The following is a 60,948-nucleotide window of genomic DNA, read 5'->3' as shown; positions in this document are numbered from 1 at the left end:
CCCCCCCCATGACTTTCACCCGTTCAAACTGGACAAGTGGCCAAAAGGCTCACAATCACGTGAAATTAATGTGTCGTTAACACGTAGACAACACGTTAACAACACGTAGACAACACGTTAACGCCGCATGAAAAGTTGACGTGTTGTTAACGTGTTGTCTACGTGTTGTTAACGTGTTAGAATTCAAGTGTTTTTGACCTTGTTGGCGTTCCATAAAAATCAGTAGGCATGTATCGTAATAAAAGAAGCAGAAAAGCCTCTTGGACTCATACCTAAAACTAAACAGGAAGTCGGCCATTTTAGATTTAGCGGTCATTTCTGGCGATTTGCACATGTTGTATTTTTACGAACTCCTCCTAGGGAATTTATTGGATCGACTCCACACGTGGACGCAGCCATCTAAACACATTAATGATTAAAAGTTGTGCTATATACGTTATTCCGTCAAACAGAATGGACATGGCGTGGCGTCCCGTGGCATGGCGTACAATTTCGATCCTTCGCCATAAAAAGAGGGATTTGTCATAAATTCTGCATACATGATCCGATCGCAACGAAACTTCACGTTTGATTAGAGCCCCACCCTGAAGAGGTCTATGTGATAATATTCAGTAATAGTGAGAGCGCCACCTAGTGGCAACAGGAGGTATCACGTTTTATACTTTGATGTTCTACTCCTAGCAGAATGATCAGATCCACCTGAAATTTACTTATAAAATGTAAAACACATTGTTGATGACATGTGATGACTGTGGTGAGGGGGCGTGTCTGTGGCATTTTGATGTACCGCCACAAAACACGAATTCGCTCTAACTTGAGTGTTAATTGTCCATTCGGCTCCAGACTTTACTTGTCTGATAAGAGTCCCGCCCTGAACATGCTTATGTGATAATATTCAGTAATAGTGAGAGCGCCGCCTAGTGGTGAAAGGAAATGTATTTTTTTTCTTTTATGTATATCTCCCATCAGATTGACTAGATCCTTCTGAAATTCTTTCAGCAGTCCCTTAGGACAATGACAAAGACATGTCATGAATCTTAAGATTTTTTGTCAAACCTTGTTGCCATGGCGACGTGGTGAAAATCAGCTTATCTCTTAACATTTGAACACCTTTTGGGGGGCTAAACATGCCCAAACAATTATGAAATTTTGCACAAAATTCAGTCATGGCAAACGCTAAGGTATTGTCTTGGTCTTGAGGATGGGCGTGGCATAATGGATTAGCCACGCCCCACCAGAATCAGCCCCCAAGACACGTAAGACCAACATCTATGAAAATTGGTAGCCATGTGTATCATGATGGGACAAGCAAAAAAGCCTCTTGGACCCATAACCCAAACCCAACAGGAAGTCGGCCATTTTGAATTTCGTGGTCATTTTTGGCGTTTTTTTGTGTTGTATTTGAACGAACTCCTCCCAGGGAATTTATCGGATCAACTTCATTTTTTAATCAGCGCAATCTAAAGACATTCATGATTAAATTTTGTGCTATTTACGTTATTCCGTCGAACAGCGTGCCCGTGGCGTTGCGTTGAATTTCGACCATTCACCATAAAACAGATAGTTCAACTTCAGTGTACAATGTCCAATCTACACTAAACTTCACATATTCTGTAAAAGTCCCATCCTGAACACATCCTCATAACTTCAGTGTACATTATCTGATCTCAATGAAACTTAACATGTTTGATAAGAGTCCCGACCTGAACACGTCTACGTGATAATATTCAGATATAGTGAGAGCGCCACCTACTGGCAACAGGAAGTAAGCGCTGCATGGCAATTTTGATCAGATGTATGTGAAATGTTCATGTTGTGAGCCACACGTGTTACGCTGGCACGTGATGCAGCTGCAGCACACCCTGACAGCACATGAAGCGGCCGCAACACACCCCGACATGCGCCGGCTGCAAGGTCCCGTTCAATGCTGCTTGCAGCTTTAATTTGCTATTGAGTTACGATGAGATATCATTATAACCTCTATATCCTGTTGTACTTATTAACACCTTGCACAAAGCGTGTTTTATAACCCCCCCCCCTTCTTCTGACTACTGCCATGAAGAACAGCTGAAATTACAGCTGGGCCTGAAAACACAGTCACGTTCATTTATGTTTGTCTGGCACTCTCTTGTGGTTAAAAATTTTTGGTGCAAACATGGTGCTCTTTCTGCTCCTTTCCTTTATTAAGGATCCACAGTTGCACATTAATGAGACATAATGATGTTTCGTGAATGAATCTCAGGCTCTGTGAACACTGTTGTCCTTATCAGTGTCCTTTAACAATAATTAATTAACACCACACACTGCCACTAAGTTGACTGTGTTGTTGAGTGTTTGTTGTGGGTGCCGGGCAGGGCTGGAATGTAACTAAGTACATCTACTCAAGTACTGTACAATTTTACTCTGCTTGAGTGTTTTCATTTTATGCTACTTTCTACTAACACATCACTACATGTCAGAGGGAGATAAAATGTACTTTTTACTCAACTATATTTATGTGACAGTCATAGTCACTAGTTAAATTTAGGTTAGGATTTTACATACAACAAATGTAATAGACAGTATAACGTAGTTTCACCTCCACCAACATGAAACATGATCATATTATTATATTAATTTAATATAATGCAATATAATGGAGGGATCATTCTCGGTGGTATACTTAATTTTCCCCCTGCAATTCTTTTAAAGCAGCCCGTCTAGCAACGGAAAAACAGCCTTGACAAGTAATTATGCTCTTGCATAATTAGCTCACCCAAAAATAGGCCAGTAGTATTTGCACATTGTCACTTATCTTCTGCTGCTTGACTTCAGAGAGTAAGAATCATTATGAAGTTAAGATGAGACACTGAAGAGGTGCAGATTTTACAGTCAATACTGGCCCACACACTGTAGGGGGAGAGTGAAGTGTTCATTACCCTAACCTCAAACCTAACCCTTGACCACTCATGAAAACTGGACGACTAACTTCGCCATCCTAGGGGGAAAAAAAATCAGCTCACAGAACTTAGAGAACATTTAGAAATGGGTTTACCCAGTGTTGACTGAAATATAACTTGGTATATTTTGTATACCTGTGTCTGCTGTATGTGAGATTTGTTACTTTAAGTACATTTTGATTTTAATACTACCAGGCCTACTCATTACTAAAGTAAAATATCTAAATGCTTCGTCCACCTCTGGTAGTGTAACTGTAATGTGTTGTAAAGTGGTGGACAAGGGTCGTGATACCTGTATTTACCACAAGGGAGTGCCAGGGGAACAACATATATCTCATACTGGATTTTAACATATTAATATAACAGAAACAGGATACTGTAATTTAGAGAATGCTCATCATTTAAAAAACACACCATGAGGTAGGAGAGTCACATCAAGTATGCGTGAGTATGAGACTCAATTTCTGTTACGAAAACAATATCTGGCAGTACTTCAATAAATAATTAAATAAATAAATAAATAAACACTTCAGTCGGAAGCGCTTTGCTTCGAGGCTTTTATTTTGTACGTGAGACCGTGGCACTTCCGGTCGTAGGCTAGTGACGTTAGCTTGACTGAGCTCCGTCCATCAGGCCTCTCAAGATACTCAGGATCAAAAATGTCAATAGCAACTTCAGTTTCCACTCTTTGGTAAAAGAAAAGCTTCGGGGGGGGGAGCTTTTACATGTTGTTCCTCTCTGGTGTTCCTGTGTGGAGGTGTAACAGTCCGGCGTGCTGTCAGTGTGCTGATGACAGAGGTTAAATCCAGAAAAAGGAAGGATGCTGGGAGGATGTGGCATTTTGCTGAACACCTTGCATGCAGGGCGTGTATCAAAGGGAAACACACAGACAGGGCCGGCCCAAGCCTCCATGGGGCCATAAGCAATTGATTTTGGGGCCCTCTATTACAGCCAATAATAATAAACTTACCAGGTACAGCTGAGGTTGCAGAGAGGACAGTGTGCACAGTGGATGGAGCAGAGGATAGAGATGGACCTGAGATGAAAAACATCTCCCTTGTCATATGATTATATCTTATATTAGTATTTCTTAATGAGATAATTTGACTAGAAATTAAATATACATTGTGACAGTTTTTGATCACCTGATTCATCAGCCTTGGCTGCTCCTGAGGAGGTGGATTGCCCCTGGGCTGAGTCAGTTCCTCCTCCAAAATACTTTAACAGTGCTCCTGGGGAAGTTTCATATAACGTATGAGCATAATAGGGAGTTGATTTAAAAGGAATATGTTTATTTACTCACATAAATTACTGTGCTCTGCAGCAAACAACATACCTCAAACTATAAGTTAACTAAATTAATTCATTAATGCAAAACCATATTGCCAGCAAACGACACCGCGTTTGTAATTAATGTTAGTTATCAAACATTTGCTATCAAACGTTGTTATCAGAAACGTTGTTTTGATGCCAAAAAGCGACCCAGAATAATATAAATACACTGAGAATCAACTAATTCAAAGTATGACACAAAACACAAAAACGTTAGCTTGAATAGTAAACTATCTAACCGACCCATACGAGAGAAGTAGTAAGACATTTTGAACTAATGTTAGCTAGCAAATTTGCTATTATAGGCTAACGTATTTGAAACAAAATATCAACAATAATTAGGGACTTTCCTTATTTCAGGGAACTTTTCAAAATCTCCTTGACACCAAATGTTACATTACCAAGACATACCTTTATCTTATCGTTTTTTCTCCTCTTCCTCTTTCTTCCTTTTTCTTTTTTCTGCACCTGAAGGGTAAGTCCTTTTTTGCAACATCTTTCACCTGCTCCTAACGTTAGCTCCTGGATGCTCAGTGCGCACTGCACAGGTGGGTTGGGAGCACTGCACACGTTACTAGTGGAGCTCTGACATTTCGAGCAGAGAGGCAGTAGGAAACTACACTCTGTTAACATCATATTGTTGTGTTTTTTTTTTTTTGTTTTTTTTTTTGTACAAGAATGTTCATTTGATAATATATGAATCATCATCAGTCACACATGGAAAAAAATAATTAATTACTTTTTTCTTTTTTAAGTTAATTTCTCTTGGGGGCCCCCTAGTGGTCACGGGGCCCTAAGCAGCTGCTTAGTTCGACTTGACTCAGAATGATTCATTGATTATTCAGATAGTTGGCAATTAACTTAATAGTTGACAGCGAATCAGTTATTTGACTTGTTCCAGCCTTTTCTATGTAGGACGTAGTCTGCTGATTTTGGATCCTATGACTAATTGAATCCCACTCGCGTTGGTATTTGATGACCTGGGAATGTGAAGTGTGTAGGAGAAACTACGGTGGCTGTGTGAGAAAATGCAAATGGCCCTATCTAGAGCCAGTGTTGGGTTTGTCTGTTCTGGACTACTGTAGAAACATAGAGGTTCAACATGGCGGTCTCCGTGGAAATATTTTCATAACTGTCTAATCACTTATGAAAATAACTAATTCAGTTGTTTTTCAAGAAAAAATCCAAACATTTGATGGTCCCTGGTTCTCACATGTGAGAATTTGTAACCTTTCTTGGTCTAATTTATGATTTTGACTGATGGACTGTTGGTCAGACAAAAGACGCTGAGTTGGGCATTTTTGATTTTTCACTGTTCTGATGCTTCATAGACAAACCACTGCAGCCCGAGTCCAATATTAGGACCAAATACCTGCAAAGGTAATGCCATTCCCATCAGCCTCTGCTGTACTTTGTGTGTAGTGCTGCCAATTAGCTAATATCAGCATTCTAACACACTAAACAAATATAGTAAACATACATTGAACCTGCTGTTAGCATACTTAAGCACTTAGCTCAAAGCACCACAGTACTACTACTACTATGGTTGATGTAGACTCTTACTCTGGTTTTTTAAACATCTGCATTCATGTATTGATCATATTCACACAATAACACTTGTTTATCTTGGCTAGTATGTTTTGTTGTCTGTTCCAAGCAGTGTTAAGAAGTAGTCCAAACATTAACAATGATACAATGGTACCCGTGTTGGATGATGTGTATGAAACTAATGTCATTTCTCTGTGTTTTCTTTCCTGCAGGGTAATTAGTTGTAACCTCGGACCATGGCCTACACTCTAGGCTTGGCCAATGAGGGCCAGACGCGCAGCGTCGCACCTCAGCACTGCGTCACTCGGGTGGAGTTGTCCGTCACCGCAGCCAACCTGCTGGACCGAGATGTAGCCTCCAAGTCCGACCCCTTCTGTGTTCTCTTCCATGAAGTGGATGGAAACTGGGTGGAGGTAAGGATGGAGGGATGATGGGATAGAAGAAAAGGCTGGTAGAAGGAGAGAGAGAGTGGAGGAGGAGATACTAGCAAAGGGAATAGGAGTGAAGAAGAGGGATGTTTTGTCTTCATAAAACAGGTGGAAAATGGAGAGAAATCAGCAGAGGATGAAAATGGCAGATTGGGGAGAGAAGGCTGAACAGAGAGATAATGCATTAGTGGTCGGATCATAAGGAGTCAGAGCCCATTTCTGGTGCTTCTCCATGCTGTGTCTTTCAACTCAAGAGAAGTGAAGGGGATGAAAGGGAGGCATAAATAAAGAGACTGAGGAGAGGATGGAAGATTTTAGTTAAGTGTTAGAAGTGCTTTCAAGGTCACGTCCACCGTGCTGTCTCTTTCAGCGAGAGAAAGACGAAGAAAAAGGATTCTGTTTGTTGTCTTACTTTGCAGACAGTATATGTTATGAACCAGATCCAAACTCATGATGTCTTGACCATCTGGCATGAGCCCTGACGTGCTGTTCCTAGTAGGATGTTGCAAAATGTGTGAGCTTCCATTGTTGGACTGGCTCTTTAGACTTGGTTAAAGCAGTATTGGGCCTACCCAGTTAGTAAAATAGGGTTTTTCAAGTAGGCCTACTTATTACTGACATTAAAATTAAAGCTAGACTGATAAATTGCCAGATATTAGCTTATTGCAGATATATCACATTGGTGTATATGTCGGCCAAGAAATGCTGAACAAGGTTTAAGGTCATTTAGAAACAGTGTCACTATTACATGCTGTAGTTCATCCACCAGAGAGTAACTGTAAGACTTAGTATGTATGTAATCTAAGGGATCTGTATCAGCATTTTTCATGTTATGTGTTTATGTTGTAAAAGAATACAGCTGAGATATTGTTAATGGATTCTCAAGTACTGATCAGGCTGTGATTGAAATATCAGGCACTTCCACTATATCTCATCACTTACAACCTTTGATTAGGCAGAGGGAACGTTCGGATGGAGAAGCAGGTTGAGAAGATATGACATAGATAAAACAGAAAACCCTGACAGAGTTCCTAGAGGTGGAAATCCAGTAATAGAGGGCACATTTGAAGATACTGATTTTAGACTTTACCGGTTGTGGTTTTAAAGTTAATGTTAATGTTAATGTTAAACGCTTTTTATTATCACAACGTTGCTTTGCAGAACCTCAGATCAAGAAGAAAATGTTCCGTGTACAGTTCAACCTTGGTGAACTTTAACATGTGAATTAGGCCGCTGACAGCAACAGCAAGCCATCTTGACAGTGTTATGGGGTTATGTAAGGCATTAGACTTTCTAGGCACCACCATAGATAACGTCCTGATGCAAGCCATTCTGCCTCTCGAAAAAATGTAACCGCATCAGAGAGGTTATAAAAAAAGCGTCAGAGGCAGTAGTTATTTTAAAAAGAGAATTGCTTGGGGATCTGGGACACTGCTTTATATCCAGGCTTCTGCACCTCTCCAGATCTGTAGAGAAACTTCATGATATGGTGAGCTTGGATGAGGGCTGCAGATCTAAGCTCCAGTTCTGGTCTCCTCTGTGTGATAAAAGGAATGGCATCGCTTTCTTTTACAATTTGCAGCTAGTTTCATCATTTGCCATTTAATTATACACAGATGCAGCCCCTTCTGTTGTTTTTTTTTATTTTATGATAATCAGTGGTTTGCAGACATATGGCCAAAGGAAATGTCCTCCTTGCTGACAAATGCCTCTTCTACTACTTTAATGGAGACTGGTCCAGGAAACAAATCATGGTCGTTCTTCAGTTCCATTTACTAATAGAATAGTAAGGCACTTACTTGGTTCTGGTGTTGTGACATGCCTTCACAAATTCACATCACAATTCATCCAAATGGGATTAAAATAACACAGAAAGCAAATTAGGATAAAAAACTATTTTATTGTGGTATATTTCACATCATATTATATGATTGGAAACAGTCCATCAGCCGGAGTGCTTTACTCAGCCGCCTCTTTTCCCTGTAGAAAAATAAGACAATCAATACATACCTTTTGTGTTTGTGTTTGTTTGTGTGTGTGTGTGTGTGTGTGTGTGTATTTATATATGTATGCAAATATAAAAGTGGGATGTATATTTACCTTGCCAGTGTCACGGCTCTTTGCTCTTAGTTTGTTGACCTGGGACTCTGCAATGTCAGCACGCTCCTCAGCCTCCTCCAGTTCATTCTGGACCTTTCTGCACTTGGACAGGTGAACGTTGGCTTGCTCCTCCTGAAAAAACATAGTCATAGACATTTTAACATACAATGAGAGTGGTTTTATTCACTATAAGGTGTACTACATAAATATGACCAAACTGTTAATTACAAACATTTAATGGCTTGTTGCCTCATAATGATAGAATTATTGTAATTTATAGCTATTATCATTTTTTCGGTCATTATTCCAAATTATATTTAAATATAACAGTTTACCAGTGCAAAAAACAAACTACCTATATCATAAATGTGTGTTTTGTGAAGAACAAGATGATTCTGGCATATTATTACCTATCAGTATTTAAAATGAATGTGTTGTCCTTACCGCTTCCTCAGCCTGCCTCTTGTAGGCCTTCACTTTGAGCTGCAGTTTGTCAACCAGATCCTGCAGCCTGGCAACATTTTTCTTGTCCTCTTCAGTCTGGAAAATAAAGTAAATTGGAATTTTTAAATGTTTTAAACAATACATGTGTTGATTTGTAGGCTACATGTTAAACTGCAAAGTGACTGTACCTGATAGGTGAGCTCCTTCACCCTCCTCTCATATTTGCGGACACCCTTAACAGCATCTGCTCCACGTCTCTGCTCAGCCTCAACCTCTGCCTCCAGCTCACGCACCTTTAGAAAAACCAGAACATTTATATATTTACATGTTTGTTGTTTTGTATGTTTTCTTACACTTCAAGTTCAACTACAAATTTTAACAGAATTGTCTTACCCTAGACTCAAGTTTCTGGAGCTGCTTCTTGCCACCCTTCATGGCCAGGTTCTCAGCCTCATCCAGGCGGTGCTGCAGGTCCTTAACTGTAACCTCCAGGTTCTTCTTCATCCTCTCCAGGTGAGCACTAGTATCCTGCTCCTTCTTCAGCTCCTCAGCCATCATGGCAGCCTAGAAGAGACAACATATTATAAATATAATATTACAAATATTTTGAGAAAAACACATTTTACTTGCAGTACAAATGAAAAAGTCAAACATACATCAGTGATGGCCTTCTTGGCCTTCTCCTCTGCATTCCTTGCTTCCTGAACAGTGTCATCCACTTCACTCTGGATCTGGACCAGGTCAGCCTCAAGCTTCTTCTTGCTGTTCATAAGGCTTGTGTTCTAAAAGATAAAAAGATCACTTAAGTCTTCACATGCTTCATTTTCACATTATTTGCAAAACTCATTCGATTTCTGAATGACTGAAGAAATGACAGTGCTCGTTTACCTGAGAGTGCAGCAGTCCAACACGCTCACTGGCGTCCACCAGCTCCTGCTCGGCGGTTTTGCGGCTTCTTTCTGTCTGTTCCAGAGCAGCTCTAAGTTCCTCAATTTCAGCCACCATGAGACCGTTCCTGCGCTCTACCATAGCAGCTTGTTCCTTGAAGTCATCCTGGGCTCTGACAGCATCATCAAGGTGCAGTTGAGCATCCTGGTGAAGAAATATCAGCAAAATATTCACATGACAGCCAAAATGTAGGTGCACTGACCATAGTCTATGAAACAACTTTATGTCTTACAATACCTTCAGCTGTGCTTGTACATTCCTCAGCTGCTTCTGGGACTCAGAAGCCTGACGATTGGCATGGCTCAACTGAATCTCCATCTCATTTAGGTCTCCCTCCATCTTCTTCTTGATTCTCAGGGCATCGTTCCTGCTCCTGACCTCAGAATCCAGAGTGCTCTGCATGGAATCAACCACCCTCTGGCTGTTCCTTTTGATCTGCTCCATCTCTTCATCCTTCTCTGCCAGCTTCCTGTCTACTTCACCCTTAATCTGGTTGAGCTCCAGCTGGACACGCAGGATCTTAGACTCTTCATGTTCCAAAGTTCCCTAATGATGTCAAAGAAAACAGTATTCATCTCTGCCTTTTAACCATTTATAAAACATTTGTCCGTGTATTTTCAGAAGACCTCCGCAGAATAAATGTACCTCAGCTTCTTCAAGAGCTGTCTGGATCTCAGACTTCTCTGTCTCCACCTGCTTCTTGGACTTCTCCAGCTCATGGATGCTCTTACCAGTCTCACCAATCTGTTCAGTCAGATCTGAAATCTCCTCTGCAGAGAGATGCATGTTTTATATTGTTATGCCTTGAAATGGAAATATAAATACTTTATTATTACTACATTAAGTAAGAATAATGTGGTCAGAACTCACGTTGGAGGTTCTTGTTTTCACGCTTCATGGTCTCCAGGTGATCCAGAGATTCCTCATAAGAGTTCTTCATCTTGAAGAGCTCAGTGCTGAGAGAACGAGCCTCCTTCTGAGCTCCCTCAAGCTCTGCCTGACCCTCCTCATACTTCTGTTTCCACTCTGCCAAGACCTAAATTACACAATTAATACAGTTCAGTTAGAGCAACATGAAGACAAATAAAGATATGCATTTCATTGTTTGTACTGCTTAGCAACATAAACGTTGCTACCTTGTCAAAGTTCCTCTGCTTCTTGTCCAAGTTGGCAGCCAGCCCATTGGCTCTCTCCACATCAACCATGAGGTCCTCCACCTCACTCTGGAGCCTCTGCTTGGTTTTCTCAAGAGAAGCACACTTGGAATTCACTGCCTCAATCTGTTCCTCAGCCTCCTGAAGGCGCTGGGCCAGCTTTTTCCTGTTTGAAAAAGGTGTGATTTGTCCATGAAAACCGTAAGTTACAAATACTTAAACAAACAATTTTGCATGTATGAAAAATTAATAATTCCATATGTTTAAGAAATTAGATGGGCATATGGAAGCAGTTCTGCAATCTAAACTGCTTGGATCAAAATAATGTAAACATAATATAAGCAAATGTCAAACTGTCATATTTGGATAAATTTGTTTAAGTATTGATAACCGAAATACCTTTGTCAGTTGAGCTACGCTATAATGCTACACTTCTGTGGTTGTAAATGTTTAAAATGTACTCACTTGGATTCCTCAAGCTCCTCAGTGCGCTGGATAGCATCAGTTTCATACTTAGTTCTCCACTGAGCCACCTCACTGTTGGCCTTGGACATTCCACGCTGCAGCTCAGCCTTGGCCTCCTGCTCCTCCTCAAACTGCTCCCTCAGCAGATCACAGTCGTGGCGGGCTGATTGCAGTCCATGGGCAAGAGCATTCTTGGCCTGGTGTAAAAATTAAAATTGAATGTGCAAAATGTCTAACATAAAGTTTATCAGTACTCACTTCTTTTCCATTGTTTTCTTACCTTAACCTCCTCTTCAACCTGTCTCTTCAGCTCCTCAATCTGCTGTGTGAAGGCCTGTTTGCCTCTGGTCAGCTGGGAGACAAGAGCTTCTTTCTCTTCAATTTGACGACTGAACTCACCTTGTGTGAAAGATGTCATAATACATTAGTTTGTGTCACAGTTCTCAATAATAAACAACAGATTATTCACTGATAACTTGTAGATACCATTTTCTGTCAGGAGACGTGCTCTCTGTGCACCCGTGTCATTGATTTGACGGACATTTTCATCATTCTTGGTCTTCAGTTCACTCAGTTGGTCCTCAAGAGTACGGCACATCTTTTCAAGATTTCCCTAATAAGGAAAAAAGACATCAGATCAATGATCAGATTGTATGTAAAATATACATTTTCTTATTTACTACATTCATTTTTGTGTTAAAATACTATTTCATGTATTGTGTACCTTTGCTTTAGCAACAGCCTCCATGTTGCTGGAGAGGTCATCAATCTCCATCTTGTATTCACTCTTTTCCTTCTCAAGCTTCTGCTTGACACGCTGGAGGTTGTCGATCTGCTCTCCCAGCTCAGCAACGCTGTCAGCCTGCTTCTTGCGGAGAGCAGCAGCAGTGGCTTCATGCTGCAGAGTGGACTCCTCAAGGTCACGACGGAGCTTCTGGAGCTCAGCTTCACGCTTCTTGTTCATCTCAATCTGAGCGGCAGTGGCTCCACCAGCCTCCTCCAGCCTCTCACTGATCTCCTCAAGTTCCCTGGAGAGGTCAGCTCTCTGCTTCTCAACCTTGGCGCGAGCAGCACGCTCAGCTTCAATCTCCTCCTCCAGCTCCTCAATACGGGCCTGTTGAATGTAGGTGTGTTTTTCCCCAACTTTTTCTTGTAATATACAAAATACGAAATATGCGCAGTAATCTGTTATGTAATACAATGTGTCACCTGAAGCTCCTTGATCTTCTTCTGAAGCTGAGCACCCAAGGACTGCTCATCCTCAATCTTGCTGAGGAGCTGACTGATTTCAAAGTCCTTCCTGTGAGAATAATAGATTTGGTAAATAATAAGAGTTCATACTGTTGAACATAATTTTAAAGAGAATGGCTGTAGTAATAAATTCAAAGTCAGTGTTACTTTTTAATTTTCTCATCAGACTGCTGCTTGTCATTCTCAAGATCCATGATGGATTCCTGGGCCAGTTTCAGATCACCCTCCAGCTTCCTCTTGGCTCTCTCCAGGTCCATACGCAACTTTTTCTCTTGTTCCAGAGAGCCCTCAAGCTGAACATTAAAATTAGTATTTTATTGTCACATTCAAGAGGAATCTTGTTGTGCTAATACTAGTGACTTTGCAACTTACATCATCCACTTGCTGCTCAAGCTTGGTCTTGGCCTTGGTCAGAGTGTTGACTTTGTCTTCCTCAGCCTGCAGGTCATCAAGAGTCTGCTGATGAGCCTCCTGAAGGGCTTTCTTTTCCTTGGTCAGCTTAGCAATGCTCTCATCCTGAGAAGCCATCTCCTCAGTCAGGTTCTTCACCTACATTTGCAAGAAACATGTTGTTATTACATGCATATCGATGAATGTTACTTGGTCTGCTAAATATTAATAATTGCAAACCTTGTTCTCTGTGGCATGTTTCTCTTTCTCCACTTTAGCCAAGGTAAGCTCCAGGTCATCAATATCCTTCTTGAGCTCAGAGCATTCATCCTCCAGCTTTCTCTTCTTGGCAGTGAGTTCAGCATTGATTTCCTCTTCATCCTCCAGTCTCTCAGTGGTCTCTTTGACTTTGGCTTCCAGCTGAATCTTACTCTTGATAAGTCCCTCACATCTTTCCTCAGCATCTGACAGATTCTCTGATTCCTAGTTTGTTTTATGAAAATAGACGTTAGCACATCAACACTAAAAAGAAGGGAAAAAGCAGTTGTTGAGGTGTACTTACAGATGCTACTTGCAGCTGCAGATCATTCTTCTCCTGCTGAAGGGACACCATCTTCTCCTCCAGTTCCTTCTTCTTGGCCAGGGCAGTAGCCAAGTCTGTTTTCATCTTCTCGTAGTTGTCCTTCATCTCAGCCAGCTCCTTCTCAGTTTCAGCACTCTGCAGCAGAGGCTTGATCTTGTAGTACACCTTCATCCATGGCCAGTGTTTCACATTCATGAATGAGCGGACATTGTACTGGATGGTATAGATTGCTTCCCTGTGGACAAGAAGTTGCTGTTATGGACAATGTTGTTCATAATTTTTCATACAATCTTTCAAAATGTTCTATTTTCAACATGCCTCCTCTCCATCATCTTCACAAACTCCTTTCTCATGACGTAACCACGGCAGAGAGCCTGAGTCATGGTAACCAGAGTTGCCAGCTTTTCATCTCTCATCTCCTCAAGGACACCCAGCAGACCGGCTTTGAAGAACACCTAAACAAATGAAAAGTAAAAATGAATGTAGGCTAAACTCAGATCCTTTCCATCCTGTAAAACAAAGGAAGAAACAAACGGAAAAAAAGGTGTCCAACCCACATGGTTTAAGGGTCCTAGGGCAACATTGTTTTGTTGATAATGACATACTGTCTGCTCGCCTTTTATACTAACGATATATTACTTGTTTCTTGTTCCCATGTTCTGACCAATTTCATTCCAATTATATAAGTAGTTTTTCAGATATCCTGCTTTTGTTATTACTAGATATATACACACCAATCAGCCATAAGATTATGACCACCCGGGCAACCCTGGTGGTGATAACTCTTTCAGCAGTTTTAGCTAAAGTTGCTTGTCTGTTGGATCGGGCCAGCCTTCGCTCCCCACATGCACCAGTGAGCCTTGACTGCCCATGACTAGTGGCGGAGTGGCCATCGGGAGCACTGGGACATTTCCCGGTGGCCTGGCCAGCGAACTGGCCCGCTCAGCAATTGCCTATGGTCGGGACCAAAGGCTCGGTTGGGGTCGCGCTTGGTTTTTAAATAAACAATCCGTTGTGCAGCTCATTAGGGTATGTGCCTCGCTGAAGGTCAGAGACTGAGCAGCAACGTTGGGCACAAACACACCCCCCTCCTCTCTTTTTCTGAGGCTGTCTGTCACAGCACTGCAGGTAGACACACACACCAAGTTGCGCCCCCGTCCCCCTGCTCCCTCCCTCCTCCCGCACCTGTAGTTCTACATGCTTGAGAAATGGAGCGAGATCGACAGCCCAAGAGGAAAGGTGGAGCAGAGAGGGAGAGGCTTAAAAAGCTAAAAGCACTGGCCACAGATGCAGTGAAGTGCTGTAAAATAATTGACATGTTTGTCAGTAAGGGAGCAGGTAAGACATTAAACACTAGTGGTGACAACAGACGCACAACCATAGCCTATCCAGCACGACTAGCTTAATGAGGAGCTTAGTTCCACTTTGTTGAAGCTGATGGGTTAGGTTTTTTTTTTTACATGAGTGAGTGAACATTGTAACCTTTTCTCTTTTTTTACTCACTGACTATTGTATCATATTTTAAATTTCTTTCTGTGTGTTATGTGATGGCCGCCCAAGCAGCCACACACTGAGGCAGAAGTACACAGTGGTAACTCTTCCATTTTGTCTGACTATCTTTAGGTTTAGGTATAGAACATTAGTCACAATTCACAATAAATAACTTAATTCATAATACAGTTTTATTATCCATTTTTGACAGCCATTATCTTTTTGGGTGCACACAATTAGTTAACTTTCTTTGTCAATTTTAGGTAGTATTATTAGGTTAATTCATTTAGGTTCTTTTCATTGCATTAATTCAGTTTTCTTTGAGTTACCAGTTCCTGGGTGGTGCTGCTGGAGATGTCTCATGGCTGACAAAGGAAGTGCCAACTGTATCAGAGACGCTTAAAAGGGGTTGGGCCGATAGGGCTACACCATGTTGTCTGGAATCATGGGGAGAGGCAGTGATCTCCTTGTTTGAGTTTAGTTATTTCTGATTATTATGCTTTTTGATGTTTAGTATTTCAGTATTTTCCCTAGTTAATATTTGGCTGTATTATCTGGATATTATTTGAGGTTATTAGGGTTTGTTTAAATGTTACGTTTTAGTCTATGTGTGTCAGAGTGGCCTGATCAGCCACTATTTAACTTTCCCCAATGCCTCAGTTTAGTCTGGTTGGTTTGGTTTGGTTAGTTTAGGATTGTTCAGTCTGTTCAGTTAATGTAGCCTGAGTTAAGTTTTGTTTAGTTGACCTCTTTTATGGGCCCAGAACATTTTTTATATTTACTTTACTATTACTTTTTGTGAAAATTTACCCTTGACTCCTCATGCCTGCCAGCTCGGTCCCTGAGAGTGTGTTTGAAGTTTCCTTGTTTAATGTTACAGAGAATAAACCTACACATCTGCAGTGCGCCACCTGTGTACCTCTCACTTGTGGTATGATACTTTGGTTGACACAGTGGTCAAATTTATAACTAGTCTGGTACCTGTTACATTAACAATAGGATTGGTCTCAGGTTTAGGTGGATAATGGTGTAACCTATTTTACTGTTAAATGTGCAGCATGCACATTAAAAGTGTAGTAGTAAATTAAAAATATTTATGCATAATGCAGGTGAACATATTTTCAGTTTATGTGATTTGAGTACAGGTTATTGCAGCACAACAGAAACATTTATTTTGTAGGGGAAAGAAACAGAAAAAGCTGTGTGTGGGCGCATGTGGAGCCTTTGCTTTATTATTTTACACTCTTACATCAGCAGGCGCCCAGCCTAACTCACTCTTGGTGTTTTGTGTTAATCAGGTGGTAGTGGCCTGGGATGGTATCAAATTCCTGGCCTGAATTATTGTCCCCAGTCCACCTCTGCCCATGACCCTTCACCACTTTTGATAGGTACTGACCACTGCAGACTGGGAACACCCCACAAGAGCTGCAGTTTTGGAAATGCTCTGACCCAGTCATCTAGCCATCATAATTTGGCCCTTATCAAAGTCGCTCAAATCCTCATGCTGCCCATTTTTCCTGCTTCTAACAGATCAACCTAAACATGAATGTTCACTTGCTGCCTAATATATCCCACCCATTGACAGGTGCCATGATAACCAGATAATCAGTGTTATTCACCAATCAGTGCTCATTATGTTATGGCTGATGTGTGTATATTTGAAATACATCTAATTAACAGGAAAACACCGTCCTTGGTAAATACACCAATGTATATGAATGTGATCTAGGTGCTTACCTTGGTGTGTCCAAATTTGTACTCGTCATGATTAACATCAATTGATCCAAGCAACTTCTCCGAAGCCTTCTTGTTATCAATGAACTGGCCCTCAGGGATGACACTGGCATTCAGTACCTTGTACCTTTTTATAAGAAAGTTAATGGTCAGTGTGAGCAATTTCTTTTAAAGGCTGCATCAAAGTTCTATTAGAATATCCACTGATACCTCTGCTTGAAGTCAGCATAGGGGATTCTGCTGGGGAAACCTTTTCTGCAGATTCTGATACCCTCCAGCACACCATTACACCTGAGCTGGTGGATGACCAGGAAGTTCTCCATCAGACCTATAAAAAAGATATTTGTTAATTATGTCCTTTAATAGAATATTAAACTTAATTAAACCATACACTATGGTCTCTATATACCTGGAGTCTTTGACTCGTTGGGAATCAGGCAGCGCACAAAGTGAGGATGGGTGCTCCTCAAGTTAGTCATCAGCTTTCCCAAGTTCTCCTGTTGATCCAGAAATGGCAAAAAATGTACAAACTGAGATATGTTTTTATACCCATGTTTGCAATGTTAAATTTTAAAGTTAAAACCCACCCTAAACTGTGAAGACACAGTCTGCATAGAACCACCCTTCTTCTTGCCTCCCTTCTTGCCAGCCTCTGTGGATGGTTTAGAGCAGACATGTTTTGTCAGAGACTCAATATTTACATGAACACATGCTCGCGTTAGGTATGACTACATTATCTACAATCTTAAAAATATGTTTGATTTTACTGTAGTTACTGTCATACCCTCAACAACAGGAGGATAGAGAAGACCCAGCAGTTTCACTGAGGACTTCTGGTACAGCTGAATAACAGATTCATTCAGTGGATCCTTGTTCTTGTCCAGCCAGCCGCCGATATTGTAGTCCACGGTACCAGCATAGTGCACCAGGGAGAAGTGGGCCTCAGCCTTGCCTTTGGCGGGCTTTGGCTTCTCAAATGCTTTGTTTTTGCCAAGATGCTGGTCATACAGCTTGTTCTTGAAGGATGTGTCTGTGGCCTTGGGGAACATGCACTCCTCTTCAAGGATGGAGAAGATACCCATGGGCTTGAAAAAAGTAGAATGATGTATGTAATTATGTCATACATTAAGTGAAAATAAGAACCATCAAACAGAAGGACAAAATGAAATTATTACCTTTTCAATCAGCTCAATGCAGGCAGCCAAGTCCATGCCAAAGTCAATGAACTCCCAGATAATACCCTCCTTCTTGTACTCCTCTTGCTCCAGGACAAACATGGTGTGGTTGAAAAACTGTTGCAGTTTCTCATTGGTGAAGTTGATGCACAGCTGCTCCAAGGTGTTGAACTGTGAGGGGACAAATATTCAGTGTAATATCTTGCAGACAATAAGAATGATTCAGTCATGAAAAGTATCAGCTGATGAATCGTTTGGAATCAAGCTTACATCAAAGATTTCAAATCCAGCAATATCCAGGACACCAATGTAGTGCTGCCTTGACTGTTTAGTGTCCAACATCTGGTTGATACGAATGACCATCCACAAGAACATCTTCTCATAGATAGACTTGGCTAGGGCAGTCACTGAGTTCTTCACCTAAATAAATGTGTGTGATTTCATTAAAGTCAGTCAATGCTGGAATTTCTTCTAATCAGGTAAAAAAAAAAAAAAAAAAAGTAAATCATTTCATATATATGTTTTAAGTAATTTGTTAACATACAAGGAATGTATCAAAAGTGAAGCAAACTTGCAGACTTTGTCAGATATTACAAACCAAAGAGGGATTAATTTCCTCTGTTTTCATTTTCCTAATGAAAACATACATGTAGTACATGTAAATTAAAATTGATACCAGTATATCTCAATTACCTGCGGTACAGTCTGTCCCTTGGTGACATACTCATTTCCGACCTTCACTCTGGGATAGCACATAGCCTTTAGCATGTCAGCAGAGTTCAGACCCAGCAAGTAAGCAACCTTGTCAGCCTCTGAAAACAGTTCAGTGATTCATTCATACAGTATATGACCCTGATATGTCATCATGATAGATGATAGATGATAGAGACCAGTTAGAGAAATAACTTTTCCGCTGTTGTTCCAAAGCTATTCACTTTGAGCTGACATTAAATACTCACCCTCTGTGCCATCTGGCTCAGCCTGCTCCCTCACGCTGCTTCTGCTTGAACTTCATGTTACCATGGTGGAGCACAGCACCAGTCATCTTGTAGATGCTCAGCTTCTCTTCATTAGTGAAGCCCAGGATATCAATGGCATTCTGTTTTAAAAAAGGTGACCACACAAAACATAATCACTTTGAAAAAATGCATTTAAACAGTAGTTTTAATATTGCACTTAATGAAGTGAAGATGACTCACATCAGTGGCTTCCAGCTCAACTTTGTCATCAATGCTGGCTACAGTGATCTGTCCCATGCTACACATTGGGAAGTCATAGGGGTTGCTTGTGATGAGACACATTTCTGTAGATCAAAAAAGGAGTGACAAATTCAATAAATTGTTGAAAAATGTAAAATGTAAGTAAGTTCAATGTTATGGGAAAACTACATCTGTTTACCAATTATCTCAGGTTTGTGGTTTGTCATCATCTGGAAGAAGATGTGGTAGCCTCTTTCATCAGGAAGCTGGAATGTTACTCTAGACTTCTCCAGCAGATCTACAGAAGTTGTTAAAGAGTCAGAGACTGTCTAATTCTCAATTCCAACTTTTTGTATGTACTATGAGACCTTTTACTTACATGTCTCAATATCAGCACTAGCCAGTTTGCCAGTTGTGCCGAAATGGATTCTGATGAATTTACCCTGTTTGGAACAATGGAATTTTGAATATCCCTCATAATCGGCAATGTGTAACAACACCTCTCATGTGTAGAAATCCTTCCATACTTACAAAACGAGAAGAGTTGTCATTCCTCACAGTTTTGGCGTTACCATAGGCCTCCAACAGAGGATTGGCTGCAATAATCTGATCCTCCAGTGACCCCTATAATCCAGGTTTAAAATTGATGTCAGAAAATGAATGTATGTATTCCATACTTAAAGAACACTGAATTGTAATCATCATACAGTAACAAACCTTTGATGTGTCCCTCTTCTTGTCTCCACCAACTGAGATTGTTGCGAAATACTGGATGACACGCTTGGTGTTCACAGTCTTTCCAGCACCAGATTCTCCACTAGGTAGAGACACAGACTTGTACGAATTTTATCATATTAGATTATGTTCAGCAAAGTCAACAAATGTGAAACTTACGTGATCAAGACAGACTGGTTCTCCCTATCTGTTCAATTGGGGGAAAAAAGAGTAACCATATTTTTACTCAGCAGAAACCTCATATACTGATTAATTCAACATTGTTATGGTAACTACTTACCAGTAAGCATGAACTGAAAAGCGTTGTCAGAGACAGAGAAGATGTGGGGTGGAGCCTCCATACGCTTCTTGCCTCTATAGGCATTTACAACTTCCTGATCGTACACTGGGAGCCACTTATAGGGGTTCACCGTGGCACAGAACAGCCCAGAGTAGGTCTGAAAGTGATCATAGAAACCCAGCAGTTAACTCTAAGTATAGCTAGTTTCGCTGTATATAGGTATATTTCTCTTTTCTTATTAGGCAGCTTTTCTTACGTAGATCATCCATGCTGCATAACGCTCTTTGAGGTTATACAACACAGAGGCTTCATTGAGATGGGTCATCATGGCCATGTCCTCAATCTTGTCATACTTCGGAGGGTTCATTGGACTGACGTCATCTTCTTTAACTGTCCTCTCCTAGAACAATACATTTGTTACATTGAGGGCTGATCATATTGAATCCCAGTTTACTTTGATTTAGTGATACTAACCTCCTCCGTGTCCAGGACTTTGACAGTGACTTTGCCACCATCTTTCTTGACGATCAGTCCCTTCAAGTACAGCTCCTTGACATCGGCCACGTAGCAGGCAGCCTTGGCATCAAAGGGTTTGCTTTGAGCCTCAATTCTCTCCCTCTCTGGCTTACGGAGGTAAATGGCAGCTTTGCCATAAGCGGCCATCTCTGCGTCTGTACTCATTGCTGCAATTTATTTCTATGAGGTAATTACAAATAAGAGCAATCTTATTCATCTTTTTAAAAACTGTCTTAAAGCCCTGTGACTTAAAACCTCAGAATAGCAGGAAAAGCAGAACTAAATCATGAACAACATCTTTATTAAATATCTGTCTATGCTCTGTTGTGCCTTCACTTTAGCTCAATCAAAATATAATTCTGTGTATATTGATAACATTAACAGAGTCATGACAAAACTGAATGAACAGCATATGCAGGTGAATATAACAATTTTCACATGATACCCAAAGATAGTTGAAAGATGTTCATACCTGACCCTTTCTCTGTCAAAAGTGTGTTATATTCTGCAATCCTGTTGAATACATGACACATATTTTCACTTACTGGTGAAGGTTTGCAATCAAAGACTTCCTCCAAAAATACAATACAATACAAACTAATTTCTCAAATAATGAATTCATTTAAATTCTCCAAAACAGATAGAATTGAAACTTACCACAAGCTGGGGTCTTCTAGGGTCTCCTACCACACACTGCTCTGTCCTCTTGGACTCCTTATATTGAATCTGGCTTGCTTACGTAGTAAAAGTTAAATGTGGGACACATTCACATATGGTGTGAATAACAGCCAAAGCAGACTTCCATTAAAACAGGTGTTGCTAGTACATGAATGTACTATAAATATACCACTTGTGTTTTGGATTTCAGTCTGTAAGGCCAGTTCCCAATTTTTGAGGAAAGATTTTTACGTTTTTAAAACTAATTTTTCTTTTATGACATGACAATGCAAGGCATTGTATCAACATAATAGAAAGGAGAGGGGTGTGCAGAATGGAGTTCTGTTTGTTTTACATGACTGTAGACTATGTCGCAGAGGCTTCCTTGGGTATGATTAACATTGTGTGAACACATGCTTTCCAGCTGCATTTTTCAGTTGTCTGTCTAATGCATCGTCTAAGGACGATAAAACAAATATTTTATTCAATACAGATATCTACCCATGCTGTGTAGTGGCTCACATTTCACTCATCACACGCTTAATGAGTGTGAACATAACTCTAAGAATCTTTATAGGCTTCAAGTCTATTTCCTGCCTCTCTATGATTGTAACTGCTGCAATGCAGCCCAAGTAAAAGTTTCTCATCATTAATCATCACTATTGTCAGTTGTGCACTGTAAATCATTTTGACCAAAGTTTCATTTGACTTGTTATATATAATATTTTCTTTGACAATTTGCAATGATGCCATTCCACCAAGTCCAAAACATGTTCTTTTGAGCAGATCATTTGGCAACATTGTTTTCCAGAGCAGTTTAGAAGGTCTAGGGTAATGCCACTGCTGTCCCATCTGCCAAAATTAACAGTTAGGTTGATATGCTCACAAAAGAGAATAGCCGGTAACACTTTATAATGAGTTCACACTATTAAGCATTAGTTAAGCATGAATAAATACTGAATTCATCATTTATAACGCATGAATACACATTTGTATGTAGTTTATAAACAGTTCAAAATGTTTTATTCATCATTGATAAGCACATTAATTATGGATTAGTAAATACTGAATTCATTTATAAAGCATGATTCTGCTGTAAATAGTCATTACTATGTGGTTTATAATCACAGTTATAAATGTTTTACTCTTCATTGTACTGTACATTTCTGCATGCACTTGCACATCCACTATTCAGACATGTATTAATGATTAGTGACTGTGTTAGCAGATGTTCTATAAAACTCACAACAAATTCATTTTCTAATGATGGCCTATAAACAGTGATTAATGCAGGAATTCACAGTTACAAAGCACTTACTACTCGTTAATTAAGTATTTTGCGCGAGCTCATCTAAAGTGAGCACTATCTATGGCTTATTAAGCATTTACAAATGAGATATAAAGGCTGACAATGCCTCAAGACTCACAAAATGTTCAGTTATCTTAACAGACGAGGGAGAGACACAACACAAAGGGATATAGAACATATTGTATTGATATTTACTGCAACTTCCCAACATATTGTATGAAGACAAACAAGGGTGGTTTATGTAGACACGCTATTGTTGTGATCTTATCTGTTTGGGACGTGTATGTTGAGCTTGCAATCCCGCTCTCAGCACGTCATCAACGTGATGACGGTGGGAGGCGGGATGTTACGTCATATTTACGTTAACTCTCAGAGGTTTCTGACAGTGCAGCCAAGGGGAGCATGGAGAAGCACATTGGAGTCGGCGGCCGTCAGCGGCACTAGTGGTGAGTATGTGTCTTTGTTTGGTAGCACACATTATGGTTGAAAGCTAACGTTAGCTTGTCACCGACTAACGTTACTTACGTTACTTACGTTAGTAACGTTAAGGGCAAACACCTGCAGCTGCTGACAAGCTAACGTTAGTCAGTACTTTCTATGACCGTTTTGACATGCTTTTTTTCTGTGACTCAGGGTCGCCATTGGAATCCATTGCATCTGCCATGAACCAATTTGACTACAGCTGTTATTGTCCTAAGCGAATGAGGCAGGTTAGGTCAGGCTAGGCTGTGATGCCAGAAAATGCATGCTCATAAATTTCCCTCAGCACCAGTACTTTAAATGGTAGTTGTGTTAGATCAGGATTTGGCTGATTATTGTTAAAACTGTTAAACTGTTTAAGTAATACTTTTCACTTGACTACTTGGTTGGAGCTAATATACTTTACAAAAGCAGTATGATGTTAGATCCTGCAGCCTGGTAATGTTTTTCTTCAATTTGTGGTATAAAGTAAAAGGTCCATTGTGTAGGATTCAGTGGCATCTAGCAGTGAAGTTGCACACTGCAATCAACTGAATACTGCTTGCCTCACCCTCCCCTTCCAAGCGTGTAGGAGAACCTACGGTAGCTGTAAGTCTTGCAAAAAATGTGAGTGGCCTATTCAGAGAACAGTTACAGTAGAAACAAAGTGGTGCAACATGGTGGATTCACTTCTTATGCCTAAACCTGTCCAACTCAACCAACGAGGGCAACAGGTACTTGTCTTGTGTGTCTTGGCTTCACCAAAGTAGAATTTGTAATTTGGCGACCCGCTCCTTCTGTATATAAAAAAGCTAATTCCAATGATCCTTATTTTCAGGTGATTATACACAAATAAAAACATAAATTTGATTTATGTTTTGTATTAAATGTCAATCTGACTGTACCTAGTAAGTAGGTATTTGTAGAAAAGATACATGATCCACATCACTTTTCTCATCTCATCTCATCTCATCTCATCTCATCTTCACCCGCTTATCCGGGATCGGGTCGCGGGGGTAGCAAGTCCAGCAGAGGACCCCACACTTCCCTTTCCCTGGCCACATCGGCCAACTCTGTGACAGGAACACCTCCCTCGGGAGGCGTCCTGGGGGCATCCTCACCAGATGCCCGAACCATCTAAGCTGGCTCCTTTCAACGCAAAGGAGAAGCGGCTCAACTCCGAGTCCCTCGCGGATGTCCGAGCTTCTCACCCTATCCCTAAGGGAGACACCAACCACCCTCCTGAGGAAACCCATTTCGGTCGCTTGTAACCGCGATCTCGTTCTTTCGGTCACGACCAATCTCTCATGACCATAGGTGAGGGTAGGAACAAAGATCGACCGGTAGATGGAGAACTTCGCCTTTCGGCTCAACTCTTTTTGGGACAACTGTTTGATAAAGGGATCACAAAACTGCCCCTGCTGCCACAATTCTCCAGCCAATATCCTGCTCCATTCTACCCTCACTCGTGAACAAAACCCCGAGGTACTTGAACTCCTTCACTTGGGGTAAGGACTCACTCCCTACGCGGAGTAGACAATCCACCGGTTTCCTGCTGAGAACCATGGCCTCCGATTTAGAGGTGCTGATCCTCGTCCCAGCTGCGTGACACTCGATCCAACTGATCCAGTGGGTGCTGAAGGTAACAGGCCGATGATGCCAACAGGACCACATCATCCGCAAAAGCAACGATGCAATCCTCAGCCCACCAAACTGCAACCCCTCCCCCCATGACTACGCCTTGATATCCTGTCCATGAAAGTCACAAACAGGATTGGTGACAAAGTGCAGCCCTGGCAGAGGCCAACACCCACTGGAAGCAAGTCCAACTTAGGACCAAGAATCCGGACACAACTCTCGCTTTGGAAATACAGGGATTGGATGGCCCTGAGAAGTGGCCCCCTCACCCCATACTCATGCAGCACTTCCCACGGTATGTCCTGAGGAACCCGGTCATATGTCTTCTCCAAATCCACGAAGCACATGTAGACCTGATGGGCATATTCCCAGGCCCCTTCCAGGACACCTGCGAGAGTAAAGGGTTGACGTTGTTCCACGACCAGGACGGAACCCGCACTCTTCCTCTTCAATCAGAGGTTCGACTATCAACCCCAGATTCCCCATCCCACAACAGCCCTGCCTCTATCACAGAGGGCAGGTTTGTTGGTCTAGTCGGGTTCAGGAGTTCCCCAAAGTGTTCCTTCTACCGGCCAATTACCTCCTCAGTTGAGGTCAGCTTCTCCAAACTCCTCCCACACCCGCTGTTTTGCTTCCCTCACAGCTGCGGCTGCGGTCCTTACGGGCCTGTCGGTACCCTGCAACTGCCTAGGCAGTCCCCCGGGATAAAATGATGGCTTCCCTGACCACCGGTGTCCACCACCATGTTCGAGGGTTACCCCTTGAGGCACCAAAGACCTTAGGACCACAGCTCACAGCCGCAGCTTCAGCAATAGAAGCTTTGAACACCAACCACTCCGTTTCGCCTCCACAGGTATGCAGGAGAAGCTCCGCCGGAGGTGGGAGTTGAAAGTCTCTCGGACAGGGGCCTCCTCCAGACGTTCCCAGTTCACCCGTACTGCACGTTTGGGTTTACCTGTTCTTTCCAGTGGCTTCCCCTGCCACCTAACCCAACTCACCACAGTAGACAGCTCTGCCCCTCTCTTTACCTGAGTGTCCAATACATGCAGCCTCAGGTCTGATGATACGATCACAAAATAGATCATAGACCTTTGGCCTAAGGTGCTCTGGGACCACGTACGCTTATGAGCATCCCTATGTACGAACATGGTGTTTGTTATGGACAATCCATGACTAGCACAGAAGTCCAGTAACAAAATACTGCTCTGGTTCAAATCGGAGGGGGCCCGTTCTTCCCAATCACGCCCCTCCAAGTATCTCCATCATTGCCCACATGTGCGTTGAAGTCTCCCAGGAGAAGGATGGATTCCCCTACTGGAGCCCTATACAGGACTTCATTCAGGGTCTCCAAGAAGGCCGAATATTCTGCACTGCTGTTTGGTGCATAAGCAAAACAACGGTCATAGTCACCCCCCCCCCACATATCGTAGGCGTAGGGAGGCGACCCTCTCGTCCACAGGGGTGAACTCCAATGTAGCTGTGCTCAGCCGGGGGCTAGTTAGTATCCCCACACCAGCCCGGCGCCTCACACCTTGAAGAATAAAGTCCAACCCCTATCCATGAGTAAGGATCCAGAGTCTCGACTGTGCGTAGAAGTAAGCCCCACCAGATCTAATCGATAGCGCTCCACCTCCCACACCAGTTCCGGCTCCTTCCCCCCCCCCAGCGAAGTGACATTCCATGTCCCCAAAGCCGGCTTTTGCTGCCCGGGTCTGGTCTGTCTAGGCCCCCTGCCTTTACTGCCACCCATTTGGCACTGCACCCAACCCCAATGGTTTCTCCTGTGAGTGGTGGGCCCGCGATGTGGCCACGTCACTCCTTCAGGCTATGCCCGGCCGGCTCCGTGGCAAGCCCGGCCACCAGGCGCTCTCTTTCGGGCCCCCATTCCAGGCCTGGCTCCAGACGGGGGCCCCGGGCTTCCTCCGGGCCGGGTCTCTTTACATCTTCTATGTACTTCCATGGGGTCTGTGAACCATTCTTAGTCTGGCCCCTCACCTGAGACCACTTTGGGAGACCCTACCAGGAGCATATTGCTCCTGACAGCCCACCTCTCAGGTTCATAGAAGCACCCAAACCTCTCCACCGTGGTAAGGTGATGGTTCCCGGAGAGACTTTTCTGCAACTATCAAATTCACAAATCCGAACAAAATTCTTTAATGTGTTCTTGCTACTTTTTACTACTTAAGTAATTAGTCATTAACTTCCAGGCTTTATTTCATTGTCTCCAGACAATACAGGTCATATGGAGAGCAAAGTCAAAATCAGTGATGGCCCTCTTGCCCCCTTTCTGTCTATTTCAGAGCATCCCTTAGATCCTTTCTACCACCTGTTGACTGACTCTACTCATAGTGAGGGGTTACTTATGTGTGTTATATCCTTATATCCTTAGTTAATGTAACTGAGTTTTGCTCAACAGGAAAATGTAAAATTAAATTAAAGATTTGTAATTCTCACATTATCCTCTGTAACAGTACTGCATACTTGGAATACTGTTGTCCAATACATCCTATTAATTAAAGTAAGTTGATAATATCATCACAAACATGAGCTTTGTAGATCTTGTACAACACTCACAGACTGGAATTGGAGTCCTTGTATTAAATGTGTGTTGCTGACAAAGTATAAGTTAAATGGAGGACACAAGCTGAATATGGTTAGGAGGACAGCTGATGGTTACAGGAGGTTGGCATTTGCTGCTAATACATCTTATGTTTCAGGTTTCCATCAGCAAAGGCACATCTTGAATTTGTGTTAATTCCTACCTAAAAAAGGAAACCTTAATTTTAGGTCTTTTGACAAACTGTTTATTCATTGATATTGGTGAATACAGTTACAGTAAAAATACCCATGTATTCTAATGCTTCTCACAGATTATTTAATTTATTTGATTAAAAAATAAATCTTTAAAATACTAAATAGATCAACAATTAATATATAAATAGTTTCACAATAAATAAATAAATAATAAATATAATAAAAATATATACAACCACTACTTATGATAAGTAAGGTAATGTAAGGGATATGTCTGGGGTATTCACACTCATATGTCAATCTATTTACAATTTAACTAACTCTGCAGTTTCAAGTCCATTTTTGGCTTCATGCACATCACTGCACTTTGAATGTTAACCATTCCTGTTGTTGAGCAATAGCATTTTTAAATGTCACAGGCATTAGTGTTGAACTTGCAGTGACAAAAAAAAATTCTACTTTCACTTGTCATCCAACATATTGACATGATGACACAATCTGGAAAAATCTCTGATAAAGAATGATTTACATTCAGAAATGTTAATTTACTTTGAAATTAAAGTGCACCCAATAATAACCCACACCACACATCTGTAGCCTGTTACAGAACAGCTGACTTTGATGTCTACTTTACCATGTGATACTAAAATATCAAGTCAGGTTCATCCACATGCTTGGCACTGTAGTTTGACCGAACTATATAAATTATATTATTATTATACAGTATATGATCTTGACTCGTTTTTGATTTATATAATTTGATAATAATATTTTGAGTGTCACAGTGAACAGTTATGCATTCTGCATTAATTAATGATTGTAAAAACTATTTGGTTAGTGTTCCTCAAATCTCACATTAGCTACCTTTCATGGGAAGCAAAGACACGAAAGTATAACAGACAGCAATTTAAGAGAAACCATTTAATCTTTATTGTTTCAGCATGAATTATACCATATTATATGATTCAACACAGTGAAACACTAAGCATGCTTTACTCAGCTGCTTTTTCCCCCTGTAATAAACAGATAAATTGTTTGTGTAAATTTGATTTTAATGAGCTTTAGGTGACAATAATTTGAATCAATTAATTTTATAGCACTTAAACCTAATACTGTGTAATGGTGTGAATATAATATTGTTAAGAATCTGCTCCAACAAACAGACATAAATCAAAGAATGATGATGCTGTTTTAGTTATTAAACACAAAATTAATATATATTTACCTTGCCAGAGTCACGACTCTTTGCTCTCACTTTGTTGACCTGGGACTCCTGAAATACAGAAAAACAGAAAAATGTTGAAATGTTGAAAATAGCCTACTAGGTTTACTATACATAAAATAAATATGACAGTGTATCAAGTAGCCCATTGTTTAAAAATAAATGTGAGTCCTTACCCCTTCCTCAGCCTGCCTCTTGTAGGCCTTCACTTTGAGCTTCAGTTTGTTAACCACATCCTGCAGCCTGGTAAAACGTTTCTTGTCCTTCTCAGTCTGTAAAAGAAAATATAGATTTGTGTATAAATATATTTCATGGAAAGTAAGCCAGATTGATCTTTACAGTACATGTAAAATCTTAATGTAGTTGTGCCTGATAGGTGAGCTCCTTCACCCTCCTCTCATATTTACGGACACCCTTAACAGCATCTGCTCCACGTCCCTGCTCAGCCTCAACCTCTGCCTCCAGCTCACGCACTTTTAGAAAACCAGAAAGTGAAGATAATATTTAGATAATATTTGTTTTGCATATTTTCTTACATTCGCTCTACCGTGCAGATCTTAACAGAATTGTCTTATCCTAGACTCAAGTTTCTGGAGCTAGGATGCTTCATTTCCCAGGTTAACTCATGAAAAGATTTTTGAATGACTGAAGAAACGACAGTTCTTGTTTACCTGAGAGGGCAGCAGTCCAACACACTCACTGGCGTCCACCAGGTCCTGATCAGCAATTTTGCAGCTTCTCTCTGTCTGTTCCAGAGCAGCTCCAAGTTCCTCAATTTCAGCCACCATGAGACCGTTCCTGCTGTCTACCATACTAGCTTGTTCCTTGAAGTCATCCTGGGCTCTGACAGCATCATCAAGGTGCAGTTGTGCATCCTGGTGAAGAAATATCAGCAAAATATTCACAAAACAGCCAAAATGTAAGTGCACTGATTACAGTCTGTGAAACAACTCTATGTCTTACAATACCTTCAGCTGTGCTTGCACATTCCTCAGCTGCTTATGGGACTCAGAAGCCTGACGATTGGCATGGCTCAACTGAATCTCCATCTGATTTAGGTCTCCCTCCATCTTCTTCTTGATTCTCAGGGCATGGTTCCTGCGGAGGCCAACACCCACTGGAAACGAGTCCGACTTACGACCAAGAATCCGGACACAACTCTCACAGGAGAAGCTCCGCACGAGGTGGGAGTTGAAGGTCTCTCGGACAGGGGCCTCCTCCAGATGTTCCCAGTTCACCCGTACAACACATTTGGGTTTACCAGGTCTGTCCAATGGCTTCCCCTGCCACCTAACCCAACTCACCACAGTTGACAGCTCCGCCCCTCTCTTTACCCGAGTGTCCAATACACGCGGCCTCAGGTCTGATGATACGATCACAAAATAGATCATATATTTGGTGCATAAGCACAAACAACAGTCATAGTCCCCCCCCCACAGATCGTAGTCGTAGGTAGGCGACCCTCTCGTCTACCAGGATGAACTTGTAGCGGCGCTCAGCTGGGGGCTAGTTAGTATCCCCACGCCAGCCCGGCGCCTCACACCTTGAGCAACTCCAGTGAAGAATAAAGTCTAACCCCTAACCAGGAGTAAGGATCCAGAGTCTCGACTGTGAGTAGAAGTAAGCCCCACCATATCTAATCGATAGCGCTCCACCTCCCGCAGCAGTTCCGGCTCCTTCCCCCCCAGCGAAGTGACATTCCATGTCCCCAAAGCCAGCTTTTGCTGCCCGGGTCTGGTCTGTCTAGGCCCCCTGCCTTTACTGCCATCCATTTGGCATTGCACCCGACCCCAATGGTTTCTCCTGTGAGTGGTGGGCCCGCGGGATGAAGATGTGGCCACGTCACTCCTTCGGGCTATGCCCGGCCGGCTCCGTGGCAAGCCCGGCCACCAGGCGCTTTCAGGCCCCCCTTCCAGGCCTGGCTCCAGACGGGGGCCCCGGGCTTCCTCCGGGCCGGGTCTCTTTACATCTTCTGTGTACGTCCATGGGGTCTGTGAACAATTCTTAGTTTGTCCCCTCACCTGAGACCACTTTGCCTTGGGGGACCCTACCAGGAGCATATTGCTCCCGACAACACAGCTCTCAGGTTCATAGAAGCACCCAAACCAAGGTGATGGTTCCCGGAGAGACTTTTCTGCAACTATCAAATTCACAAATCCGAACAAAATTCTTTGATGTGTTCTTGCTACTTTTTACTACTTAACCTCATCCAGTCAGTAACTTCCAGGCTTTATTTCATTGTCTCCAGACAATATAGGTCATATGGAGAGCAAAGTCAAAATCAGTGATGGCCCTCTTGCCCCCTTTCTGTCTATTTCAGAGCATCCCTTAGATCCTTTCTACCACCTGTTGACTGACTCCACTCATAGTGAGGGGTTACTTATGTGTGTTACCACTTATATCCTTAGTTAATGTAACTGAGTTCTCCTCAACAGGAAAATGTAAAATTAAATTAAAGATTTGTAATTCTCACATTATGCTCTGTAACAGTACTGCATACTTGGACTACTGTTGTCCAATACATCCTATTAATCAAAGTAAGTTGATAATATCATCACAAACATGAGCTTTATAGATCTTGTACAACACTCACAGACTGGAATTGGAGTCCTTGTATTAAATGTGTGTTGCTGACAAAGTATAAGTTAAATGGGGGACACAAGCTGGATATGGTTAGGAGGACAGCTGATGGTTACATGAGGTTGGCATTTGCTGCTAATACATCTTATGTTTCAGTTTTCCATCAGCAAAGGCACATCTTGAATTTGTGTTAATTCCTACCTAAAAAAGGAAACCTTAATTTTAGGTCTTTTGACAAACAGTTTATTCATTGATATTGGTTAATATAGTTACAGTAAAAATACACATGTATTCTAATGCTTCTCACAGATTATTTAATTTATTTGATAACAAAAATAAATCTTTAAAATACTAAATACATCAACAATCAATATATAAATAGTTTCACAATAAATAAATAATAAATATAATAAAAAAATATACAACCACTGCTTATGATAAGGTGTAAGGGATATGTCTGTGGTATTCACACTCATATGTCAACCTATTAACACTTTAACTAACTCTGCAGCTTCAAGTCCATTTTTGGCTACATGCACATCACTGCACTTTGAATGTCAACCATTCCGGTTGTTGAGCAATAGAATTTTTAAATGTCACTTGTCACCCAACATATTGACATGATGTCACAATCTGAAAAATCTCTGTGATAAAGAATGATTTAAAGTCAGAAATGTTAATTAGGGCCCGAGCCAGCAACCGCTGGAGGTCCCTATTGAATTTGCTATGTTTCTTCTTATTATTAGGGACCGAGTCAGCAACTGCTGGAGGTCCCTATTGTATTTGCTAGAATTCTTACCTATTATTATTTTTGCCCCCTTCGACTGCATTTTTGCCCCTCTGAACATAAACGAAAACTCAATTTTATTTGGCAAAGTTGTCAGGCCTGGTGAAAATGGGATATTCCCTGCGTCGTTTTCGGGTTGGCCACTACCCCTCCCTGTCCCAGTGAAGAAGGTAAGCAACATTGTGTTCAATGACATGCCAATTAGCATCATTGCAGGGAGTCTGTGGGGATTTCTCTGTCCCTCTTGCTCTTTTTACCATTACAAAAAAGAAAATTAAATATTTATTTATTTTATATTATTATTATTATCATCATTATTATTATTTTGATGTCACTGGTACTGTTAGTTTGTTATGACCATATTCCAAACTTCAAAACCTTTTGATTTAGTGATCACTTGATCTGTTCTGTAGCACTATAATAACCCTGGTGTGGAAATTCCATTTTCCATGTCAACTTTATTTTCTAGTTGTGCAACTAAGTTAAAAAATCAGCTGTTTTCATTGTTTTGAGAGGATGATGTTAATTTATTTTGATTGAAAAGTTAATATATATTTAAGTTTGTTTGTTTTTCTTTTTTTTAAATATTTCATTAATACTTATAATAATAATTAATAATTAATTTAGTTAAGAGAATTTTCCATTTGAAATTTTACAACAAAAATACATTGAGACTGTAAAAGATGGCCTTTAGCACATTTTTTATGGTTGCTTTTAATCTTGCATCAAATAGTGAACTGCATAGACTTGCATGCATGTACAAATCACCAGCAGTAAATATTGTGCTAGTATTAGTATTGAACTACAAGAAGCAAGAGAGTTGCAAGCCTTTAATTAGAGTTATGCAAAGCTTTTGATGGGACAGTTAGGTCCTAGAGATGTGGTGACAACAGCTACGCAGAGGGGGCCCAATTAGAATTTTTTGTAATGGGACCCAAAATTCCTGGCGGCGCCCCTGCCTGTACCTCACATACCAAAAATCCTGTGTGTTTTATTTGAACGAACTCCTCCTAGGGAATATATCGGATCAATTTTAAAACTGGTCAGTACAATCAAAACAAACTGCAGATAAAAAGTTGTGCTATTTGTGACTCTGCATCAAACGGCATGCCCATGGCGTGGCGTCCAATTTCAATGACTCGCCACAAAAAAGGAAGTTGTCATAACTTCAGCGTACATGATCAGTCTCAACGAAAATTCATGTTTGATAAAAGTCTCGCCCTGATCACGTTTATGTGGTAATATGCAGAAAAAGTGATAGCTTCATCTATTGGCAAGAGGAAGTAAGCGCTGTATGGCGATTTTGATCTGATTTATGCAAAATGTTCATGTTCTGGTCCGCACATGTTACGACGGCATGTGACACAGCCGCAGCACGCATGAGTTGTGTCGAGTGTGAGGTCCCACCCAATGCTGCTTGCAGCTTTAATTATTATTATTATTTATTTTTGATAGAAATTATTTTAAGTTGATTTAATTTGCATTTTATTTATTTTTGTTTATGCTATTGTGCATAATACTCCTCTTTACTTGGTGACTTTTTGCAGAAAGAGCACAGAGAGCATGTATGAGAAAACCTGTGAACACCTGTGAATGTTTCTTCTCCATAATGCAAGTATAAAGGGGAATAAATCGTGTTGAGACCATTCAGAAGTGTCTCTGCCTATTAAATAACACAACGCAGAATTAGACCCACTACATTGGAACTGTAGTTTGACTAAGTTATATAAATTATATTATTATTGTACAGTATATGATCTTGACTCGTTTTTGATTTATATAATTTGATAATAATATTTTGAGTGTCACAGTGAACAGTTATGCATTCTGCATTAATTAATGATTGTAAAAACTATTTGGTTAGTGTTTCTCAAATCTCACATTAGCTACCTTTCATGGAAAGCAAAGACATGAAAGTATAACAAACAGCAATTTAAGAGAAACTGTTTAATCTTTATTGTTTCAGCATGAATTATATCATATCATATGATTCAACACAATGAAACACTAAGCATGCTTTACTCAGCTGCTTCTTTTCCCTGTAATAAACAAATAAATTGTCTGTGTAAATTTGATTTTAATGAGCTGACCTGATAGATGAGCTCCTTCACCCTCCTCTCATATTTGCGGACACCCTTAACAGCATCTGCTCCACGTCTCTGCTCAGCCTCAACCTCTGCCTCCAGCTCACGCACCTTTAGAAAACCAGAAAGTGAAGATAATATTTAGATATTTGTTTTGCATGTTTTCTTACATTTGCACTACCGTGCGGACCTTAACAGATTTGTCTTATCCTAGACTCAAGTTTCTGGAGCTAGCATGCTTCATTTCCCACATTAACTCATGAAAATATTTTCAGTCAGGTTCTTCACCTGCATTTGCAAGAAACATGTTATTACATGCCAATCTATGAATGTTACTTGATCTGCTCAATATTAACAATTTCAAACCGTGTTCTCTGTGGCATGTTTCTCTTTTTCCACTTTAGCCAAGGTAAGCTCCAGGTCATCAATATCCTTCTTGAGCTCAGAGCATTCATCCTCCAGCTTTCTCTTCTTGGCAGTCAGCTCAGCATTGATTTCCTCTTCATCCTCCAGTCTCTCAGTGGTCTCTTTGAGTTTGGCTTCCAGCTGAATCTTACTCTTGATAATTCCCTCACATCTTTCCACAGCATCTGACAGATTCTCTGATTCCTAGTTTGTTTATGAAAATAGACATAAGCACATCAACACTGAAAAGCATGAAAAAAGCAGTTGTTCTATCTTCCCCTAGTTCTCCTTCATCTCAGCCAGCTCCTTCTCAGTTTTCAGCACTCTTCAGCAGAGGCTTGATCTTGTAGTACACCTTCATCCATGGCCAGTGTTTCACATTCATGAATGAGTGGACATTGGATGGTATAGATTGCTTCCCTGTGGACAAGAAGTTGCTGTTATGGACAATGTTGTTCATAATTTTTCATAAAATCTCTCAAAATGTTCTATTTTCAACATGCCTCCTCTCCATCATCTTCACAAACTCCTTTCTCATGATGTAACCATGGCAGAGAGCCTGAGTCATGGTAACCAGAGATGCCAGCTTTTCATCTCTCATCTCCTCAAGGTTAGCCAGCAGACCGGCTTTGAAGAACACCTAAATAAACAGAAAATAGAAATTCACTGTATGTCTTTACTATACAGCAGGGGTCTTCAACGTTTTCCAGGCCAAGGACCCCCACACTGATGGAGAGATGGAGCAGGGACGCCCTACTTATATATATTGTATAAAATTGTGTTTTATATTAAACTGGTCCTATGTATGAATGTACCTTGTTATTGTGCATTCAATACTAAGATATTCAAATAATACACAGGTTCATATATTCATGTTTTTATTTTAAACATGTGCAAGGTAAAGTGAGCAGGATGGCCATCCCACTGCCATTCATAAACATAACATAATAAACTGATACCTGCCAAGATCAACAATGTCTGTCAATTGCATGCAATCATGCATAAAAGCTATTCAAATGGGCATTTCTAAAACATAAATGTGGAAACGAAAATTAGTGATGCTTGTTAGTGCCAATGGCATGCATAAACATAGCTGTTATCTTGCATACAATACTGAACTATTAACATAATTGACAGATTCATGTTTTAATTTTAAACATACATGTAATATGGGCAGTGAATCCTCAAACCATCTATGGATGGCATAAATACTCCCACATTAGTGAGATGTCTGACACTGATGAGTAGCACACAACTTGTCTAACCTTGGATGTATGGAGGTTGTCAGGCAGAGAGTCATATCAGCCTCAGGCTGCAGTCTTGACCTGTTGTCAGGGACCAAACAGTCAAGCAATGAGGAAAACCAGGAGTTCGTTGAAAAATAGGGGTTTTTTATTTACCCAAAAATACCAAACAATAGAAACCAAGAATTTAACATCTTAGGCCTATAAAAGAGGTCAACAAACTATAACTATACTCAAAACAGCATACAACAGATAGAATATGAACTAAACAAACTGACCTCCCTGAATGAGACACAAGGGAACATATATAGTGGCTTGGCCAAACCAATTTACCCACAAGGTGAAAACAAAATGGATGCCAACTACAACTACTACAAGTAAAACAAACTAAACCCAAAATCCCCCTCCAACATGGCAGCACATGGTACGGCTTGATTGATAGGCCACAGGATATAACCATCCTCCACCCTTGGCCACGCCTTTCTTCCACCAGGACAGACCTCATTGCTGGCTGTTACCCTGTGTGGCTTGGGCCATCACACCTGTATTTGTTTTTCAGGTAGGTGAGTGAGGAAAATCCACTTTCACAAAGATATGTTGTAGCAAAGGGCAACAGGCTCATCATTGCTTTTGCTGCCAGTTGTGGAAAGTCTTTCTGGCAAGATATCCAGAACTGGGTGAGTGGTTTAGTTTCATATGTTTCTGAATGTGCTGTCAGTGGACAGTTCAATGAGCTGATCCTCCTCTGTCACCGTCAGGCGTGCGTCGTCTGCTGCGTTGTCTCTGAATGGAAACTGTATCCATGTCTTGTCCCTGCGCCAGGAGTCGACCTCAGAAAAGTAGTTCTTAAATTGACCATGGAGCGCCTCCAAGTGCGCAAGAATCGTGTGTGTTACAGGAGGCGAGAGCACAGCAGAATCTCCCAGCTCATCCACTGATGGAAACATGGAAAATATTCCCTCCCCTTTTGACGAAGCCTTCCATCCGGTCATACAGCTGAAAGGCATGTGTGTTGCGACCTTGCATAGAACTGTTAAGTTTGTACAGCTCAGCGAAAATGTCAGCAAGATGGGCAAGTTTGGTGATCCAGACATTGTCGCTGAAAAGTGCAGCCAGTTCTCTGCGCTACAGAGACGTACATAATTCTAACACACGCACCAACACTGTTCTGCATGAAAGCCAGCACGTCCTTTACAAATGCATCTGCCAATCTCAGCTTCTCTATCAGTTGCACCCTCACATCTGATGCCATCTTGTCAATACGGCGAGCAATGGTTGTGTCCGACAATGGAAGAGTTTTCAGTTTATTAATGTCAATATCATTCCTATACATTGTTTAAAACATTTCAGTTGCTGAAGGCAGTATTGAATCCTCTCCAAGTGTGTATGGCTGTTTCTTTTGGGCAATCCGAAGAGCAACTTGATAAGAGCATTTCAAAGCTAGCTCACCAACTTTGGCTGATTTTTTTCATCAATGTCTGTTGGCCTTGGAGGGAGACAAGTTTAGAAGTATTCAACAGGTTTGTCTTTTAAGTGGCTGTGGGTTCTCTCCAAGTGACGCTGCAGCTTTGATGGCTTCATAGACTCGTTTGACAGCACAGTAGAACAAATGACACACATTGGAAATTCAATGCCATCTGTCTCCTTGAAGGTAAACCCAAACTTCATATAATTTTCTGTATATTTTCGGGTCTTCTCTCTTTTACGCTTTCCCTTTACAGCTGCGGGGCCTACAGCAGGTACATCTTCACTTTCATTTTCACCTGCGGTTTCTGAGGTGGAGGGTAGGTCTATCTCTTTTGTGCTTGTGGTTTTTTTTGTAGTGTTACAACATGATCCATTTTTTCGATCCAAACATAAACACTAGCTGCTTGCATAATAAGAATGGGCTCTCAGCCAATCACGGGGGAACCTGACAGAGCTAGCGTGTCAAATACGGTCTCGTGATTGGCACAGCAGCCATAGGGGCGGGTCCTCCTCGTTGATGGGAGAGGTTTTGTGAATGAACCAGTGCCCAGCTTAAAAGAGCTCCTGTGTGTCACTGAATGTGTGCATTGCTGACTGAAAGACATCTTCTGCCTCCATTTATCTGTTCAATACAGTGTGTTGGATTCATGTTAATTTGTTTTCAAAGACATTTCAATTTGTGGAAAAAATTGCGGGGGAATATTAAAAAAAAGTCTAATCAACCGAAACTTTTGCGACCCCCCTGCAGCACCTCCACTGCCCCCTAGGGGTCGCGGACCCCCTGTTGAAGACCTCTGCTATAAAGCATTCTAAACATTATACTGGAAAGGTAGAAAAGGAGCATGTACCCTACACAATCATTTATAAATGAAAAATATATAATATATTTACTGTATTTTAAAAAATACTTTTTTGTGTCATCAGAGATTAAGAAAACATGTTTAGAATTTTTTTTATCTGCATCAGGATCTATATCTAAATACTTTAAACAGTAAAATTTAATTATGCTAAATGGCTGACAGTTGTGTCTTTTTGCACATTAGCCTTTTTACAAGAGTGAATTGTGCCAAATTTCAAGTGAGTCAGACATGATGAGTTCTGCAGCACCACCTTTGACATAATGCAATCAAGTTTTACAGGGTCACTTGGTATACATGTGCTTCTAAATTTGGTTGTAGTTGTGATGTATGCACAAAGTACTTCAATTTATGTAAAATAACCCATACAAGAATTAGGTAATTGGTATTAATACAATCTTGTATCAAATGGTAAAATTAAATTAATAACTTTTTTGCAGACTCACTCACATATTGAATACATTTGGTGATAACCTGATTAGATTTGTAGGAGTAAGAGTAAAATATATTATTTATCATTTAATCATTTAATATTAAAGAACCACAGAATCTAGGGCATAAATGATCTGGGGTTTAAGCCTCTTGGTAACAAGTTACAAGGCAATATGTAATGTTTATCCATGGCCACATGATGGCGACGTTGCATTGTCTCCTTCATGGCCTAATTCCCCATGGGTTATGTTTTTCAGGATACTCTTCTATTCCATAAAGAAAAAAAATGACTGAAAAATGTGTGCACTGGCATTCAGCACCTTGTACCTTTTTATAAGAGAATTAGTGGTCAGTGTGAACATTTTCTTTGAATAGTCTGCATCATAATCGTGTTAGAATATCTGTTGATACCTCTGCTTAAAGTCAGCATAGAGGATTCTGCTGGGGAAACCTTTTCCGCAGATTCTGATACCCTCCAGCACACCGTTACGCCTGAGCTGGTGGATGACCAGGAAGTTCTCCATCAGACCTGTAAAAGAATATTTCTTAATTACTTCCTTAAATGAATATAGTAGTTACTCTCTTTGTTGAAGCAACACAACCTGGAATAAACCATACCAACTAAACGAAACCACCCCTCAAACACTCTATTGAGATCATGGTCTCTATGTACCTGGAGTCTTTGATTCATTGGGAATCAGGCAGCGCACAAAGTGAGGATGGGTGCTCTTCAAGTTAGTCATCAGCTTGCCCAAGTTCTCCTGTAGATCCGAAATGGTAACTCTTGTCATAAAATGTCACAACGGTGATATTAAACATAGATAAGATTTTATACAAAAGTTTGAAATGTTAAATCTTACCCTAAACTGTGAAGACAGTCTGCATAGAACCGCCCTTCTTCTTGCCTCCCTTCTTGGCACCACCAGCATCTGAAAAAGTTTAGTGATTTATACATGCGGTCTTGGACTGTGACCTTCCATCATAATGTAAAAGAAACCAGCCAGATAAAGAACTTCCTTTGGTATTCACAAGCTATTCACTTTGAGCTGACATTAAATACTCACCCTCTGTACCATCTGGCTCAGCCTGTTCCTCACGCTGCTTCTGCTTGAACTTCATGTTACCATGGTGGAGCACAGCACCAGTCATCTTGTAGATGCTCATCTTCTCTTCATTAGTGAAGCCCAGGATATCAATAGCATTCTGTTTTAAGAAAGGTGACCACACAAAAGATAATCACTTTAAAAACATTTGTATTAAAGAGCAGTTTTGATATTGCACTTTGTACACAAAACATATTTCAGTATTTTGAAGAAAAAATGACTCACATCAGTGGCCTCCAGCTCCACTTTGTCATCAATGCTGGCAACAGTGATCTGACCCTGGCTACACATTGGGAAGTGGTAGGAGATAAAAAAAGGGGTGACAAATGTATTAGATTGTTGCACGTTGAAACTAGTAGGTTGTAGAATTGTGACAACTCAATCTGTTTACCAGTCAGCTCAGGTTTGTGGTTGGTCATCATCTGGTAGAAGATGTGGTAGCCTCTTTCATCAGGAAGCTGGAATGTTACTCTAGACTTCTCCAGCAGATCTACAGAAGTTGTTAAAGAGTCAGAGACTGTCTAATTCTCAATTCCAACTATTTGTATCTACTATGAGACCTGTTACTTACATGTCTCAATATCAGCACTAGCCAGTTTGCCAGTTGTGCCGAAATGGATTCTGATGAATTTACCCTGTTTGGAACAATGGAATTTTGAATGTCCCTCATAATGGGCAATGTGTAACAACACCTCTAATGTGTAGAAATCCTTCCGTACTTACAAAACATGAAGAGTTGTCATTCCTCACAGTTTTGGCGTTACCATAGGCCTCCAACAGAGGATTGGCTGCAATAATCTGATCCTCCAGTGACCCCTATAATCCAAGTTTAAAATTGATGTCAGAAAATGAATGTAAGTATTCCATACTTAAAGAACACTGAATTGTAATCATCATACAGTAACAAACCTTTGATGTGTCTCTCTTCTTGTCTCCACCAACTGAGATTGTTGCGAAATACTGGATGACACGCTTGGTGTTCAGTCTTTCCAGCACTAGATTCTCCACTAGTTATAGACACAGACTTGTAAGAATTTTATCATGTTAGATTATGTTCAGCAAAGTCAACAAATGTGAAACGTACGTGATCAAGACAGACTGGTTCTCCCTATCTGTCCAATTGGGAAAAAAAACAAACATTTTTTTTACTCAGCAGTAACCTCATATACTGATTATGTCAACATTGTTATGGTAACAGACAGAGAAGATGTGGGGTGGAGCCTCCATCGATTCTTGCCTCTATAGGCATTTACAACTTCCTGATCGTACACTGGGAGCCACTTATAGGGGTTCACAGTGGCACAGAACAGCCCAGAGTAGGTCTGAAAGTGATCCAGCAGTTAACTCTTAGTATAGGTAGTTTTGCTGTACAGGTATATTTCTCTTTTCTTATTAGGCAGCTTTTTTTACGTAGATAATCCATTGCTGCATAACGCTCTTTGAGGTTATACAACACAGAGGCTTCATTGAGATGGGTCATCATGGCCATGTCCTCAATTTTGTCAAACTGACTTTGCCACCATCTTTCTTGAGGATTGTTGCCTTCGAGTACAGCTCCTTGGCATCGGCCATGTAGCAGGCGGCCTTGGCATCAAAGGGTTTGTTTTGAGCATCAATTCTCTCCTTCTCTGGCTTACGGAGGTATATGGCAGCTTTGCCATCAACGGCCATCCCTGTGTCCGTACTCATGGTGGTGGCTAATGTCTGCAGCAAGTCAAACAATAGCAATCTTAGACTGATGTTTTATGCTCAAGTGATTTAACAGTGCCCACGTGCCTGGTGTTTTACTAAACAGTTAACATATTCACACCTAAATACGGTTTTGCATCATTACAGGCAGGGCCGCCTTAACCTAATGTTAGGCCCCGGGCTGAGAGGTTTTGTAGGCCCCCCATCCCCTCGATTTATAGAGTCTCATTTTAAAAAAGTGTAATATCTAGGTAATCTACATCACAAAATGCATTAGTTTCTTTCGAGACATACAACAGTGAGTTTTCCCTCTTTGAGCCAGAAAACACCATAATACTGTCATTAACATATCACTGAACACAAGATACTTTATTTAACAACCACACACAGCAACTTATGGTGATAATAAAACCAAAATGTGTGAAAGTATGATTTCAAACGATATTATGAAAAACATCACCAACCATCACCTGTCTGCACAAACATTGATAATAACTGATAACAGCATAAGCAAAGAACAGCAACAGATCAAAGTAGGAGCCTCTTCTCTGGCCTCAGCGGGCCCTGTGAACCAATCACATACACCTGCACAGACACACAAACACATTCCATTCAGCACCATGGATAGCAACATGGCCTACTGCCAGGTACCAAAAAGATGAAACTGAGCAACAGTTGTAGAAGGTTTGCAGTATAAATGTGCATTTCTCTTAAAACAATGCACAACCACAACAATTTAAAACCTGCACAAGCTATAAATACAGCACTTTCTTACCTTTTTAGAAGTGCTTTCGTCTGGTCTTCTATGAAGAAAAGGCCCTAATTATGTCCTTAAAATCCAAATCACGAAGGATGTCATGCTCAATAGACATCAGTGTGAAATGACTGACTCGGTCTTGCTGCATGCTTGATCGTAGTCTATTTTTCACCAAGCCCAGTTTGGAGAAGGACCGTTCTCCACTCACGTTGGTCACTGGCATAGTCAGGAATAGCCGTAGAGCACTATTCTGTGTTTGGAAACACTGTATGGAGTTTTCTTCTTCTTAAAAATTTCAGTAACTCCACTGCAGACGTGCTGCTGACATTTTCATCCTGTACAAATTCTCTGAACTGTACCACCTCCTCCACAAAGTCCTCTTCCAAGTCACTGTTGTATTTCCTCTGCAGGCTCAATGCTGCTGAGCGGAGGTCTTGAGGGGAAATCAAGTGCAACCCATTTAAAAACCATTTTTTTAAGTTTTCACACACATCTTTGTATGAATGGTACCTTCTATATAAAAATATACACAGATGTACAGAAGCGTTTGCGGCCTGATAGCTCGCACTCAGGCTCAGATAACTCATCAGCCTGTCTCTTTCTTTTTTCTTTCGCTGGGTGTCTGCTTTGTACTCATGAGACACATTGGGGGACATGTTCCTTGCAGCTGTCTCAAAGCTATCAAACTGATCCCGGAGGCCTGCTAGATATTCACGCAATGACCGAACCAGATGCACAGCATTGCACAGATCCAATTCCACCGCTTGTAGTGCAGTAGTCACACCCTGGAAACGTTGAAGGATGACATTCCACATGTTGCACATTAATGCAATTTCCAGTTTGTTCATCTTTTTGTGCAGCCTCCTCTCTTGTGCTCAAATTCTGGTGCTCATCATCAGCAATGTTGAGTAATGACTGCTGGATCCCTGCGTAGTTCTGACATAGGGCTTTGGTTACGACAGCATGTGTTGACCATCTTATGTCAGAAAGCGATTTCAAAGTCTCTATTCTTTAATTATCATTGGGCTGCAACCCTGCCCTGATCATCTGCCAACGTGGTCTTTGATGAATAGTTGAACAAAGCTTGTACAAAACCGAAAAACTGTTCAGTCTCCTCACAGCAGTTCAAACTGTTGACCCCCCACCAGGTTATGTGCTGCACACACTGTGCTGTGAAATATCACTCTGCTGATTACTTCCATCAGCTGTATGAATTCCTCACACACATTCAGGGAGAGGTAGGATGGGGTTCCTCTGCCAGCCTTTCCGTATTTTTCAATATGAGCCTTTAAAAAAGGCTCAAACTTGCTGATCAGCTCCATGCACCCCAAATAATTGCCGTTGTCAGTGTCTCCAAACCTGTGACTGTCACCCCTGAAAGCAAGTCCCCGTTCAGCCAAAAACTTCACAACAATAACAACTCTTTGTAGAACCTGTGTCCAGTATTCACACTCCTCATTGAACTGTTTTTTGAGTTCTGAGTCCACTGTCCCACTGTCAGCTGCTTGATTGATGTAAGCAATCATGGCTTTTCTGTGAATGTCACAGCTTTCATGTTCTGCTATACGATCATTAGCATGTTTCCAGTCAAAATAACCCCCACTCACAAATGCGGACTTTTCCTTGTTCTCGCCAAATTTTTGCATGCCAAACAAAACACACTACCTGCTGATGGTGAATAACAGAGCCATTCTCTGGGTACACATTCTCCGTTACTGAGTTTGTGTTTGAAATGCATTTTTGAGAAAAATCTTCTCTGCTGTTTATATTGGCGTTCCGATGCCGACACGTCAGCATCTTTATTTTGACAGATTAGGCTGATTAATTTTATAATTTCTTATTTCTTATAATCAATTGTTATTTGAGGTTTGTACACAATGGGTGAACAACACCTAAATATAAATTAATTTTCCAAGCATTCTTTAGCTATAACCAATCATCCTTTAAGGGGGGTTCGAGTCTAACCCAGTTGACATTGAGCCACAACTATTCACTCTTACATTCACACCTACGGGCAATTTAGCGCTGCCAATTAATGCAGGCATGGTGAGAACATGCAAAATTCACACAACGTGCTGTAGCTGGTTTGGCAGGTTGGAACCTAGACCCTTCTCAGTGTGAGGCTAAGCACTGCTTCACCTTGCCATCCACTGACTAAACATAGATATACTTATACATATGATAAAACTTTAATCAATGGTAAAAGCTGCACAGACCTTATCCTTTCCTTTTGTGAAAAGAATGACATATTCCACAATCCTGTTTGTCAGTGCAGAAAACATCAAAATGAATTAACATACACATATTATATTGTGAAATTACAAGGAAAATATACATTGAAAGCAGAGAGCATTGAATAGAAATACATATATATTTCTACTCTTATATGACACTATATTTTGTAAACTAATTTCTAAAATGAAGAAGATATTTAAATTGTACAATGCAATAGTAGATATCCTCACCACAAGCAGGAACTTCAATGGTCTACCACCACATACACTGAAGCTCCTCTTGTACCCCTTATATTCAGTCTGGTTTGCTTACAAAGTAAGGCTTAAAGCAGGCTATAGTGCCAAATATGGCTGGAATGACAGCCTTGACAGTCTTGAAGCATTTCAAATATTTAGCTGGCACTTTTGTATGTATTCTCTACTCTTTTTTTCAACTACTGGCATTCACATTATAGTTAAAGTTTGTTTTGTGTTATTTTATTGATCTTTGTTTAGCTTTGTTGTCAATGTTTTTAGCCATCTATTTCTATCTTCCTGAAATTTGTTCTTAGAACTGTGTCTAACTGGGGTCAAATTCTTTATATGTGCACACGGAATTTGCCAATAAAGCTGGTTCTGAAGAAAAGTGGTCATGACATTGTTTGTCACCTGGATGTCTCAAAATGTTTAATTATTAGCATATTGATATATTATACAGAATTGATTGAAGGTTTGTTCATACTGTGAATTATCCAAATGCCCAACAAAATCGAATGTTTTTGTGCTCAGTTAATCAAAGATACACAAACAAATGACATGAAATGTCAAGTGTAAGGTGTAATGAAAGTACATCACGCCTTTTTCATTGAATAGGTCATCCACTAAATGGTTTATCTGACACATTTCTGTCAACTATGCTGCGTTGAGTAAAACACATTATCTGTGTTTATTTACTCAATGTGTGAATATAAATGTCTGTTGTGAGCTGACTACTACTACAGGCTGAAGAGAGTCACTGCAGTGATAACTGAACTCTTTATAATCAAACCATATACACAAATTATGGTACAAGCTAAGAATAGCAGGTACGTGAGGGACAGGGAGCATGCAGGTGATTGATGGCTCACAGGAAAACCCTCCCACTCCAGACTTTACCTCACTTGGTCAGATTCTACAGCCGTATTATTTAGCTCACTTTGAGAAGAAAAAGATCAAAGCTACTATTAGTATGGCTCACATTCTGAAATGTTTTTCTATTCATTCATTTTTGCTCACCAATCATGATAATTACTTTGGCTGAATTCAATAAAGGTAACTATAACTATTAACTCAAATAACTATTAACAGCTAGTCTTAATAAAATCAGTGTCCTCAACCTGAACACCTAAATTAAATTCCCATCCTCTAGTAGTGCCCCACACGAAGGATGGGATTTATTTGTTCAATTTATAGTCTGTTTACGTTGAGTGAAAGTCCATGAATCATTCACTATGTAATAAATATGTATTTTTACATTGTGTTTGCTTGAAAGCTCAATTAACATTTAGTGTGCAGTAATGATCTAATTACGCCTACTCACTGTAATGAGAGAGGTGTCAGATTACTGAGAAGGAAGAGACAGGCTCCAAGGTCAGAGGTCAAGTAGTGTAGTATGTTGGGGGTGGGACTTTCAAGGCACTAGGCAGTTTTGAAGCTTCTGTAAAAAGCCAATCAGCTGAGTAGTTACTATGGTGACATAACATAGTACTGCCCTATAAAAGTGAGGATAAAAGAGTGGCTTATCAAGGGTCGAGGGACAGCGTAAACTGCAAATTATCTTTAAGCATTAGACTTGTGGAGCACCACAGCAAGAGTGTGAACACAGATCAGGCATGTTTCTAATGTAAATTCAAATACTTGATACTGACTATACATTACAACAGTCACCAGTCACAGCCTTTTCTGCACGTGCCTCAGAGCAGTGTCTTACTCAAAACACATCCATTATTACAAGCCTGTACGCCTACTTGCCTTATGTCAGCACATATAAGCACATATCACATCCATCCTTTTAGACATGCCAGTAAATAAAATTCAGCACCGAAATTGAGCGGGTCCAGCAGCTCCAGTGCAAATGGTCCAGAGTGGGTCTGTTTTTCATTTCCGATGTCTGATTTCAAGTGACGTTTAGACATAGCGCCTTCAATTGTGAGGACAAGAATTGCATGAAGGCCAGTATCTTTATTAGAGTGAAATAGTGATGAATCACCCTCATGCGGAAATCATACCTAGCCTAATTTTACAAATGACCCATGATTATGACAATACAGAAAAACAAAAAACAAAACAAAAAGGAAATGTATGGGGGAAAAAACAGAATTTTGCCAATATTTTAGAGAACCCCCCAAAATTTCACAAATCATGTTTTCAGGAGAGCTCATGTCTCATAAAGGGAGGCTGAGACCCCCCTGGCTCCCCCGTAGTTCGCACCCTGCACATGGCAGACTTCCAGGCAGTGCTTGAACATGTGCCTCCATGCGCTCTCTGAGAGATTTGCCCGTTCTGTAGTAAGAATTGACTTTTTACTCCTAGTTGTAATGAATAAAGTTAATACTTAACATTAAATTAAACCTGATATTAATTCAGAAAGAAACTCAGTAACACAAGTCAATAAAGTTAAACTAAAACTAGACTAACTAAAAAAGAACATTTGGGTTAAACGTACTACAAGAAGTTTTTTAAATAGTTGTACAACCATCTCAGTTTCATACTGATGCCTCTATATGACCTACAGTAGCACACAAGACCATCAGTAAGAAGATTCTTAATGCCCACCAGTTTGATTTGGAAACATTACCACTTTTGTCCACAAGGGTCACCAGAATCAACAAAAAAGCTGCTTTTTGTAAAATAAAAATAATAACTAGACCACGGGTGTCCAAACTATTCTCAAAGGGGGCCAGATTCAATAATGGGAAAATACTGAGCACCATAATAAAGTCACATGCAAATGCACTACATTATAGCAATTTTAGTTATATTGCAATAACAAATGTACGGACGTGTAATTGCATTCACTTAAAAAAAACTAGTTTTTTCTGAGTAATTTATTTTTTGGTTTGTTTTTTTAATAGCTTTTTCAGTTTTTCTGATTTTTTTCCCCCGTTTTTCTGAGTAATTCTGTTCCTGTTTTACGGAGTAATTTATTTTATTTTTTTCTGAGTATTTTTTCTGTTTTTCGTGATTTTTTTCCCTCCTGTTTTTCTGAGTAATTTTTTTTTTTCTGAATTATCGAGGATATTTGGAGCATGCCATATCTGTCCAGCTGATCCTGGAGAAACATTGCTTTGACTAGCAGATCTGAATGGGCTTTCCTTCTGAACAACCGTTAAGTCCTCAGGTGCCTGCGTACAGTCGACAAACTAATGATAATACCATCTGTATGACTTAAAGACAGGACTATATCCCAGTGTCTTAAACCCAGATCAAAATAAAACTTGATTGAACTAAACAAGCCGGTCATTTGTTTCCGTTTAATCGAGCTCTCAATAAAGGAATAAATGCATCTATTGTTTCAAATGCTCTCCAAACTCAGAAAAAAAATTGGTCCGAAAAAGAGAAAAAAAAATATTCAGAAAAACAAACCAAAAAATAAAACAACAAAAGAAAAACAGAAATAATTACTCAGAAAAATAGACGAAAAAAAAATTACTCAGAAAAACACAAATCCTTTCTCAGAAAAACAAACCAAAAAAATACAGCGTGCAGTGTAATCTATTGTAAGCCTCTCAGCTGTGAACAGGTCTCCGCAAAACAATTCGGCATTTCTGTCATATCACATCAGAGTCATATAACACAAAGAACAAACAATTCAAAATTCCACAAAAGTTCCACAAAACTGAGAAATATACAGGTTAAATATAGTCACTCTGCATTTTATGAATTTCAGATGACCAAGAAAACACAGGTCTTTAACACTAAATAATTCAGCCTTTTTTTCATACCACATAAGAGTCAGATAACGCCATGAACAAGCCAACAAAAAAAATTCCAAAAAGGTTCCACAAAGTTGAGAAATATATTATCTAATATATATATTATATATGTCACTCAGAAACTGCATTATATGAATTTCAGATGACCAAGAAATACACCAGGGAGGTGTGAACATGCCTAACAATTCAGCCAAGCAATGAAATATACTTTTACTCACTCAGAAACTGTAGCTTCGTCAGATGACTAAGAGAAATGGGATTGCCGATGGTCGGGAGCAAAGGCTCGGCTCAGGTCGCGCTTGATTTTTAAATAAACAATCCGTTGTGCGGCTCATTAGGGTATCTGCCTCGCTGAAGCTCACACAGAATGAGCAGCAACGTTGGGCACAAACATACCCCTCCTCTCTTTTTCTGAGGCTCTCTGTCAAGGCACTGCAGGCAGACTCACACACACACCAAGTTGCGCCCCCGTTCCCCTCCTCCCTCCCTCCCTCCCTGCCTCCTCCTGCACCTGTAGTTCTACATGCTTGAAAAATGAAGCGAGATCGACAGCCCAAGAGGAAAGGTGGAGCAGAGAGGGAGAGGCTTAAAAAGCTAAAAGCACTGGCCACAAATGCAGCGAAGTGCTGTAAAATAACTGACATGTTTGTCAGTATGGGAGCAGGTAAGACATTAAACACTAGTGGTGACAAAAGACACACAACCATAGCCTATCCAGCACGACCAGCTTAATGAGGAGGTTAGTTCCACTTTGTGGAAGCTGATGGGGCTAAAACTGACTTAATAAAACAAATGTTACATTAAAAATAAGATTGGTCTCAAGTTTAGGTGGATGATGGTGTAACCTATTTTATACTACTACAACACTGTTAAATGTGCAGCCTGCACTTTAAAAGTGTAGTAGTAAATCAAATAGAATAGAAATTAACATAATTTCAGTTTAGTTTTGAGTACAGGTTATTGTAGCACAACAGAAACATTTATGCCCCTGGGTGATACTGAGATCTGGATTGCAGTACACAGTCCAGGTCTGGTTTGAGAGCAGTGGTTGAGATGCGTAGGTGGGGATCTGTTAGTCTGGACCTCAACCAGTTCTCTTTCAGGTTCATTACAGAAAATGTCTGCTCGCACAAATGTGCGCAGCCAAAGAAGCTCTCCATTTTCTTTGCAAACGCTCCCATTCCTGGGAACCTGTCTTTATCCAACTGCCGGTGAAAGTTCACAAGTGAGAGCTGTTGGTGTCGACCTCTTAACCTCATCGCACTGCAGCTGAGTGAGCTCCATCTGCAGCTGGTGTGGGGCTTCATCAGGGTCCGTGGGGCAGGGAGAGGAGAAAAGCAACGTGCTCTTTTTGAGAGTAGCAAAACCCTGAAAGCGCCTGTTACACTCTGCAAAGAGTCATGTGATAGCTGCTGCATGCCTCCTTGTTTATAGGGTCCTCTGGAAATCTGACCATGACTCAGCGCAGCGCAGGGAAATGTGACGTACCGGGCTCTGAGTGTTACAAGTGTCTTACAAATATTTGGAGCTTGCTTTGTAAGGCCTTTATGTGTGCATATAGCTGGCTCACCACTGCGTTTTGCCCATATAGGCTTTATGTTTAGCGCATTTTGTAATGTAAACCAAAAATGCAAAATCTGCCAGTCAGACAAGATCCGACAGCTCTTGCAACGGTTGCCACCCCACACAATGTTACGTTCCTGCAGTACCACAGGCTTCAGGACGGCATTTCTAGGACCCTAGGTTTTTGCGAGAGCACTTAGTTTGAAATGTATGGAAGCCCATTTCCGCCAGTAAAAAAATGTAATAAATCCCCCAAAATAATAAAAATTAATTTAAAAAAGAGGAGAAGAGAGAATAGAAATGATAAAAAGTCATAATTAAGAGACAGTCGAAATTATGAGATAAAAAGTCATATTATGAGATACTTAAACACAGCAGATCTTTGAGTTCTCCTATTCAATTTTACGACGGAGTATTAAGGCCAGACTAAGAAAGCAAATTATTTTATTTTTTGGGAAATTACGAGTACGAGTCGTAATGTTACGAGAATAAAGTTGTAATAATACGAGAATAATGTAATCGTTTGAAGACGATGTCTAGAGCTTTCAATACTACGTCAGATACTTCATACTTGGCTTTGATGATCACATATCCTGACATAGAATTCACTAGCACCCAAAGGTATTTCTCAGCTTTCTTTCCCGTCACCCCCCATTGGGCCGGCTACATCCATGCACAATGATCCCCCGATTACCGTCTTCCCCCTGCGTCCTGCGTTGTATTGGCCACATACTTCACAGTTTTTGAGGACTCATTGAATTTGGCCTACTGGAACCCAATGCCCTAGCACTTCATGTACGGCCTGTACTACCTTCATCACGGACTCTTCTGGGACCACCCTTCCTTTGGTTGTCTCTTCCCACTTCTTGTTTCCGACAAAGACGATTCTCCTCTGTTGTACATATCGATCCACTTCCTCATTTCCTTGCCAGTGTGTTCCTTCTTTTCCATGGGCCTTCTGGTGTACAACATCCAGGTCCATTTTTAGCCGTAGCTCGGCTATCTTTTTCCACAAGTCTTGATGAGCCATCATCTTGCCCTTGGCCCCCTCAAAACCATTTTCCTTCCAAATGGTGAGGTCTTCTTTCAGGGCTTGAGCACAATAGTAGATGTCTGTTGTTATTCTTGGTCTCTTTATCTTTATCCCACAGAGGATGTTAGCCCACTCCCCCATTGTGGCAGTCACTTCAAGCGTCTTCAGGTCTTCCATCCTAACGGCCCATGCTTCTGGGATGTTATAATCCTTCTGACGACCTCCGGTATGTAGGCCTGTCTTTCATCTTTATTTTTTTCCGGGCCCCATCTAGGGTCCCTTGCCATCTTCTCTGAGGTTTGACGCACGGAGAGTAACTCGACTTCCTTCTTCTCTCTCCTCTGTTGTCCTATTCGCAACTCTTTTGTAGTTTGCCCTGCTACTGAGGACAAGCTGCCCTCATCTCCTTCTGAATCACCAACCTCTTGCTCTGACTCGTTGACTTCATAGGATACGAGGCTCCGGTTGATTCCCTCTCTCCGCCGGAGCTGCATCGCTTGTTGGTGCTTGGGGCTAGATAGGCTGATCCTCCATGCCTCGGACCTTGGTGGATAGCTCTCTCTTGTGTCTACCTCTGCTTCACTGTGCTTGGGGCCTTCTTCCGCTGTTTCTTCATGCTGGGCCATTCCTGGTGAGTCCCCTTGATAGGGACTGGTTTGGATCGGGCCCCTGCCTGGAGTTGTTAGTGTCTTGGGGCTTCTTGCTTTGGTGTTTTCCCTTAGCTGGGGGGGTCGGGATGATGGCTCAGGCTGGACCTCTTGCCAACTCCTCCGTTGTATCACCCTACCTACCCGATCAGCCTGTTGAAGTAATGACAGCCTTATCCTGGGCTCTGAGGCCGGTCTAGTTTTGGCCCATCCTCCCCGGCCGTCGTCAATCTTCATGCTTTCTAGGATCCCTCGCCTGCTGTCTTGATCCTGTTTCTCCTTGGCAATCACCACCATCTCCTGTATGCTGCCCCACACGCCAGGCTTGTTCAGATATAACCTCACGACTGCCATAGCAGCACTCTCAGCGTCTTCCCAGCGCAGATGATTGGATCTCAGTCCATCCGTGCACATCACCACTCTTCTGAGACGCAGTTCTCCTGCCCGTTCTACACCTCTCTCCAATGTCATTAGCATTTCCTCCTGGTGCTCCTGGGTGTTGTTATCCCCTGGGTCTGGGTCGATTAGCAGATGCAGGACAGGGTTGGAGTAACAAGTGGAGGTTCCCCTGGTTTCAGGGCTTTTCGTTCTACAATTTCCCAATTGTAGCCTCCCCCGGCTCTGCCGGCCAGTTCTACTCTGAACTTGGTGTTATTGATCTGTAGGTTGGTGTTGGTGAAGACCGTTAGTCCATCACTGTCAATATCCCAAGGGCTCCCAATCCACCAGTAGGCGTTGGACCCCCCTTGTCCAGCAATCTTGCACATCTCCGGGGGGCATTGGATTCTGGACTGGAAGGTACTCTTCTTCTCTGAGCTCTCGAGGAGGTGTAGGAGGGGGTGTCTTTGCCTTTTCTTGGCTGAGATGTTTTTTGTCTTCTTCTTCCCTGAGGTAGATGCCTCTGGTGTTCGGGTGCTGGTAGTTGCACGGAGAAGGCGGTCCTGGATGTCTAGGTGCACTCGCTGCCTTTCTGTTCTCTCCATTAATCTCCTAAGTGAGCGCACCCCCGGAGTTACAACACTAGGCATCACACCCGGGAGGTTTAGGTTCTCCTCCGGCGTGAGGCCTTCTTTAAGCTCTTCTTCCTCCTCTTCTCCTTCAGAGTTGGGCTTTTCCCCTGTGTCTGAGTCTTCACGGTTGGATTCTCTCCCAGAGCCAGAGGTCTTTCCTCTTGATCCCTGCTCAGGTTCCATGTTTTCCTCTTAACTGTGATCGTCGTCTTCATCTAGGGCCCCGTCCATGAGGCTTCGGGCTTCGTCCTCCTGCAGAAGAGCTCGGAACGGAGCCCCCTGGTTGTGCAGCTTCGTTATCAGTTCTATATGTTCTTTGTATTGGCTGGCTGCCTTGGTGGCACTCGAGTCAAGGACACAGTCTATCCCTAGCACTGTGGCCGTCATCTTCACTATGGGGTCATACTTTGCAGAGGGATTTAAGAGGGTGGTGATCTTGCCTCCATACCACCTCTTCTCTGGCACTCTGGCGGTTGGTCTCTCCGCTGCACGCTCTTTTCTGGTGCTTGGGAAGATGTCTCTCTGCCGCACGCTCTTTTCTTGCGCTCAGACAGATGTCTCTCTGCTGCACGCTTTCCTTTGTCTCGGGTCACTTCACGAACAGGGGTGGATTCCTCCTCTGCTGGGGTTCTTCCTCGAGCCCGACAAGTCTTCTCACCGAGCCCCACGTGTTAGATCCCGAGTCACCCCCGTATGGGTGGTAATGGACCAGCTCTCCGGTTTAAAGGGTCCGAGCCTCTTGCCTGTGGGTATTACCCGGCCAGGTTCAGAAGAGGACCATTTAAGCTGGTGGCGAGGAGACACGCCTAGCTTCTAACTGCATTCATCCGAACACCTACCCTGCTCACTCTAGTGCAGCATCTGACCGATTAGCCCTAGGGTCAAATACCACATCCGTTCACAGTAAGCTCTCCTCTTATTGATCTGTGCACTTGGTAGTTGCTAGGATTATTTTAGTGGCTTGGACAGTAGGCCCCAACGGTCTGTTTAATTTCGTTGGCTAGAGTAACCTGTTAGAACCTTCAAGATTTTAAACACACTTCCTAATAATTATTGCATGTAGGGATGACATAAATACAATGTCCACAATTTATTCTTTAACTTCAGTCGTTATATATTTATTGCAAGATTTAGCAAGGGCTACCACACAGCTTAATATTGATTCAACATTGATAATTAACATCTACTGATAGAGATGCACTATATCTCTGACATTAAAAAATAATTGTTTACATTTCAAACCCATGATGAGAAGGCTGTCGCTGAATGGTTGAATGTTCAATTTGAAGAAAAAGAGGGAAGGGGTATACGGGTATACGGCCAATACGGTCCTCCCTTGGCCTGCCATACGGTTGGTTGATATTGAAACTCCCGACTATATCCAAGGTCCGCAAAGTCTCTAACCAGTTCAGTCTTGGTTGGCAGGGTGAACAAAAGAGTAATCCATTGAAATTAATTGTAATCCTAAAGCCTGGTGGAAATGGTTAATCCTCTTCTGCATATCACTCTCTTTTAGGCTATAGATATTTGTATTTCTCTCCTTGCGCTGTTGGGCTGTTCGTTTACTCCGTCTCTTGAGTTGAGCTGGCCGAGGACTAACCACGATCCTCTCAAATAATCAGTTACAAGCATTTGATCATGCTCCCTTTCATTGTTACACATTTCATTTTGTAATATAGAATCAACGTCAATCATCACACATAAAAGCATTTGATCATATTTCCTTTCATTGTTACACATTTCATTTTGTAATATAGAATCAACTTCAATCATCACACAGCTTATAATATAGAATTAACTATATGAGATCACAACAACAACTTCAATCATCACACATAAAAGCATTTGGTTATTATAATCTCTGTGCTCTGTGGATCAGGGATCTCAACTTTTCTTGACAACAGGCACAAGTAATGAATGTAAGAGAGAGAGAGAGAGATGTATGTTTACAGTCCAACATGTACTATGACTGTGACCCAGTTTTCTGAATACCAACACCTACACTGCCTCATTAGAATGAAACCATCTGCTTGCACCTATTCAACCACACATGTATGCTGTATGGTCTGTGCTCGGCACAAATGTACCAAAAAAACTCAGATTAACAATAACTTGCGAAGTGCTCTGAGACTAAAACAGAGACCTAAGCTTGAAAAATCATCTTATCAATAGTGGAGGAAGATCCTTAACTTTCAGGTATAGTGTGTAACATTTAGGAGGATCTATTGGCAGCAATAGAATACAATATTTATAGGTATGTTTTCATTACTGTACAGCCAACTGAATATGAGAATTGTGGTGTTTTGACCTTAGAATGAGCTGTTCTATCTACAGACGGAGCAGTTCCACAGAGTCTGCCATGTTGAACCGCCTTGTTTCTAGGCCAGAACAGATAAACCAAAAACTGTCTCTGTAGGGCCTTTCCTTCTTTTTTAAAGTTTAAGTTTCAGGTTTCACTGCCATTATACGTGCTTGGAAGAGGAGGATGTGACGAGGGGTAATCATTTGGTTGCAATACAGCAAGTGAAAGTATGCAAGTATAATCGGGAAAAAAGTATTCAAGGTATAGAAATGAAAGTAGTCTCTAATCAGAAAAATTGCCCCTGTGACTGTCACACTATTATATCATTAGATTATCATTACTGATGGATTAATGTCTGGGCAGCATTTTGTTGTTGTAGTTGGTTGAGGTGGAGCTCATTTTGAACTATTTTGTATAAGACTGCAACTTGTTTTATATTTTTCATTATGACTTTATCTCCTGATTGTTTTCTCAATTAAATTGATTTAATTTAAATCTAATTTTCTGCCATATTCTGCATCAAACAACTTATTGATAATAATCAATCGACACGTTAGTTGCAGTACTAGGAAGTACAAGATTTGAGTAAATGTGCTTTGTTACATTCCACTACTGCATCTCATATGTAAAAAATAACTGTCCATACCAGTAATAACCTAGCTATGGAAAGAGATGATTCGTGTAAGATGAGTAGACTAAAAGACAGTTTGATCTTTAAAATTGACAGACCATAAATGTGCTAAAGGAGACCACAAATGTGCTGAAGCAGGCTCAAAGCGAATGGTCCAATCAGGGGGTCAGCAGAGAGGGATTAGGGATGGGACACTTACCAGTGAGACATGACACAGCAGGAGGCCTTCCTATGTACTGTCACATTTAGGGCAGGGCAATTCATTACATTTTATTTGCAATTACAATTTTGACTTCCAACGATTATGGAAACAGTTTTTATCTCAGCATGATAATTGAGATAAAAAAATGATTGTGCTGCATCCGTTTCACAATGATGCTCTTAGTTTGTCTTGTGTTATAAATCCAGCAAACCCCTCCCTAAAAGCCCAAACTCACTTTCAGGTTACTCACTCGCATGTTTAGTAACACAAACAAGAGTGAGCGAGATTTGTTGCCGGCCCACATCGTCCTCCTCAAGATCCTCAATACCAGTTCAACTACCAGTTCAACTGTTAATTGAGCTGTGTAGCTTTATTGGGTTTTATTGTAAAAATGCACTTTTTGTCTCCTTCACGCTTGGAAGGGGAGGGTGAAACAAGGGAGTAACGACACCTCAAGATGCCACTAAATCCTACACACTGGTCCTTTAAACTGCTGTATTGTCCAACTGGCATTAATATTATACTAGTGGAAGGCTATATAGTATACTACTATGTAGATTATAATGAATATGCTAACATTATATAATACCTACTGTATAAACATATTTCACACATTATTGTTATAAATGTTGTTCTGTGATCTCTTTTACATAAAGTGGGGCGTGGTGGCTGCTGGAAAAAAAACCTAGAGGAAACACTGAACGCAGTTGCTGACATTCCTCAGCTTATTGGCCACCTGTTGCACATTGCTGTGAAACGGACATAGGCTCTCTGTTTGCTGCTGTGTCCCAGACGTTGGCTCAGTGTTTCTGTAACATGCTGCCTGGACTCAAGGGCAAAAAGGCGACAAGGACATTGTTATTAAACCACCTCAAAAGAAAATTAACTCCCACACAGTGTGAGTACTTGCATATAACTTAATAGGACCTTCTTAAGATAAAACTCACACATAAAATAATAAACAAGTGAAGCCAGAAGGTGTCAAAAGCAAAACTGGGGACACAGACTGAGCTTCCAAAATAACAATTTTATTTTTATTTTATGTTTTATGTGAAAAACAAACATAATCTTTTGTTCATAAGCTTGGTGAAAGCATGGTATTCTGCACACTAGACACTTACCAACATTAGGTTTCATTATGGTTTTTTTCTTTGACTGTTTACTTTCAGTTTTTGCAGCCGCAAGTATGGTGACAAGCTTGCTGAGAAGTTGTCCTCCATTTTGCCAAAATTCACAACCCTGAGAAAGCTAGAGTGAGAACCCTTTTTTTTCCCCTTTTCTTTCTCCTTCTATTTTCTGTCTGTCACTTTCCTTTCAATTCAATTAAATTTTATTTGTATAGTGCCAATTCATAACAGAAGTTATCTCAGGACACTTTTCAAATAGAGGAGGTCTAGACCGAACTCTTTAAAACATTAACTACAGAGACCCAACAGTACCACCATGAGCAAGCACTTGGCGACAAGGGCAAGGAAAAACTGCCTGTCAAAAGGCAGAAACCTAGGACAGATCCTCCGGCTCTAGGTGGGTGGTCATCTGTCTCGACCAGTTGTAGAGAGAGAGAGAGAGAGAGAGAGAGAGAGAGAGAGAGAGAGAGAGAGAGAGAGAGAGAGAGAGAGAGAGAGAGAGAGAGAGAGAGAGAGAGAGAGAGAGAGAGATGCACAGCAACAACAGTATTGGCAATGGCAATCTAGCAGGACCATGGCAGGAGGCTCCACCAGGATCGTCAAGAACCTGCGAGACGAGAAAGCACAAGAACTCCGGGGAAGAAGTGAAGTTAGTAACATGCATTAATGGGACATGAATGAGTGCAGAAAGAGAGAGGAAGGGAGGAGCTCAGTGCACCATGGGAAATCCCCCAATAGTCTAGGCCTATAGCAGCATAACTAAGGGATGGTTCAGGACTCACCTGATCCAGCCCTAACTATAAGCTTTATCAAAGAGGAATGTCTTAAGCCTACTCTTGAATGTGGTGAGGGTGTCTGCCTCCCGAACCACAACTGGAAGCTGGTTCCACAGGAGAGGAGCTTGGTAGCTGAAGGCTCTGGCTCCTGTTCTACTTTTAGAGACTATAGGAACCACAAATAGCCCAGCATTCAGAGAACGTAGTGTTCTAGAGGGGTAATAGGGTACTATGAGCTCTTTTAAGATATGAAGGGGCCTGACCATGAAGAGCTTTATAGGTGAGGAGGAGGATTTTAAATTCTATTCTACATTTTACAGGGAGCCAATGCAGAGAAGCTAGTACAGGAGAGATGTGATCTCTTTTTCTAGTTCCTGTCAGTACTCGTGCTGCAGCGTTCTGAATTAATTGAAGCGTTTTAATGGACTTATTGGGGCAACCTGATAATAAAGAGTTGCAGTAATCCAGCCTTGAAGTAACAAATGCATGGATTAGTTTTTCTGCATCTGTCTGTGATAGTATGTGTCTAATTTTTCTAATATTACGTAAATGAAAGAAGACAGTCCTAGAGGTCTGCTTTATGTGGGAGTTAAATGACAAATCCTGATCAAAGATAACTCCAAGATTCCTGACAGTGGTGCTAGAGGCCAAGGTAATGCCATCTAGAGTAACTATATCTTTAGACAGTGAGTCTCTAAGGTTTTTGGGGCCAAGAACAAGAATTTCGTTTTTTAACATCAGAAAATTGCAGGTCATCCAGGATTTTATGTCCTTAAGACATGTTTGTAATTTAGATAATTGATTAATTTCATTGGGCTTGATTGATAGATATAACTGCATATCATCTGCATAACAGTGAAAGTTAATGGAGTGATTCCTAATAATGTTGCCTAAAGGGAGCATATATAAAGTAAATAGTATTGGTCCAAGTACAGAACCTTGTGGAACTCCATGACTAACTGTAGTATTTATTGAAGATTCATCGTTAACATGTACAAACTGTGAGCGATCTGATAAATATGACTTAAACCAGCTTAGTGCGGTTCCTTTAATGCCAATTTGATGCTCAAGTCTCTGTAAAAGAATATTATGGTCAATGGTGTCAAATGCAGCACTAAGATCTAATAATACAAGTACAGAGACAAGTCCATTGTCAGAAGCAGTCAGAAGGTCATTATTAACTTTAACCAGAGCTGTCTCTGTGCTATGATGAACTCTAAATCCTGACTGAAAATCCTCAAATAAACTATTGTTATGTAGAAAGTCACACAACTCTTTGGCGACTACTTTCTCCAGAATCTTAGAGAGGAATGGGAGGTTAGAAATCGGTCTAAAGTTGGCTAAAACCCCTTGGTCAAGAGTGGACTTTTTAAGAAGGGGTTTAATTACAGCTACTTTAAAGGACTGTGGTACATATCCTGATAATAAAGAAAGATTAACCATATCCAGTAAAGAAGTGCCAATTAAGGGAACAACTTCTTTAAGCAGCCTAGTTGGGATCGGGTCTAATAGACAGGTTGATGGCTTCGATGAAGAAATGATTGAAGTTAACTGATGAAGATCGATAGCAGGAAAACAGTCTAAATATATATTTAAGTTTACATTGACAGAAGTCCCTGAACTTGGAGAGCCACTGATAACTGTTGATGGCAGTTGGTGATTAATTTTTTCTCTAATAGTAATAATTTTATTATAGAAGAAGCTCATGAAGTCATTGCTACTTAAGTTTATGGGGATATGTGGCTCAATAGAGCTGTGACTCTCTGTCAGCCTGGCTACAGTGCTGAAGAGGAACCTAGGGTTATTCTTATTTCTTCTATTAGTGCTGAGTAATAGGCTCCTCTGGCATTACGGAGGGCCTTTCTATAAGCTTTCTTGTATTCATATCTGGCCTATCAGGAGTGGTGTAGTGTAAATGTTGTTTCCTTTCCTCAGACTATACTCCCAGATCAGTGTAATTCAATTTGAAATACTGTAATGGCCCTTAACACCCCTACGGCAATGATTGACTGATTTTCTCTTTTGTCCTCTCAAGGTTTTGTGGTGCCAGTGTCACTGCCACAGGAGCAGCTAGTTTGGCCTCTGCTCTGCGTCACTGAAATCAAATATATTTGCGACATCATTTTTGTTGTGTTTCTGACTGAGTAGGGTTGCTGACACCTGATACCTAACATAGTGTAATGCTGAAATATATTGGATGCTGGTCAGAAAATTGACACCAAGGATCTGTTTTTACATTGCAGTCTACGGAGGCCGACAAGGGCAAACACGCCGCAAATGGCAAAATGCTTCAAACACAGGAATGATTCAAATCCAAAAACACACAAACACATAAAATAAATCCAACAGAAAAACGCAGCAACAGAAAAATGCTGCAATCACAGAAACGAAGCAGAAACAAAAACTTACAATCCCACAAAACAAATGCCAAAGAACAATGCTGCAAATTTCAAAAACACACAAAACCCCAAAACAACTGCCAGATAGAAACGCTGCAAATTCACTCGACAAAACGGAAGTGTGCCAGGCCATTAGGGGGACCCGACCTGAGGGATGAACCAGTCCTGTGGGACCAGAACCGAAAGACACGAATAAGAAGAAGAAGAAGAAGAAGAAGACTTTGACTTTCAAGTAACTTTATTTAAACAACATTCTAAAAGACCCTTAAATACTTATTTCAAAAGATGCATAACTAATCTCACAAAACACTATAGAACAACCATCATTCTAAAAATGTAAAACCAAAGAGCCATCCTCCCCCAGTGAGCACAAGACCTGCCTAACAGCCCACACAGCTTTAAAACCATCCAGGTTGTTGGTTAATCTGAAATATGTGTATTCTACCCTCAGAAGGGCCGCCACTAAACCCCTCAGACAGCGTACTGGGTCTGTCCAGCCAGTGCTAGTTTGGCACTTGCAAAAATAAAATTGATTAAAACCAAAGTTTGCTTTTTCTTGGGTGTGTATTTTGGTCCAAAGACAAAGAGGGGAACAGAGAAAATCTCTCCCAAGCCCCCCACCCACTCCTGCTGCATTTTAAAAACATCTACCAATCGAGGACAGGACACCACCAAGTGGTCTAAGGTCTCTGTTAGTGAGCAGAAAGGACAACCCTCCCCAATGCGTGGGTCAAAGTGAGCTCTGTGTCTGTTCGTAGCTATCGCTCCATGTATAATCCTCCACTGGATGTCAGCCATCCGTTTCTCGACAGGAGGCTTATACAGGACCCGCCAGCTGCCATTAGGAGAAAAGTCTGAGCCTAAAACCTCAGTCCACTTTGACTCTCAGACTCCTGCAAGAAGAAAAAAATTAAG

At 41.1% G+C, this 60,948-nt stretch overlaps 2 pseudogenes; both read right to left on the bottom strand.

Annotated features, from left to right (window-relative positions):
• Window positions 1–8,127: 8,127 nt before the first annotated feature.
• On the bottom strand, window positions 8,128–20,892 carry LOC127353419 (myosin heavy chain, fast skeletal muscle-like; annotated as a pseudogene).
• An 18,842-nt stretch (window positions 20,893–39,734) lies between these two features.
• On the bottom strand, window positions 39,735–42,060 carry LOC127353482 (myosin-4-like; annotated as a pseudogene).
• Window positions 42,061–60,948: the final 18,888 nt, after the last annotated feature.

The sequence above is a fragment of the Dicentrarchus labrax genome, unplaced genomic scaffold (genome assembly GCF_905237075.1).
Source record: "Dicentrarchus labrax unplaced genomic scaffold, dlabrax2021, whole genome shotgun sequence".
Classification (NCBI taxonomy): Eukaryota; Metazoa; Chordata; class Actinopteri; family Moronidae; genus Dicentrarchus; species Dicentrarchus labrax.
The sequence above is the reverse complement of the archived record's forward strand: the minus strand, read 5'-3'. Positions and strand labels throughout refer to the sequence as shown.